A 70,542-nucleotide genomic window follows, 5' to 3' on the forward strand; every position below is an offset into this window, starting at 1 on the left:
GACTGCGTACGTAGAGTGGGCCTGAAAAGTGACAGCGACTGAATGCAGCTGGAGGTACTGGCTTCTGTGATGCTGAAGGCAAAGAAGAGAGGAAGAGTTTTGTGTGGAAAGATGTTCCCTGAAAACATTGACCTACGGCCATACCAGGGCCCTACCATATAGTACTGTCATATTACACCTACATGTACACCTGGCTGCATGTTTCTGATGGGTCTTGGTTTCCTTCAAACCCAGTGCCACAGTGTTTTCTTCCACTTTATGAGTAGGTATCTTGTTAGAAGTTGAAGTGAACTGAAAGGAAGGCCAGAGTTTTCTACTGTTCGTCTCCAAGCATGTCGACATTTTAGAGGGAACTGACGGGTGCAGACTGCCCACACAAGGAATGACAGAAATTATTTCTCTATCACTCTGGTGTAGATGCTGACTTGTACATGTTTTAGTTTACCAAAGGCTAGAGATTATTCTTGCAACACAGACATAGAGATCACAGGCAATCCTTGAAATAGGATGGCTGATGGGTCAGCAGTGCATTTGCCTGTACCAAGTTTTACTTGCTAATACTGTGCCCAGGTTAGTGCCTATATCACTAGATCCCTTTCTTTCGATGTCATGGCATTGAAGAAGGACAGCCCTGTTTTTACAAGCCTTCAACCAGTACCACTGAATGTAATATCATGATGTACAAAGATGCAACTAGAGTTTTCATTGACTTCAGGTGCTCACTTTAAGGCAAAGATGTGTCAGTGAAACTGCACCCTGCAGCAGTGTCCCTTACAAGGTGTTTCTTGATAATTAGAATTGAAAACACTTGAAATGGCACAGTCTGCCTTCTCAGTGGGCTCAGGGGAACCCCTGGCTCCTTGTCTAACCCAACAATGGGAAAGTACATGGATTGGGAACTCATCTGCATGATGCACTGGAAAGTAAGCATGGCACATAGCCTTTATGATGTGTCATGGATACAGGAGAACAGTTTATTGTAGGGAGTGGACACTGGAAGAACAAGAGAAGTCACCAGTGAATGTAGCAACGAGTTGATATTGCAGTGCTGGAGAACCCAAAAAATAATTGGAGAACGATTGTAAGGATAATCTATGGACTACGTGATGTAGAGGGTGCTTCTGCAAAAACTAGATAATGCTCAGAAGTATTTAGAACTGGAAGTAAAAATAAAGATCCTGCTTTCTATGTGTTAGAAATAACAGATCCATGATGATCACCTTTCCATCTCCATTATCACGATGGCCTTGAAAGAAATAATTGTTTTGTCCCCGCAACCAAGGACCAATGAAGATGCAGCTTGAACTGCCAGTGACTTCCAAGTGCTTTGGAAAGGGCTTCTTAAAGCAGAATGGTGTCAAGTCAGTTTTACCCTACAGCAGTGTCCCCAGTTTGTTTCACTACATGTAGAAGAAGAAATACCACGTAGAGCCAAGCTATCGGCTTGCAGGAAAAGGTTACTGGAGAACACAGCAATACTCTACCCATTGTTCAATCAAGTGGTAGCAAAAAATCACCAAGCGTTGAATATGCCCATCCCCTCTGATCTACCTGTGGCACGCTGGCTACTCGAGAACATGTTACAAACTGATGTGGAGAACTTGTGGCCAATCGCAGAATTGATGGGGTGGGCAGAGGAGAGCTGCTGGCTCCTTCACTGTGACAGGGAGGAATGGTATGGTTTGGGAACTCCACTTTCAGTAGAACTTTTCTATAAGCACAACACATGAAATCCCATTCCTGTGTAAGATGGAGAAAGTGTGACGGTTTCGTAAAGCCAGTTGAAATGGAAACAAAAGACATGAGGAATGTGTGCAGTACTGAGATTATAAAAGACACAAGGAAAACTTAGGAATATTACGTTCGCGAGTGACTGCAAGAAGAATCTCTGGACATCTGGAGGGAGAGATGGATTACGATACGGAAGAAACCACAGAGATTCACCCTAGTCTAAAAAATAACGGTTTGAAGAGGAAATCTCTGCTGGTGTAGGCAGCGAGCAGTATGAACAAGACCTATATCGTCTCAATCGACTCGAGAAGGACCGGGTGAAAAGGAAAGTAAAAGACTATTACGAAATTGCTGAGGGAGTGCAGCGTGCGGCTGTTGTACGGTGGCGATGGTTCCCGCGGCAGAGGCAGCGGCGGAGCTCGGTGGAGCCGTGCGTGCAGTGCCGGGCGTTGGCTGCGGGCGCCGCTGTTCACCGTGGAGGAGAGGAAGGAGCGGAGCGCTGCAGGCAGCCCCGCCCGCTGCGGCCCGGCTCGCTCGCTCGCTCGCTCTGTCTCTGTGTCGGCGTCCGGGCGGACTGCGAGCGGCCCCGCGGTGCGGAGCGGTGCTGCAGCGAGTCGGAGGGGCGGCGGGAGCGGTCGGCAGCGGACGCCGAGACGGAGCCGGAGAAGAAGGCGAGAGAGAAGTGTCAGAAGAAAAATCGGAAGTCGGAGCGGCGCGGCAGCGGCGATCGTGAAGTGTCGGCGGTGGTGCGGTATCGGCGGGGCCGTGCGGGAGATGTGCTTGGCGAGAGAAGGGCGCTGGGGCCGGAGGCAGCGGGCGCTGCTGTGCTGCGTGTTGGTGGCGGCGTGGGAGGCGGCGTGGGGGCAGCTGCGCTACTCGGTGCCCGAGGAGCTGCCCAAGGGCTCGTTCGTGGGCGACGTGGCCAAGGACCTGGCGCTGGAGCTGTCGGCGCTGGGCGCCCGCGGCGCCCGAGTGGTGTCCCAAGGCAGGGCGCAGTATTTCGCTCTGCATGCGAGCAGCGGCCACTTGGTGACGGCCGAGAGGATCGACAGGGAGCAGCTGTGCGAGAGCGAATCCGAATGCGTGCTGCGCTGTGAGCTGATCGTGGAGGGCGAGATGAAGGTTTATGCAATCGAAGTGGAAATCACTGACATTAACGACAATACGCCGAGCTTCGAAGAATCAGAAAAAGAACTGAGAATTATTGAAATTACAGCTATAGGGTCGCGTTTTCTACTAGCTGAGGCTCACGACCCGGACGTGGGTTTGAATTCCCTGCAGAGCTACGCGCTGAGCGGCGACGAGCACTTCTCGCTGTCGGTGCAGGCGGGAGCCGACGGCGAGAAGCGTCCCGAGCTGGTGCTGGCCAAGGCGCTGGACCGGGAGGAGGCGGCGTTTCACGAGCTGCTGCTGAGGGCGAGCGACGGCGGCGAGCCGGCGCGGACGGGCACGGCGCGCATCCGCGTGGCTGTGCTGGACGCCAACGACAACGCGCCCGCGTTCAGCCAGGCGGTGTACACGGTGCGAGTGCCCGAGGACGTGCCCGTGGGCTCCACGCTGCTCAGCGTCACCGCCACCGATCCCGACGACGGAGCCAACGGCGAAGTGAAGTATTCGCTGAGAAAACTAACAAAAGTAGCAACGAAATTCTTCCACCTGGAACCTGATACCGGAGCGATCAGGCTGGTGAAGAATCTGGATTACGAGGAAGGAGATTCATACGAACTCGAAGTACAGGCACGAGACGGAGGGGAACTATTCGATACGGCGAAGGTGTCGATCTCGGTGATGGACGTGAACGACAACGCGCCCGAGATTTCGGTGCGGTCGGCGCTGAGCGAGATCTCGGAGGACGCGGCGCCGGGGACGGTGGTGGCCCTGCTGCACGTGCAGGACCGCGACTCGGGCGCGAACGGGGAGGTGCGGTGCAGCCTGGGCGAGAGCGTCCCGTTCCGCCTGGAGCGGGCGCTGGACGACTACTACAGCGTGGTGACGGCGCGGGAGCTGGACCGCGAGCGGGCGTCGGAGTACAACGTGACGGTGCGGGCGGCGGACGGCGGGTCGCCGGCGCTGCGGAGCGGCGCGGTGCTGGCGCTGCGGGTGCTGGACGTGAACGACAACGCGCCGGTGTTCGCGGAGGCGCGCTACAGCGCCCGGCTGGCGGAGAACAACGCCGAGGGCGCGCTGGTGCTGACGGTGCGCGCGTGGGACGCGGACTGGGGGCAGAACGCGCGCGTGCGCTACCGGCTGCGGGAGGGGCGGCTGCGGGGCGCGCCGCTGTCGTCCTACGTGTCGGTGCAGGCGGAGACGGGCGCGCTGTACGCGCTGCGCTCGTTCGACTACGAGGAGGTGCGCGAGGTGGAGCTGTGGGTGCGGGCGGAGGACGGCGGCGCGCCGCCGCTCAGCAGCAACGTGTCGGTGCGGCTGCTGATCGCGGACGAGAACGACAACGCGCCGCAGGTGCTGTACCCGCCGGCGGCGGCGCCGGGTCCGGGTCCGGGTCCGGGTCCGGGTTTGGGTTTGGGTCCGGGCTCGGGGTCCGTCGCGGGCGCGTGGAGCTGGGCGGGCGTGGAGCTGGCGCCGCGCTCGGCGGAGCCCGGCGCGCTGGTGGCCAAGGTGGTGGCGGTGGACGCGGACGCGGGGCAGAACGCGTGGCTGTCGTACGAGCTGGCCAAGGCGACGGAGCCGGGGCTGTTCCGCGTGGGGCTGCACAGCGGCGAGGTGCGCACGGCGCGCTCGCCGCTGGCCCGCGACGCGGCGCGGCACAGCCTGGTGGTGGTGGTGAAGGACCGGGGCCGGCCGGCGCTGTCGGCCACGGCCACGCTGACGGTGGTGCTGGCCGAGAGCGTGGCCGAGCTGCTGTCGGAGCTGGGCAGCGCGGCGGCGCCGGCCGAGCCCGCCGGCAGCCTGACGCGCTGGCTGGTGCTGGCCGTGGCGGCCGTGTCGTGCCTCTTCGTCGCCTTGCTGCTGCTGCTGCTGGCGCTGCGCCTGCGCCGCTGGCGCCTCTCACGGCCGCCTCCGGCGCCTTCGGCCGTGGGCGCCTGGCGCGGCGTGCCGGCCTCGCACTTCGTGGGCATCGACGGCGTCCGCGCCTTCCTGCGCTCCTACTCGCACGACGTGTCGCTCACCGCCGACTCGCGCAAGAGCCAGGCGCGCTGCGCGGGCGGCAGCTGCTGCGACACGCTCCCCGCCCGGCCGCCGCTCGACGAGCCCTCGCCGCTGCGCGGGGAAGACGCTGCCGCGCACCGCGCCGCCGAGCCCGACGCCCTCACGGTGAGTGCTGCGACCGCGGCGGCTCCCCGGTCTCTCCCTCCCCGTTCGCTTGTCCCTTGGGATTTGACATTCCCTGATATCACGTTTCCCCTCCCCGCTCCAGGCTTCCTTTGGTTGCTGGGCTGTTGGCTGCACAAAGTCTTCTCTTTCTATTACTAAATTGAACACATCTTTACTTCTGATGTCCCTAGATTGCACTGACCTTTGATCCTGACCTCCCGAATATGGCAGTGCCTTGTTCACTGTCTGTTGACTACCATTTTATTATTTCTAATTCTCTATCTACATGCGCTTCCTATTGGTAGCAGTGTGTTTGATCAACGTGCTTGATCCATTGTATGGCCAAATCATCATTTGCCATTGGCTATTTGCCTGTAATCACAATCAATCACAATCTCTGCAGCCTGTAGTGTTTAACTACTGCTTTTGTGGGCGCCTTGTGTGAATGGCTTATGATGAAAGCAGGGCATGTGTTTTGCTGTTTCTTAGCCTTTTGTCAATGTCCTGATGACCTCCTATGAATAGATCTGGGCGTATCTTTGCTTATGGCATCTGCCACGTTGGGATTTTATCACTTTGATGTTTAATTTCATAATGTTTGGGCAGATGCAAGAGTGATGTGTCTACAGCGTCAATGCTGTTTATCACTTTGGTAGATGCAACATTATTGCATTGTTTCTTTTCGAAAGCTAAAGACGGATCACAGTGTAATTGATAGCCCTTTCAAGACTTGAATATCAGTTATAAATACCCAGTGTTGGAGATCTTTCCGTACATGTCTTGAATGATTAAAGCTGTCAATAGGAATAATTTCATATTCTTAGGTTTCTGTAAAACACTGCTGAATGAAGTGCTGTTCATGGTCAACTTAGTGCTGAATGCTGTTACAGTTGATGATGCAAGTGAAGTCTGAATATTGAGAGAAGAAGGTGAGAGGCTGGTGTTGAGTCTAAGTAGTAGTTAGTTAGTGTGCTTTTGAGAAGTGTATGGTTTGACTTCATAGCTGGTTCAATGCTCTGTGGTGGTAACAGCTTAATCCTCATTTCCCAGTCTTTAGAGGCATCGATATTTCCCTGGAAATGTTCACCAAAGTTGTTTATGGAGCATCTCTTTAGAGCTAGAATGCCATATAATCCCAGTGTGAATTCTTGTTTATTCATCTCTATTATCCTCTATCCCTGTGATTTCCTTCACTGTGATTTTCATGTCTTCCGGCCTATACTACCTGGATGGATGTGGTTCAGTTTTCCATTTCTGGCTAATGTTGTTATGCTGCAACTTGAGAGTGTTGTAGTACAGGAAAATCTTCCATTGACAAGGTCTCAAGCTGTAGATAAGATTATATGAGGTAAAAGGAAGAAAGGGGGTAAAGATGATGTCTTATAGTTTCTCGGTTGTCTTAACTTCTAAAATAGTCCCACCGGAAGAGACTTCAACTTCTGTTTTCTTTCTTTCTGTGTGCTTCCAACCATGAGTTTGCTTTGACTGCCACCTTACACGTTGCATTGTTGGCAGGGTTGTTTGACTTCCCAGTCGCACATGTGCTGGGTGTCTCTGGTGCGTTGGTCTTGAAACAAAAGGTTAATGACCTTATATATGATTTCTGCTTTATGTTTAAACTCTTTCCAACTTTTCTGCATGATGATACATTGATGGAATAGATGTTCTTGTGTCAACCCCTGTCATGGTCTTTTTGCGTATTGTAGGGAAATGGGCTGGGCTACTGGTCTTTGAAGGTGTTTGTTATCAACAAATATTGAAGAGAATCATAGGCATATTATTTGGGAATTGCTTGGGGATGCCAAGTATGAAGAAAATGTATAGGAAAGAGGGTTGTTTGAATGCTGCCCTTAAAGGAATGGAGCAGACATTGCTAGAAGGCAATTGGAAGGTAAGAGCCATTTTGTGGGTTCATCACTTCAGCTTCATGTTGAATGACATTTGCCGTGACTGCATAGCAAGATCTGAAGATTGGTAAGTAATTGCTTCACTTCTCAGTTTTGCCTTGTTTGTTGTCAAAGCTTAAACTAGTGGACAGTGTGGGAGGGAGCTCTCATTACCCTGGACGACCTGACCTGATTGTTTACAGCCATCAGGAAAAGGACTTGGATATGCTAAAGTTTTCTTCAACTGTAACTAAATGACATGCTCTTGCTAGCAGCTGACCGGCTGCTTCATGTTGAATGTCTGCATGGTGCTAGAAAAGGCAGTGAATGCAGAACAAGGATGCTGAGTGGCTGTATTTGAATATGGCTGGATTTGAATGTAGTCCGCAGGGCGGTTGGCAGTGATATTGTGTGGCCAGCGGTTTGATTTCATAGTTGGTGCGAATAGCTGTAGTATGTATGAACCATTTTTTCCCAGTTTCAATGTCTTGCAGGGTAATGGTAATCGTCTGATGATAAAATTTGTCTCTGTGTATGGAATGGTGATGCATATCTGCCAATGGCTTATTAATCTTGTTTGAAACGCCTTGTGTGTCCAGATGTCACATCATGATGCAGCATTTCTTCATGAAATTTTCATTGAAATTTTGTTTATAGGTCTTCTTCCCAGGGTGGCTGTGTTCCCCATTTCTAATTTTCTGGACAGACCATTGTGCATTTGGAAATCATATGGCTGTACTGTCAAGCCTCCTGGCCTTCCTTGAGCAAGTGTCAACAAATACATACAGACAGAATGTTATGTGTGATGCTGGGTCTGAATCCCTCATGGTTTGGGTTGTATGAGGTAGGGTAGTCTGATTAAGTTGAGGCTAGACTTGATGATTTTGGAGGTCTTTTCCAACCTGAGCAATTCTGATTCTGTTTTCCTGAAACAATTTGAAGTAGTTCTCCTATTAACTCTTCTTCATAGTCGTGAGAAATGAGCAGAAGAGTTGGAAGCATTCTGAGAAGTGGTGAGTTTTTCCTAAATTGAAATCCTCCATCTTGTAGTTTACGGGAAGAGTTTAGGGCCCTATTTGCAGCTTCGAAACTGATTGGATTCCAGATGTTGTGGGGTTGAATTTTAGTGTCCACAGGGATGACCATTATATCTTCTTCAGGAGTTCCTCAGCCGTATTTCTCTTTGAATGCTTCTATGTGCTGCTTGACTGTTGATAGCATTTCTTGAACTTATGTCCGTGTACATATGTTGAATTAAAAAAGGCAGTAAAAAATAGTATTGTATTTATTTTCTTTTCAGTAATGTGTTATCTGTTCACATTGGGCCACTAGCTGGGTATTTGGGGAGTCAGAGGTAGTGTAGAATGCCAGAGATGTGCAGGTAGCTCTTTGTTCTGTTCCTTTTTTATGTCTCTGCTGCCAATGTAAACCTTAGAAGATTGGAGTGTCCGTTACAATTATGGAAATGAGGGATTCGTTTCCATACGTTGAATATGTAGAGCTGTCATCGATAAAACTAGTGTATATTTCTCTTCCAAAACAATGTCAGTGAATGAAATGCTCCTGGTGCTGTCTGACATAACAGTAGGAGTGTGGATACTGTCCATGGTGCTGACAGAGCCGGAGACTTCAGAGTGCTGTGTGCAGCAGGTTGGCTTAGAGTTTGGAAAATTGTTAAGAAGGCTCCGTCTGGCCTCTTGAAAGCAGACTTTCTTGTCTGGATTTCCTTTCACATCTGGTATCAATGCCTGCAACTATTTCTGCTACGATCATGGTTTCTTTAACCCTAGAGACAGCATTGGTTCCCCCAGATTCATGTACTTGACAAAGGCTGCGTACGTAGAGTGGGCCTGAAAAGTGACAGCGACTGAATGCAGCTGGAGGTACTGGCTTCTGTGATGCTGAAGGCAAAGAAGAGAGGAAGAGTGTTGTGTGGAAAGATTCCCTGAAAACATTGTGGAAAGGTTCCCTGAAAACATTGACCTACGGCCATACCAGGGCCCTACCATATAGTACTGTCATATTACACCTACATGTACACCTGGCTGTGTGTTTCTGATGGGTCTTGGTTTCCTTCAAACCCAGTGCCACAGTGTTTTCTTCCACTTTATGAGTAGGTATCTTGTTAGAAGTTGAAGTGAACTGAAAGGAAGGCCAGAGTTTTCTAGTGTTCCAGTCTCCAAGCATGTAGACATTCCAGAGGGAACTGACGGGTGCAGACTGCCCACACAAAGAATGACAGAAATTATTTCTCTATCACTCTGGTGTAGATGCTGACTTGTACATGTTTTAGTTTACCAAAGGCTAGAGATTATTCTTGCAACACAGACATAGAGATCACAGGCAATCCTTGAAATAGGATGGCTGATGGGTCAGCAGTGCATTTGCCTGTACCAAGTTTTACTTGCTAATACTGTGCCCAGGTTAGTGCCTATATCACTAGATCCCTTTCTTTCGATGTCATGGCATTGAAGAAGGACAGCCCTGTTTTTACAAGCCTTCAACCAGTACCACTGAATGTAATATCATGATGTACAAAGATGCAACTAGAGTTTTCATTGACTTCAGGTGCTCACTTTAAGGCAAAGATGTGTCAGTGAAACTGCACCCTGCAGCAGTGTCCCTTACAAGGTGTTTCTTGATAATTAGAATTGAAAACACTTGAAATGGCACAGTCTGCCTTCTCAGTGGGCTCAGGGGAACCCCTGGCTCCTTGTCTAACCCAACAATGGGAAAGTACATGGATTGGGAAATCATCTGCGTGATGCACTGGAAAGTAAGCATGGCACATAGCCTTTATGATGTGTCATGGATACAGGAAAACAGTTTATTATAGGCAGTGGACACTGGAAGAACAAGAGAAGTCACCAGTGAATGTAGCAACGAGTTGATATTGCAGTGCTGGAGAACCCAAAAAATAATTGGAGAACGATTGTAAGGATAATCTATGGACTACGTGGTGCAGAGGCTGCTTCTGCAAAAACTAGATAATGCTCAGAAGTATTTAGAACTGGAAGTAAAAATAAAGATCCTGCTTTCTATGTGTTAGAAATAACAGATCCATGATGATCACCTTTCCATCTCCATTATCACGATGGCCTTGAAGAAAGAAGTAATTGTTTTGTCCCTGCAACCGAGGACCAATGAAGATGCAGCTTGAACTGCCAGTGACTTCCAAGTGCTTTGGAAAGGGCTTCTTAAAGCAGAATGGTGTCAAGTCAGTTTTACCCTGCAGCAGTGTCCCCCAGTTTGTTTCACTACATGTAGATGAAGAAATACCACGTAGAGCCAAGCTATTGGCTTGCAGGAAAAGGTTACTGGAGAACACAGCAATACTCTACCCATTGTTCAATCAAGTGGTAGCAAAAAATCACCAAGCGTTGAATATGCCCATCCCCTCTGATCTACCTGTGGCACGCTGGCTACTCGAGAACATGTTACAAACTGATGTGGAGAACTTGTGGCCAATCGCAGAATTGATGGGGTGGGCAGAGGAGAGCTGCTGGCTCCTTCACTGTGACAGGGAGGAATGGTATGGTTTGGGAACTCCACTTTCAGTTGAACTCTTCTATAAGCACAACACATGAAATCCCTTTCCTGTGTAAGATGGAGAAAGTGTGATGGTTTCGTAAAGCCAGTTGAAATGGAAACAAAAGACATGAGGAATTTATGCAGTACTGAGATTATAAAAGACACAAGAAAAACTTAGGAATATTACGTTCGCGAGTGACTGCAAGAAGAATCTCTGGACATCTGGAGGGAGAGATGGATTACGATACGGAAGAAACCACAGAGATTCACCCTAGTCTAAAAAATAACGGTTTGAAGAGGAAATCTCTGCTGGTGTAGGCAGCCAGCAGTATGAACAAGACCTATATCGTCTCAATCGACTCGAGAAGGACCGGGTGAAAAGGAAAGTAAAAGACTATTACGAAATTGCTGAGGGAGTGCAGCGTGCGGCTGTTGTACGGTGGCGATGGTTCCCGCGGCAGAGGCAGCGGCGGCGGTCGGTGGAGCCGTGCGTGCAGTGCCGGGCGTTGGCTGCGGGCGCCGCTGTTCACCGCGGAGGAGAGGAAGGAGCGGAGCGCTGCAGGCAGCCCCGCCCGCTGCGGCCCGGCTCGCTCGCTCGCTCGCTCTGTCTCTGTGTCGGCGTCCGGGCGGGCTGCGAGCGGCCCCGCGGAGCGGAGCGGTGCTGCAGCGAGGCGGAGGGACGGCGAGAGAGGTCGGCAGCGGACGCCGAACCGGAGCCGGAGAAGAAGGCGAGAGAGAAGTGTCAGAAGAAAAATCGGAAGTCGGAGCGGCGCGGCAGCGGCGATCGTGAGGTGTCGGCGGTGGTCCGGTATCGGCGGGGCCGTGGAGGAGATGTGCTTGGCAAGAGAAGGGCGCTGGGGCCGGAGGCAGCGGGCGCTGCTGTGCTGCGTGTTGGTGGCGGCGTGGGAGGCGGTGTGGGGGCAGCTGCGCTACTCGGTGCCCGAGGAGCTGCCCAAGGGCTCGTTCGTGGGCGACGTGGCCAAGGACCTGGCGCTGGAGCTGGCGGCGCTGGGCGCCCGCGGCGCCCGAGTGGTGTCCCAAGGCAGGGCGCAGTATTTCGCTCTGCATGCGAGCAGCGGCCACTTGGTGACGGCCGAGAGGATCGACAGGGAGCAGCTGTGCCGGCTGCAGGAGAAATGCGTGCTGCGCTGTGAGCTGATCGTGGAGGGCGAGATGAAGGTTTATGCAATCGAAGTGGAAATCACGGACATTAACGACAATGCGCCCAACTTCGAAGAAGTCCAAGTGCAGGAAGAAATGAGCGAGACGACAGTTACAGGGTCCCGATTTCCCCTACCTGTGGCTCACGATCCGGACGTGGGTGTGAATTCCCTGCAGAGCTACGCGCTGAGCGGCGACGAGCACTTCTCGCTGTCGGTGCAGGCGGGAGCCGACGGCGAGAAGCGTCCCGAGCTGGTGCTGGCCAAGGCGCTGGACCGGGAGGAGGCGGCGTTTCACGAGCTGCTGCTGAGGGCGAGCGACGGCGGCGAGCCGGCGCGGACGGGCACGGCGCGCATCCGCGTGGCTGTGCTGGACGCCAACGACAACGCGCCCGCGTTCAGCCAGGCGGTGTACACGGTGCGAGTGCCCGAGGACGTGCCCGTGGGCTCCACGCTGCTCAGCGTCACCGCCACCGACCCCGACGACGGAACCAACGGCGACGTGAAGTATACTTTAAAGATAGCTACAGAAACAGCGTCGAAGACCTTCCACCTCGAGCCAGAGACGGGAGCGATCAGGCTAGTACGGAACCTGGACTTCGAGGAATGGAACTCGTATGATTTGGAGATACAGGCACGAGACGGCGGAAGTCGTTTCGACACGGCGAAGGTGTCGATCTCAGTGACGGACGTGAACGACAACGCGCCCGAGATTTCGGTGCGGTCGGCGCTGAGCGAGATCTCGGAGGACGCGGCGCCGGGGACGGTGGTGGCCCTGCTGCACGTGCAGGACCGCGACTCGGGCGCGAACGGGGAGGTGCGGTGCAGCCTGGGCGAGAGCGTCCCGTTCCGCCTGGAGCGGGCGCTGGACGACTACTACAGCGTGGTGACGGCGCGGGAGCTGGACCGCGAGCGGGCGTCGGAGTACAACGTGACGGTGCGGGCGGCGGACGGCGGGTCGCCGGCACTGCGGAGCGGCGCGGTGCTGGCGCTGCGGGTGCTGGACGTGAACGACAACGCGCCGGTGTTCGCGGAGGCGCGCTACAGCGCCCGGCTGGCGGAGAACAACGCCGAGGGCGCGCTGGTGCTGACGGTGCGCGCGTGGGACGCGGACTGGGGGCAGAACGCGCGCGTGCGCTACCGGCTGCGGGAGGGGCGGCTGCGGGGCGCGCCGCTGTCGTCCTACGTGTCGGTGCAGGCGGAGACGGGCGCGCTGTACGCGCTGCGCTCGTTCGACTACGAGGAGGTGCGCGAGGTGGAGCTGTGGGTGCGGGCGGAGGACGGCGGCGCGCCGCCGCTCAGCAGCAACGTGTCGGTGCGGCTGCTGATCGCGGACGAGAACGACAACGCGCCGCAGGTGCTGTACCCGCCGGCGGCGGCGCCGGGTTCGGGTTTGGGTCCGGGCTCGGGGTCCGTCGCGGGCGCGTGGAGCTGGGCGGGCGTGGAGCTGGCGCCGCGCTCGGCGGAGCCCGGCGCGCTGGTGGCCAAGGTGGTGGCGGTGGACGCGGACGCGGGGCAGAACGCGTGGCTGTCGTACGAGCTGGCCAAGGCGACGGAGCCGGGGCTGTTCCGCGTGGGGCTGCACAGCGGCGAGGTGCGCACGGCGCGCTCGCCGCTGGCCCGCGACGCGGCGCGGCACAGCCTGGTGGTGGTGGTGAAGGACCGGGGCCGGCCGGCGCTGTCGGCCACGGCCACGCTGACGGTGGTGCTGGCCGAGAGCGTGGCCGAGCTGCTGTCGGAGCTGGGCAGCGCGGCGGCGCCGGCCGAGCCCGCCGGCAGCCTGACGCGCTGGCTGGTGCTGGCCGTGGCGGCCGTGTCGTGCCTCTTCGTCGCCTTGCTGCTGCTGCTGCTGGCGCTGCGCCTGCGCCGCTGGCGCCTCTCACGGCCGCCTCCGGCGCCTTCGGCCGTGGGCGCCTGGCGCGGCGTGCCGGCCTCGCACTTCGTGGGCATCGACGGCGTCCGCGCCTTCCTGCGCTCCTACTCGCACGACGTGTCGCTCACCGCCGACTCGCGCAAGAGCCAGCCGCGCTGCGCGGGCGGCAGCTGCTGCGACACGCTCCCGGCCCGGCCGCCGCCCGACGAGGCCGCGCCGCTGCGCGGGGAAGACGCTGCCGCGCACCGCGCCGCCGAGCCCGACGCCCTCACGGTGAGTGCTGCGACCGCGGCGGCTCCCCGGTCCCTCGCTCGCCGTTCGCCTGTCCCTTGAGATTTGACATTCCCTGATACCACGTTTCCCCTCCCCGCTCCAGTCGCCCGTTGGTTGTGTGGCTGTTGGCAGAACGAAGTCTTCTCTTTCTGCTTCTAAATTGAACACATCTTTACTTCTGACCTCCCCAGATTGCACTGACCTTTGATCCTGACCTCCCGAATATGCGTAGCTAGTGTTTTGTTCACTGTCTGCCGAGTACCTTTTCATCATTATTTCGAATTCTGTATCTACATTCACTTCCCGTTGGTAGCAGTGTGTTTGATCAATGTGCTTGATGAATCGTAGGGCCAAATCATCATTTGCCATTAGCTATTTGCCTGTAATCAGAATCAGTCACAATCTGCAGCCTGTAGTGTTTAACTACTGCTTTTGTGGGCGCCTTGTGTGAATGGCTTTTGATGAAAGCAGGGCATGTGTTTTGCTGTTTCTCAGCCTTTTGTCAATGTCGTGATGACCTCCTATGAATAGATCTGGGCGTATCTTTGCTAACACTTCTTATGGCATCTGCCACGTTGGGATTTTATCACTTTAATGTTTAGTTACATGATGTTTGGGCAGATGCAAGAGTGATGTGTCTACAGCATCAATGCTGTTTATCACTTTGGTAGATGCAACATTATTGCTTTGTTTCTTTTTGAAAGCTAAAAATGGATCACAGTGTAATTGATAGCCCTTTCAAGACTGGAATATCAGTTATAATACCCAGTGTTGGAGATCTTTCCGTACATGTCTTGAATGATTAAAGCTGTCAGTAGGAATAATTTCATATTCTTAGGTTTCTGTAAAAGACTGCTGAATGAAGTTGATGTTGTGCACATCAACTGAGTTCACAGTGTTGTTATAGGTGATGTTGCAATTGATGTCTGTGAATGTTGAGAGAAGAAGGTGAGAGGTTAGTGTTGAACCTAAGTAGTAGTTTGTTATTGTGGTTTTGAGAAGGGTAAGGGTTTGATTTCCTATCTGGTTCAAAGATCTGTGCTAAGAAAAGTATAATCCTGATTTCCTGAGCATTAGAAGCAACGATAGTTGCCTGGAAATGAATTGTTCACCAAAGTTGTTTGTGGAGCATCTCTTTAGAGCTAGAATGGCGTATAATCCCAGTGTGAATCCTCAGTTATCCATCTCTAGTGTTCTGTATCCCTGTAATGTACATTTCTTTCACTGTGATTTTCATGTCTTCCGGCCTGTACTACCTGGTTGGATGTGGTTCGTGTTTTCCATTTCTGGCCAATGTTGTTACACTGCAAAATGAGAGTGTTGTATTACAGGAAATTCTTCCTTCCTTTAATATGGTCCCAATCAGCTGTTGACATGATCTTCTGTATGTAGTAAGAGGAAGCAAAAGATTTAAGAGGATGTGGTATAGTTTCTCAGAAGCCTTAACTTCTAAAATAGGCCCACAAGAGGAGGCTTCAGCTTATGGTTTTCTTATTTCTGTGTGCTTCCAACCATGAGTTTGTTTTGACTGCCACATTATACTTTGCATTGCTGGCAGGGCTGGATAGCTTCCTAATAGCTCATGCTTTGAGTGTTTCAGGTGAGATGGTCTTGAAACAGGAGGTGGATGACCCTATATCTAATTTCTGCTTTCCATTTAAACTCTCTACAGCTTCTTTACATGATGATATGTTGAGGGAAGGAATGTCCCTATATCCACTCCTGTCATGGTCTTTGTATATGGAGTAGAAAAACAGGCTGAACTACTGATTTTTTGAAATTGTTTGTTATGAACAGATATTATAGACAATCCTAGGGGTATTATTTGGGAATGGCTTGTGGATGTTGCATTTGAACAACTTGTGGAGGAAAGCAGATTGTTGGTATTTTGGCCACAAGGGAATGGAACAGACTATGCTAGAAGGTAATTGGTATGGTAAGAGCCACATTATGGGTTCATCACTTGTCAGGTTTGCCTTGCTTCTGGTCAAAGTTTAAACTAGTCCACAGAGTGGAAGAGAGCCCTCAATGAACTGGATGACCTGCCTTGAATGTTCACAACTGTGTATACGTACTTGGATATGCTTATGTTTCCTTCAACTGTCACTGAATGAAATACTCTTGCTATGAACTGACAGACTGCTTCGTGTTGGATGTATGCCTGGTGCAAGAAAAGGTAGTGAATGCAGAGCAAGGATGGTGAGTGGATGCATCTGTATGTGAACAGCAGGTGGGTCAGCAGAGATATTGTGTGTACCATCATTTGATTTCATGGTCGGTGCCAACACCTGTAGTATGTACAAACTGTCTTTTGCCTAGTTCCAACATCTGACATGATAATGATAATCCTCTGATGATAAAATGTCTCTCTGTAAACTGAAAGATACTACATATCTCTTACAGCTTATAAATATTGTGTATTTAGATGTAAAGTTGTGATGTAGTTTTTTCCTAGTAGAAATTCTGTTTGTAGGCCTTCTTCCCAGGGTGGCTGTGTTCCCTGTTTCCCATTTTCTGGACAGAGCATATGTATTTGAAAATGATAAGGCTATGTGGTGAAATCTCCTGGCCTTCTTTGAGTAAGTGTCAACAAACACATACAGTCAGAATGTTATGTGGGACACTGAGACTGAAACCCTGTTTAGGTCGAGGCTGGACTTGATGATTTTGTAGGTCTTTTCCAACCTGAGCAGTTCTGATTCTATGTTTTCCTGAAATAATTCGAAATAGACCTCATATTGACTCTTTTTCATAGTCATGAGAAATGAGCAGGAGTGTTGGAATCTTTCTGAGAAGTGGTGAATTTTTGCTAAATTAAAATCTTCCAGCTTGTAGTTTAGGGGAAGAGCCCTCCTTTCATCTTAAAAACTGATTGGATTCCAGATGTTGTGCGATTGAATTTTAGTGTCCACAAGGATGGCCATTACTCCTTCTTGAGAAATTTCTCAACCACATTTCTCTTTGAATGCTTCCATGTGCTGCTTGACTGATGACAGCATTTCCTGGCTTTATATCTATGTGCATATTCTGAATTCAAAAAAGCTGCACGAATGGTGTGTGCTGTTTCTGTTTGTTTGTTGTTGATTATTAATGTTTTATATGTTCATGTTCATATGTCAGCCACTAGGAGGGTAGTTCGGGAGAATGAGAGCTTGTGTACAATTCCAGAGATGTGCAGGTAGCTCTTTGCTCTGTTCCTTTTTTATGTCTCTGCTGCCGATGTAACCTTAAAAGATGGAATGTCCATCAGAATTATGGAAATGAGTGAGTCGTTTCCATACTTCGAATGTGTAGAGCTGTCAACGATGAAACTTGTGTATATTTCTCTTTCAAAACAGTGTCAGTGAATGAAATGCTTCTGGTGCTGTCTGACTTAGCAGTAGGATGTGGATACTGTCCATGGTGCTGACAGAGCCGGAGACTTCAGAGTGCTTCAGAGTGTTTGAGAGACTGGCTTTGGAGTTTGAAAAGATGTTGTATTAGGGAGGTTTTTTCTGGCCTCTTGAAAGCAAACCTTCTTGTCTGGATTTCCTTTCACATCTGGCGGTGATGCCTGCAACTCTTTCTGCTATGATCCTGGTTTCTTTGTCCTCAGAGGCAGCGTTAGTTCCCCCAGAATCTTGGTTTTGGCAAAAGTTGCATGTGTGGAACAGGCCTGAGAAGTGAACGAGAAAGAATGCAGCTGGAGGCACTGTGATGCTGAAGTCAAAGTAGTGGAAGAGTGGCGTGGGAACAGATGTTCCCTGAAAACACTGATCTAGGGCTATTGCAGATCCCATAGAGTGCTGTCAAATTTCACCTGCATGTACAGCTGGATGCATGTCTCTGATGGGACAAGATTTTCTTCACACCAAGTGCGATGGTGTTTTTTTCTCATGTATGGTGTGCAAACATACTAGAAGGATCTGATGACTGCAGACAGCCAAGACAAAGAATGGCTGAAATTATTTCTCTCTCACTTTTGTGTCGATGCTCCCTTGTACGTCTCAGTTTTCCAGGGACTAGAGATCTTATGATCTAGAGATCACAGGCAGTACAAGAGCAACAAGTCTTCTCTTGAATCAGGAGGATTGATGGGTCAGCATTTTATTTGTCTGTACCATGTTTTGATTACTCATATTGTGTCAAAGTTAGTGCCTATTTCACTGAGCCCCTTTCTTTCAGTGTTGTGGCGATCATAAATGACAATCTTTTTTGTACAGGCCTTCAACCAGTGCCAGTGGATGTCAAATCGTGATGCACACGAAAATGCAGCTTGAATTTTCATTGACTTCTGAGTGCTCATTTTAAGGCAAAGTTCTGTCAATGAAACTACACCCTGCAGTAGTGCCTTCCAATGGACCTACTGTTCCTTTATAATCAGAATCAGAAGTATTTGAAATGACTGAGGTACTGGTTTGTGGGAAGGGCTTCTGGAGAACACAGCCATGCTCTTCTACCCATTGTTGTAATCAAGTGGTAGCAGAAAATCACCAAGCATTGAATATGCCCATCACCTCTGAGCTTCCTGTGGCTCGCTGGCTACTCGAGAACATGTTACAAACTGATGTGGAGAGCTTGTGGCCAATCGCAGGATTTATGAGGAGGTCTGAGGGAAGCTGCTGGCTCCTGCACAATGACAGGGAGGAATCGTTTGGTTTGGGAACTCCACTTTTTGTTGACCTCTGCTATGACAACGGCTTATGAAATTGCTTTCCTGTGTGAGATGGAGAAGATGTGGTGGTTTTCTAAAGGCAGTTGAGATGCAAACAACTGAAAAGATGAATGTATGTAACGCTCAGATTATAAAGGACATGTGGAAAAATTTGGAACATTACCTTTGATTGCGACTGCAAGAACAATCTACGGATGTCCCCACTGAGACAGTCCTTGTGCAAAAACGAGTTAAGACTCAGAAGTGTAAAGAGATGGAATAAACAACGGGGGTTCTCTTTGCTCTGACTAAGAAATAACGGACTGAAGAGGAACTCTCTGCCACCCCTACGCAAGGACAAAATAGTGTGTCCTCTCAATCGAGACGAGAATGAGTGGAAGAAAAGAAATGTGGAGAATATTACGAACGTATCCCTAAGCAATAATGAGATATGACTCATGAAAACGACATGGAGATGCAATGCAAGAGGACAACACATCCAAAACACCGGAAAAAAGCGATGCCTCCTATCTCTCAGACCATGTCCGTGAACACCTGAAAACACCATGAAGAATAGAAAGGAATACATAGTCACCTGCAAGAAGAGACAGACTGCGGGAATCGAAACGCTGGAAATACTAACGAATTGCTGAGAGTGCGGCAGTTGTGCTGTGGCGGCGGTTCCCGCGGCAGAGGCAGCGGCGGCGCTCGGTGGAGCCGTGCATGCAGTGCCGGGCGTTGGCTGCGGGCGCCGCTGTTCACCGCGGAGGAGAGGAAGGAGCGGAGCGCTGCAGGCAGCCCCGCCCGCTGCGGCCCGGCTCGCTCGCTCGCTCTGTCTCTGTGTCGGCGTCCGGGCGGGCTGCGAGCGGCCCCGCGGTGCGGAGCGGTGCTGCAGCGAGACGGAGGGGCGGCGGGAGCGGTGGGCAGCGGACGTCGAGACGGAGCCGGAGAAGAAGGCAGGAGAGAAGAGGAAGCAGAGCTCGGAGTGGGAACGGCGAGGAAGCGGCGATCGTGAGGTGTCGGCGGGGCCGTGCGGGAGATGTGCTTGGCAAGAGAAGGGCGCTGGGGCCGGAGGCAGTGGGCGCTGCTGTGCTGCGTGTTGATGGCGGCGTGGGAGGCGGCGTGGGGGCAGCTGCGCTACTCGGTGCCCGAGGAGCTGCCCAAGGGCTCGTTCGTGGGCGACGTGGCCAAGGACCTGGCGCTGGAGCTGTCGGCGCTGGGCGCCAGCGGCGCCCGAGTGGTGTCCCAAGGCAGAGCGCAGTATTTCGCTCTGCATGCGAGCAGCGGCCACTTGGTGACGGCCGAGAAGATCGACAGGGAGCAGCTGTGCCGGCTGCAGGAGAAATGCGTGCTGCGCTGTGAGCTGATCGTGGAGGGCGAGATGAAGGTTTATGCAATCGAAGTGGAAATCACGGACATTAATGACAACACGCCCAGCTTTGGAGAGGGAGAAATAGATCTGAGAATGAATGAGATGGCAGCTACAGGTATGCGGTATCCCCTGAAGAGTGCGCACGACCCGGACGTGGGTGTGAATTCCCTGCAGAGCTACGCGCTGAGCGGCGACGAGCACTTCTCGCTGTCGGTGCAGGCGGGAGCCGACGGCGAGAAGCGTCCCGAGCTGGTGCTGGCCAAGGCGCTGGACCGGGAGGAGGCGGCGTTTCACGAGCTGCTGCTGACGGCGAGCGACGGCGGCGAGCCGGCGCGGACGGGCACGGCGCGCATCCGCGTGGCTGTGCTGGACGCCAACGACAACGCGCCCGCGTTCAGCCAGGCGGTGTACACGGTGCGAGTGCCCGAGGACGTGCCCGTGGGCTCCACGCTGCTCAGCGTCACCGCCACCGACCCCGACGACGGGGTCTATGGGGACGTGAAGTATGTCTTTCAAGAAACTTCACGGAAGGATTCCAAAACTTTCCACATAGAATCGAATACTGGAGCGATCAAGCTACTCAGAAACCTGGATTTTGAGGAAGGAGATTTCTACGAACTTCTTGTACTGGCACATGATGGTGGAGGCCTTTCTAACACGGCGAAGGTGTCGATCTCGGTGACGGACGTGAACGACAACGCGCCCGAAATTTCGGTGCGGTCGGCGCTGAGCGAGATCTCGGAGGACGCGGCGCCGGGGACGGTGGTGGCCCTGCTGCACGTGCAGGACCGCGACTCGGGCGCGAACGGGGAGGTGCGGTGCAGCCTGGGCGAGAGCGTCCCGTTCCGCCTGGAGCGGGCGCTGGACGACTACTACAGCGTGGTGACGGCGCGGGAGCTGGACCGCGAGCGGGCGTCGGAGTACAACGTGACGGTGCGGGCGGCGGACGGCGGGTCGCCGGCGCTGCGGAGCGGCGCGGTGCTGGCGCTGCGGGTGCTGGACGTGAACGACAACGCGCCGGTGTTCGCGGAGGCGCGCTACAGCGCCCGGCTGGCGGAGAACAACGCCGAGGGCGCGCTGGTGCTGACGGTGCGCGCGTGGGACGCGGACTGGGGGCAGAACGCGCGCGTGCGCTACCGGCTGCGGGAGGGGCGGCTGCGGGGCGCGCCGCTGTCGTCCTACGTGTCGGTGCAGGCGGAGACGGGCGCGCTGTACGCGCTGCGCTCGTTCGACTACGAGGAGGTGCGCGAGGTGGAGCTGTGGGTGCGGGCGGAGGACGGCGGCGCGCCGCCGCTCAGCAGCAACGTGTCGGTGCGGCTGCTGATCGCGGACGAGAACGACAACGCGCCGCAGGTGCTGTACCCGCCGGCGGCGGCGCCGGGTCCGGGTTCGGGTCCGGGCTCGGGGTCCGTCGCGGGCGCGTGGAGCTGGGCGGGCGTGGAGCTGGCGCCGCGCTCGGCGGAGCCCGGCGCGCTGGTGGCCAAGGTGGTGGCGGTGGACGCGGACGCGGGGCAGAACGCGTGGCTGTCGTACGAGCTGGCCAAGGCGACGGAGCCGGGGCTGTTCCGCGTGGGGCTGCACAGCGGCGAGGTGCGCACGGCGCGCTCGCCGCTGGCCCGCGACGCGGCGCGGCACAGCCTGGTGGTGGTGGTGAAGGACGGGGCCGGCCGGCGCTGTCGGCCACGGCCACGCTGACGGTAGTGCTGGCCGAGAGCGTGGCCGAGCTGCTGTCGGAGCTGGGCAGCGCGGCGGCGCCGGCCGAGCCCGCCGGCAGCCTGACGCGCTGGCTGGTGCTGGCCGTGGCGGCCGTGTCGTGCCTCTTCGTCGCCTTGCTGCTGCTGCTGCTGGCGCTGCGCCTGCGCCGCTGGCGCCTCTCACGGCCGCCTCCGGCGCCTTCGGCCGTGGGCGCCTGGCGCGGCGTGCCGGCCTCGCACTTCGTGGGCATCGACGGCGTCCGCGCCTTCCTGCGCTCCTACTCGCACGACGTGTCGCTCACCGCCGACTCGCGCAAGAGCCAGCCGCGCTGCGCGGGCGGCAGCTGCTGCGACACGCTCCCGGCCCGGCCGCCGCCCGACGAGGCCGCGCCGCTGCGCGGGGAAGACGCTGCCGCTCACCGCGCCGCCGAGCCCGACGCCCTCACGGTGAGTGCTGCGACCGCGGCGCCTCCCGACTGCCTTCCTTTCTCCCCCTTTCCCTGTCCCTTGGAATTTGATATTCTCCGATATCACGTCTCGCTTCTCAGCTGCAGTCTTCTTTTAGTGTTGAGGCTTATGGCAGTAAGTCTCTTTTTTGTCTTCTATCATCAGTAGCTCAGGTGTTTGTAGTTAACGCCCGTAATTGACAGAGTGTTGTCACTCTCCCTCTTAGACAGCGTTACCGACAGTGCCGTGGCCAGAGTTACTCTTTCCGTAACGAGTGAATTGTTTTATGCCTGCTTTCAATTCGTGCCATTTCCCTTTCTCTCTGCTACACCCGAAGTGTAACGACTCCCTCCTCAGATGAAACTGTATGCATAATTGATTCCTTATCTTAAGTACCTCGTTAGTTGAAGGCGTTTTCCCGGTTGTTTCCTTTGTCTATTTCACTGTCAGTTTATCAAAACGTAAATATTGACAAGTCAAACGGTGTAGCTTTGACGTCGTTCCTTTCTTTTTTGAGCTAGCAATTACTTTTCATCACCTGCACTGGTAATTAGAAACATTCCGTATCTGCAGAGACCAAATAGATGAGTGATTAGTTTTTTTTTTTTTTTTTTTTTAATTTTCGTGGACTAATGCTGTGGCTCCCATATCAGTGATATCGTATAACATCTGGAATATCTCTTAGAATTGCACGACTTGGTCTTAATGACCTCCCTTGTAATGAAGCTGCTTTCCCTTCTTTCTGTTTTCCGTTATTTCTGTTGATTCATCATGATGTGTTGAGCGCATAATTGCTCTCCGTCTATGCTGTCGTTTTCATGCACCTGCTGGAGAAACCGGCTGGGCAATTGGTTGTTCAGTGTTGTTTGGTTGCTGATAATACACAATCAGAACAGTTATGAGTGCTTGTGAATGGCTTCAGGGTGCTGAGTGAAAGGCTCACAGGCAACATCTAGGATGTAGTTTGCTGATTCCCAGTCTTAGACATATCTAAGTCTGATCTGACAGATGCAATTGCAGCTGCAACTGTTTCTTCCTTGTTTGGGATTTTTAATTAGTGAATGTATTTGTTTGCCGCTTTTCTATTTTTCCTTAATCTTGCCTAGAAGTGCCTATTTGTGTGACTTGAAACTGACTGTAGAATGGTAGTATTATGGAATGGTTTGTGTTGGAAGGGACGTTTACGATCATCTAGTTCCAATCCCCTTGCTACAGGTAGGGATGCCTTCCTCTTGACCAGGCTCACAGCCCCATCTAGCCTGGCCTTGAATGTCTCCAGGGAGGTAACATCCACAACCTTTCAGGGCTACCTGTTCTGGTGTCTTACTGCCCTCCCAGTAAATAATTTCTTCCTCATATCTGTCTAGTCTCAACATACTGACTTGAGTTTAAAGCCATTTCCCCTTGTCCTTTCTCTACACGTCCTTTTATAAGTCCCACCCCAGCTTCACCTGCAGGTATAGGAAGGCCACTATGGAGTCCCCCCAGGGCCTTCTGTTATCCAGGCCAAAGAGCCCCGGCTCTCTCAGCCTGTCCTCACAGGGAAGATGTTCTAGCTCTCTCTGGCCCTCTTCTGGACCTGCTCCAATACCTCTGTGTCCTTCTTGCATTGGGGAATGCAGAACTGGATGCAGTACTCCAGGTGGGGTCTCAGTAGGGCAGAGTAGGGGGGCAGAATCACCTCCCTCAACCTACTGGTCACTCTTCTCTTGATACAACCCAGGATGTTGTTGACCTTCTGGGCTGCAAGGTTCATGTTGCATCTTTCATTAACTGACACTCGCAAATCCTTCTCTTCTGGGCTGCCCTCAGGCCTTTCTCCACCCAACATTCATCTGCGCTTGGGTTTGCCCCAACCCAGACAAAGCACCTCACACTTAACCTTGTTGAACTTCATGAGGTTGGCATGGGCTCACTCTCAAGCTTTTCCGGATCCCTCTGGATGGCATCCCTTCCCTCTAGCACATCAGCTGCACCACTCAGCTTGGTGTCATCTGTAAACCAGCTGAGGTTTCACTCAATCTCTCTGTCCATGTCATCTGCAAAGATGTGAAATAACAGCAGTCCCAGCCTCAGTCCCCGAGGAATGCTGCTCAACAACGGTCTCCACATGGGCCAATGTGACCACCCAGCCAATTCCTTATCCAGTGAGTGAGTGATTTCACTCATTTCACTTCATTATGTTTCATGTTGTTGATATTTGTTTACAAGAACTAATGCTGGGAGTTTCATATGGCTGATAGCCCTCAAAGCGGAGAAGAATTTTACAGTTGTAGGACTTGGAGGTGTACTGTCCGTACATAGCTTGAATTTTTTTAGATGTCAATATGTTTATATACCTATCAGTGTAGTTTTGGCAGGGCAGTGGCACAGTTTCTTATGGGGTGCCAAGGTCAGTGCCATTTACGTTATCACCGTGGTATCCCTGTCCTTGTAAGCAGAGAGAATAAAGTTGTAGGCAGAGTTCCTTTGCATAGAATAATTCCTCATTATTAGAATTTTTTATCGTTCTTGTGGGTAACCTCATTTATCCTTTCCTATCTCCTTGTGGTGTTATGGTGTTTCTTCATAGGCATCTTTAGATAGTCATGACTTTATTTTCTTGACCGATGTTTTTCCCATTTCTGGACAGTGCTTTTGTATTTGGGAAATGCGGGATCCAGACTTCAAGTTTTTGTTAATTCTTCCTACAGGAAGAAGATTGACATCTGGTTGTTGACATGCTGGAGAGTGGTTTTGGATATTGTACTGGAGGGCATCCTTCCTTCCTTCCTTCCTTTGACAACATCTCAATCACCCAAAGGTAGAAAATTGTGTTTGAGGAGAAAGGAAGCAGAAGGTGAAAGTGTGTGACGTACCATTTCTCAGAAGCTTTAACATGCCAACAAAAGCCCATGAGAAGGAGCTTAAACCTTTGGTTCTGTTATTTCTGCACGCTTCCAATAATGAGCCTGCTTTGACAGACACCTGAAACTTTCTGCTCTTTCATGTTCAGACATCTTCCTGTCTGGGCTCATGCTTGATGTCTAGAGTGAGACTGTCTTAAAATGGAACATGAATTATTCCATGTATAAATCCTGCTTCCCATTTAAACTTTTCTCAACCCTTCTGCTCAATGATCTGTTGAAGGATGACCATGCTGCGGACGGGACATTGTAGAAAATGTGTTTGTAACTGATGCTTTGATGCTGTTTGTTATCAACAAATATTAAAGGCAGTGGTAGAAAGTGTATTTGACAATGATTGGGGGATGGTGTAGATGAAGAGCTCGTGCAGGAAGGAGAAATGTTTGAATGCCAAACTTTCAAGTGTGGAGAAGTCTTTTCTAGCAGACAAATGTAGTGACAGCATCCCTCTTGTGGGTTTATCACATGGATTTCCTTTTGAATAGTACTTGATGCAATGGAAGAGTGATGTCTGCTGAGGGATAGTGATGTTCTTCCCTTCTGTACTTTTCACTACTTGGCCTTGTTTGTTATCAAGATTGAACCGGGCCTCAGGGGAGGAGTACTTGCATATACTTAAGTTTCCTTGAAGTGTCACTGAGTGAAACGCTCTCACCAGTGGCTGACATATGGGTAAAATTTGGATGGTATTGTTGGAGTCCCTAAACAATGATGAGTGTCTTGGATTTGAATGTGGAAAGCGAGTTGCTTCAGCAGTGACATTGTTTGGACAGTGGATTGATTTCATAGTTGGTGCCAAGGCCTTCAGCATCTCTGCACATTTTTACCTCATTTACACTGTTTTGAATGGTAGTCTTCTAATGATCAAATATTTTCAAATAACTGTGCGTGTAGAGTGATGATGAATAGCTGTAACGTACTATATTTCTTGTGTGAAACTCTGTTAATCCATCCATATTGAGCTATAACGTAACATAGAGTGTCTTCTTAGCTTTAAAATCCCCCTTTTCAAGGGATTTGTTCCCAGTGTTTTTGTGGTTTGTGTTTCCCATTTCTGGATAGGGATTTTGCACTTGGAAATGACATGATTGTATCGCAAGATCCCCTTCCTCCTTTGTCAAGGTCTCAGCCATCAGAGTTCAGAAGTTCCCATCTAAGGAAACTGAAACGGAATCCCTCAAAATTCCCTGAAATAATTGGGAAAGATTCTTATGTTGGCACTTCTACATTTAAAGTTTTGTATTCATTCAAGGTGAGGTGGATGCATAGCAAGATACTTTGTGAAACTGATGACTTTTTCTAAAGATGTCATCCACAGGTAGAACAGAGGATGCCATTGAGGCACTCCTTGCAGGTTAGGTCCTCAGCAAATTCGCCATGCTCTGTGGACAAACGCTGTGGACTGTGATACCTTCCTGGTGTGTTCCTCTAGACTGCTTTCTTTCCTACTTGAGGGACTGTATCTACACCTAGAAGACTTTTGTCTATGTAGAAAGGGTTTGTTGTTGGTGGTGGTTGTTTATATATAATAAATATTTGATTTATTTTATTTTGTATCTGTTGTTCACATAAGCCACTATCTGGGTATTTGAAGAGAGTTACAGATGGTGTGGGAGACTGTGGGTGTGTTGGCACTTCTATGTTCTGTCCCGTTTTTATGTCTGCTGTAAATGTAAACGTTAAAAGAGTGAAAGATTTTAGATTTGTGGGAATGAGGGAGTGGTTTCAATACAGACCTTGAACGTTCACAGCTGTCAATGCTAAGGCTTTGATGTATTTCCCCATCAGTTAAATGTCAGTGAATGGAATGTGCTTGCCACTGCGAGAGGGAACCGTAGGAATGCGAACACTGTCCACGGTGCTGATACTGTGCGTGATTGTGGAGTGCGGAGAAGAAAACGCAGTTTATAGCAAAGGAAGTTGGTATGTTAACGTGCCCTTGGTTGGACAGCGGTATGTTTTATTGCTGGTGCCAAGAGTGCTCTATTTCTGCTATGTTCTTGATTATCCTATCCTTAGAAGCAATGATGCTTTCCTGAGAATCAAAAGTATATATGGCAAAAGCTGGAGACACAGATGAGGTCTGGGAAGTGAAAGGGTGCATCGAGCAGGAATGACATTTATGAAGACAAAAAGGAAGAGGAGCAGAAGAGTGGTGCGGTGGGAGATGTCCCCTGCAAATGCAAAGCTAGAGCTGTAATAGACCCAAGAGAGTGACCTTATCGTACAACTGCATGCATGGCTACCATCGGTCTCTTTTGCCTTCCTACCAAATTCCATGGTGGTTTCTGCTGGTGTGTAAGTCGGTATCTTGTTTGAAATGTAGGTGAACAGAGAGCAATATCGGGATCTTCAATCGTTCTGTGCACCAGGTCTGCAACTACAGTGAGGGAAAAACAATCAGTTAAGACTGTCCAGAGGAATGGCAGAACTGATTTCTGCTTCACTTTGGCCTAGATGCTTATTTCCTTGCTTGGTTCAGTTATCCATTGGGCACATTGTGGACATGCCATGCAACCTGAGTTTCTTCTTCAGAAATAAGTTTTACCTATGACATATTTTCCAGTGATACTGGAGAAGTCTCCAGTGTATTTGTTACCTATGAAAAACCTTAACCACCTAATGCTTGTATGGTAGGAACTGCTCGGTGGAGACAGTCTAGAATGGTGTTCTCCACGGCAGGAGTTTGAGGAGGATGTGGGCAGCTACTGGCTGATCAAGGCTCCCTGAGAAGGGGAAATATGATATTGGAACTTGGATCCCTGCAGTGTGTGAGTGGAAAATTCCATTTGCCAAGTGAGATATCATAACAACATTGTGAATTTACAACGAGATGAAGCATTTCATCAGAAGTGCTCATTTGAAAGATAGGGAAATGCTCAAGAAAAACTGTGATAAACGTGGTACAGATTGTGCTTCTGCAATACGTAGTTACAGGTGAAACTAAAATGGATTATACTTCACGAAGGATACAGTTAGTTTCCAGTTTATTTTCTCATGAGTTGGAAATAACGAATACACAACAGTATTGTCTGCGGTAATGCTCTGAAGAAGAGGAAGCATTAACTTTCATTTTCCAAGAAGAGCAGCATACAACGGAACGAAATGCAGGCAAATACCATCGGCTTCCATAATCTGTGGAAAGAATGTGGTTTCGGTGCACAGACAGTTCAGAGTGCTGAGGAAAGCTGCTGATTAATTGGAGACCCTTGGTAGAGAGAAATGTTCGGTTTGGATCTTCTCTTACTGTGGAAATTGGACATATGAACGAGGATCTGTATCCTGAGTAGCGTGGACCTCGGGAAACAGCATCATGTAGAAAACCAATATGGAAATGAAAAGACCAAGTTCTAAGCACATGCAGAATACTAACTACTGTACGGAGAATACAAAGGAAAATGTAATTCAGAAAGGACAGAAAGACCAATCACTGCAATGGTAATGCAGAAGGTACGTATGCAAAAATGCGATATGAGTAATGAGAATGACATAGAAATGCGATGCAAGAGGACAACACATCCAAAACACAAGAAAAAAGAGATACCCAGAAGAGACCTATGCTATCTTTCAGATCACGAACACCATGGAGAACAGAAGGGAATACATGGTGACCTGCAAGAGAATGACTGCAAAAAAACTAAATGCTCACCATATTAACGAATTTGCAGAGAAAGTGCGGCGTGCGGCGGTGGTGCGGTGGCGACGGTTCCTGCGGCAGAGGCAGCGGCGGCGGTCGGTGGAGCCGTGCGTGCAGTGCCGGGCGTTGGCTGCGGGCGCCGCTGTTCACCGCGGAGGAGAGGAAGGAGCCGAGCGCTGCAGGCAGCCCCGCCCGCTGCGGCCCGGCTCGCTCGCTCGCTCGCTCTGTCTCTGTGTCGGCGTCCGGGCGGGCTGCGAGCGGCCCCGCGGAGCGGAGCGGTGCTGCAGCGAGGCGGAGGGGCGGCGGGAGAGGTCGGCAGCGGACGCCGATACGGAGCCGGAGAAGAAGCGGAAAGAGAGAAGAGGCAGCAGAGCTCGGAGTGGGAGCGGCGCGGAAGCGGCGATCGTGAGGTGGCGGCGGTGGTGCGGTGACGGCGGGGCCGTGCGGGAGATGTGCTTGGCTAGAGAAGGGCGCTGGGGCCGGAGGCAGCGGGCGCTGCTGTGCTGCGTGTTGGTGGCGGCGTGGAAGGCGGCGTGGGGGCATCTGCGCTACTCGGTGCCCGAGGAGCTGCCCAAGGGCTCGTTCGTGGGCGACGTGGCCAAGGACCTGGCGCTGGAGCTGGCGGCGCTGGGCGCCAGCGGCGCCCGAGTGGTGTCCCAAGGCAGGGCGCAGTATTTCGCTCTGCATGCGAGCAGCGGCCACTTGGTGACGGCCGAGAGGATCGACAGGGAGCAGCTGTGTGAGAGCAAACAACAATGCGTGCTGCGCTGTGAGCTGATCGTGGAGGGCGAGATGAAGGTTTATGCAATCGAAGTGGAAATCACGGACATTAATGACAACGCACCCAGATTTCGTGATGAACAAGTGGAGTTGAGAATAGGCGAGACGATAACCCTTGGGTCCCGGTTTCCATTACGCGTCGCTCACGACCCGGACGTGGGTGTGAATTCCCTGCAGAGCTACACGCTGAGCGGCGACGAGCACTTCTCGCTGTCGGTGCAGGCGGGAGCCGACGGCGAGAAGCGTCCCGAGCTGGTGCTGGCCAAGGCGCTGGACCGGGAGGAGGCGGCGTTTCACGAGCTGCTGCTGAGGGCGAGCGACGGCGGCGAGCCGGCGCGGACGGGCACGGCGCGCATCCGCGTGGCTGTGCTGGACGCCAACGACAACGCGCCCGCGTTCAGCCAGGCGGTGTACACGGTGCGAGTGCCCGAGGACGTGCCCGTGGGCTCCACGCTGCTCAGCGTCACCGCCACCGATCCCGACGACGGAACCAACGGCGACGTGAAGTATTCACTAAATAAAGTTACTGAAAAAGCTTTGAAGATTTTCTATCTTGACAGTAACACGGGGGCGATTAAGTTGGTGAAGAACGTGGACTTCGAGGAAGACCAGTCTTATGAACTCGAAGTACAGGCTCGGGACGGAGGGGAACTTTTCGACACGGCGAAGGTGTCGATCTCGGTGACGGACGTGAACGACAACGCGCCCGAGATTTCGGTGCGGTCGGCGCTGAGCGAGATCTCGGAGGACGCGGCGCCGGGGACGGTGGTGGCCCTGCTGCACGTGCAGGACCGCGACTCGGGCGCGAACGGGGAGGTGCGGTGCAGCCTGGGCGAGAGCGTCCCGTTCCGCCTGGAGCGGGCGCTGGACGACTACTACAGCGTGGTGACGGCGCGGGAGCTGGACCGCGAGCGGGCGTCGGAGTACAACGTGACGGTGCGGGCGGCGGACGGCGGGTCGCCGGCGCTGCGGAGCGGCGCGGTGCTGGCGCTGCGGGTGCTGGACGTGAACGACAACGCGCCGGTGTTCGCGGAGGCGCGCTACAGCGCCCGGCTGGCGGAGAACAACGCCGAGGGCGCGCTGGTGCTGACGGTGCGCGCGTGGGACGCGGACTGGGGGCAGAACGCGCGCGTGCGCTACCGGCTGCGGGAGGGGCGGCTGCGGGGCGCGCCGCTGTCGTCCTACGTGTCGGTGCAGGCGGAGACGGGCGCGCTGTACGCGCTGCGCTCGTTCGACTACGAGGAGGTGCGCGAGGTGGAGCTGTGGGTGCGGGCGGAGGACGGCGGCGCGCCGCCGCTCAGCAGCAACGTGTCGGTGCGGCTGCTGATCGCGGACGAGAACGACAACGCGCCGCAGGTGCTGTACCCTCCGGCGACGGCGCCGGGTTCGGGTTCGGGTCCGGGCTCGGGGTCCGTCGCGGGCGCGTGGAGCTGGGCGGGCGTGGAGCTGGCGCCGCGCTCGGCGGAGCCCGGCGCGCTGGTGGCCAAGGTGGTGGCGGTGGACGCGGACGCGGGGCAGAACGCGTGGCTGTCGTACGAGCTGGCCAAGGCGACGGAGCCGGGGCTGTTCCGCGTGGGGCTGCACAGCGGCGAGGTGCGCACGGCGCGCTCGCCGCTGGCCCGCGACGCGGCGCGGCACAGCCTGGTGGTGGTGGTGAAGGACCGGGGCCGGCCGGCGCTGTCGGCCACGGCCACGCTGACGGTGGTGCTGGCCGAGAGCGTGGCCGAGCTGCTGTCGGAGCTGGGCAGCGCGGCGGCGCCGGCCGAGCCCGCCGGCAGCCTGACGCGCTGGCTGGTGCTGGCCGTGGCGGCCGTGTCGTGCCTCTTCGTCGCCTTGCTGCTGCTGCTGCTGGCGCTGCGCCTGCGCCGCTGGCGCCTCTCACGGCCGCCTCCGGCGCCTTCGGCCGTGGGCGCCTGGCGCGGCGTGCCGGCCTCGCACTTCGTGGGCATCGACGGCGTCCGCGCCTTCCTGCGCTCCTACTCGCACGACGTGTCGCTCACCGCCGACTCGCGCAAGAGCCAGCCGCGCTGCGCGGGCGGCAGCTGCTGCGACACGCTCCCGGCCCGGCCGCCGCCCGACGAGGCCGCGCCGCTGCGCGGGGAAGACGCTGCCGCGCCCCGCGCCGCCGAACCCGACGCCCTCACGGTGAGTGCTGCGACCGCGGCGCCTCCCCGGTCCCTCGCTCGCCTGTCCCTTGGGATTTGACATTGCCTGATATCACTTTTCCCTTCCCCGCTCCAGTCAGTCGTTGGTTGTGTGGCTGCTGGCAGTTCAAAGTCTTCTCTTTCTATATTTAAATTGAACACATCTTTACTTCTGATGTCCCCAGATTGCACTGACCTTTGATCCTGACCTCCCGAATATGCATAGCCAGCGTTTTCTTCACTGTCTGTCCAGTACCTTGTTATTATTTCGAATTATCTATCTATATGGGCTTCCCATTGGTAGCAGTGTGTTTGATCAATGTGCTTGATGAATCGTATGGCCAAATCATCATTTGCCATTGGCTATTTGCCTGTAATCACAATTAATTGCTATCTCTGCAGCCTGTAGTGTTTAACTGCTCCATTTGTGTTGCCTTGCGTGAATGGCTTATGATGAAAGCAAGGCATGTGTTTTGCTGTTTCTCAGCCTTTTGTCAATGTCCTGATGACCTCCTATGAATAGATCTGGGCGTATCTTTGCCAATACTTCTTATGGCATCTGCCATGTTGGGATTTTATCACTTTAATGTTTAGTTACATGATGTTTGGGCAGATGCAAGAGTGATGTGTCTACAGCGTCAATGCTGTTTATCACTTTGGTAGATGCAACATTAATGCTTTGTTTCTTTTTGAATGCTAAAGACGGATCACAGTGTAATTGATAGCCCTTTCAAGACTGGAATATCAGTTATAAATACCCAGTGTTGGAGATGTCTTGAATGATTGAAGCTGTCAATAGGAATAATTTCATAGTCTTAGGTTTCTGTAAAACACTGCTGAATGAAGTGCTGTTCATGATCAACTTAGTGCTCAATGCTGTTACAGTTGATGATGCAAGTGAAGTCTGAATATTGAGAGAAGAAGGTGAGAGGCTGGTGTTGAATCTAAGTAGTAGTTAGTTAGTGTGGTTTAGACAAGTGTATGGTTTGAATTCATAGCTGGTTCAATGGTCTGTGGTGGTAACAGTATAATTCTCATTTCCCGGTCTTTAGAGGCATCGATATTTCCCTGGAAATGTTCACCGAAGTTGTTTATGGAGCATCTCTATAGAGCTAGAATGCCATATAATCCCAGTGTGAATTCTTGTTTATTCATCTCTATTATTGTCTATCCCTGTGATTTCCTTCACTGTGATTTTCATGTCTTCCGGCCTATACTACCTGGATGGATGTGGTTCATGTTTTACATTTCTGGCCAATGTTGTTATGTTGCAATATGAGAGTGTTGTAGTACAGGAAATTCTTCCATTGACAAGGTCTCAAGCTGTAGACAAGATTATATGAGGTAAAAGGAAGCAGGAGGTTAAAGATGATGTCTTATAGTTTCTCGGTAGTCTTAACTTCTAAAATAGTCCCACCGGAAGAGACTTCAACTTCTGTTTTCTTTCTTTCTGTGTGCTTCCAACCATGAGTTTGCTTTGACTGCCACCTTACACTTTGCTTTGTTGGCAGGGTTGTTTGACTTCCCAGTCGCACATGTGCTGGGTGTCTCAGGTGCGTTGGTCTTGAAACAAAAGGTTAATGACCTTATATATGATTTCTGCTTTATGTTTAAACTCTTTCCAACTTCTGTGCATGATGATACGTTGATGGAATAGATGTTCTTGTGCCAACCCCTGTCATGGTCTTTTTGCTTATTGTAGGGAAATGGGCTGGGCTACTGGTCTTTGAAGGTGTTTGTTATCAACAAATATTGAAGAGAATCATAGGCATATTATTTGGGAATTGCTTGGGGATGCCAAGTATGAAGAAAATGTGGAGGAAAGAGGGTTGTTTGAATTCTGACTGCATAGGAATGGAGCAGACATTGCTAGAAGGCAATTGGAAGGTAAGTGCCATTTTGTGGGTCCATCACTTTAGCTTCATGTTGAATGACATTTGCCGTGACTGCACAGCACGATCTGAAGATTGGTAAGTAATTGCTTCACTTCTCAGTTTTGCCTTGTTTACTGTCAAAGCTTAAAGTAGTGGACAGTGTGGGAGGGAGCTCTCATTGCCCTGGATGGCCTTACTTGTTTCCACCAGTCAGGAAAAGGACTTGGACATGCTAATGTTTTCTTCAACTGTAACTGAATGACATGCTCTTGCTAGCAGCTGACCGACTGCTTCATGTTGAATGTCTGCGTGGTGCAAGAAAAGGCAGTGAATGCAGAACAAGGATGCTGAGTGGCTGCATTTGAATGTGGCTGGATTTGAATGTAGACCACAGGGGAGCTGGCTGTGATACTGTGTGGCCAGCGGTTTGATATCATAGTTGGTGCGAATAGCTGTAGTATGTATGAACCATTTTTTCCCAGTTTCAATGTCTTGCAGGGTAATGGTAATCGTCTGATGATAAAATTTGTCTCTGTGTATGGAATGGTGATGCATATCTGGCAATGGCTTATTAATCTTGTTTGAAACATCTTGTGTGTCCAGATGTCACATCATGATGCAGCGTTTCTTCATAGTTGAAATTTTGTTTATAGGTCTTCTTCCCAGGGTGGCTGTGTTCCCCATTTCTAATTTTCTGGACAGACCATTGTGCATTTGGAAATCATATGGCTGTACTGTCAAGCCTCCTGGCCTTCCTTGAGCAAGTGTCAACAAATACATACAAACAGAATGTTATGTGTGATGCTGGGTCTGAATCCCTCATGGTTTGGGTTGTATGAGGTAGGGTAGTCTGATTAAGTTGAGGCTGGACTTGATGATTTTGGAGGTCTTTTCCAACCTGAGCAATTCTGATTCTATGTTTTCCTGAAACAATTTGAAGTAGTTCTCCTATTAACTCTTCTTCATAGACGTGAGAAATGAGCAGAAGAGTTGGAAGCATTCTGAGAAGTGGTGAGTTTTTCCTAAAGTGAAATCCTCCATCTTGTAGTTTACGGGAAGAGTTTAGGGCCCTATTTGCAGCTTCGAAACTGATTGGATTCCAGATGTTGTGGGGTTGAATTTTAGTGTCCACAGGGATGACCATTGTATCTTCTTCAGGAATTCCTCAGCCGTATTTCTCTTTGAATGCTTCTATGTGCTGCTTGACTGTTGAAAGCATTTCTTGGACTTATGTCCGTGTAGATACGTTGAATTGGAAAAGGCAGCAAAAAATAGTATTGTATTTATTTTCTTTTCAGTAATGTGTTATCTGTTCACATTGTGTCACTAGCTGGGTATTTTGGGGGAGTCAGAGGTAGTGTAGAATGCCAGAGATGTGCGGGTAGCTCTTTGTTCTGTTCCTTTTTTATGTCTCTGCTGCCAAAGTATACCTTAGAAGATTGGAATGTCCGTTACAATTATGGAAATGAGGGAGTCGTTTCCATACGTTGACTATGTACAGCTGTCATCGATAAAACTAGTGTATATTTCTCTTCCAAAACAATGTCAGTGAATGAAATGCTCCTGGTGTTGTGTGACATAACAGTAGGAATCTGGATACTGTCCTTGGTGCTGACAGAGCCGGAGACTTCAGAGTGCTGTGTGTAGCAAGTTGGCTTAGAGTTTGGAAAATTGTTAAGAAGGCTCCGTCTGGCCTCTTGAAAGCAGACTTTCTTGTCTGGATTTCCTTTCACATCTGGTATCAATGCCTGCAACTATTTCTGCTACGATCATGGTTTCTTTAGCCCTAGAGACAGCATTGGTTCCCCCAGATTCATGTACTTGTCAAAGGCTGCGTACGTAGAGTGGGCCTGAAAAGTGACAGCGACTGAATGCAGCTGGAGGTACTGGCTTCTGTGATGCTGAAGGCAAAGAAGAGAGGAAGAGTTTTGTGGGGAAAGATGTTCCCTGAAAACATTGACCTAGGGCCATACCAGACACCATATAGTACTGTCATATTACACCTACATGTACACCTGGCTGCATGTCTCTGATGGGTCTTGGTTTCCTTCAAACCCAGTGCCACGTTTTTTTCTTCCAGTTTATGAGTAGGTATCTTGTTAGAAATTGAAGTGAACTGAAAGGAAGGCCAGAGTTTTCTACTGTTCCAATCTCCAAGCATGTAGACATTCCAGAGGGAACTGACAGGTGCAGACTGCCCACACAAGGAATGACAGAAATTATTTCTCTATCACTTTGGTGTAGATGCTGACTTGTACATGTTTTAGTTTACCAAAGGCTAGAGATTATTCTTGCAACACAGACATAGAGATCACAGGCAATCCTTGAAATAGAATGGCTGATGGGTCAGCAGTGCATTTGCCTGTACCAAGTTTTACTTGCTAATACTGTGCCCAGGTTAGTGCCTATATCACTAGATCCCTTTCATTCGATGTCATGGCATTGAAGACGGACAGTCCTGTTTGTACGAGCCTTCAACCAGTACCACTGAATGTAAAATCATGATGTACAAAGATGCAACTAGAGTTTTCATTGACTTCAGGTGCTCACTTTAAGGCAAAGATGTGTCAGTGAAACTGCACACTGCAGCAGTGTCCCTTACAAGGTGTTTCTTGATAATTAGAATTGAAAACACTTGAAATGGCACAGTCTGCCTTCTCAGTGGGCTCAGGGGAACCCCTGGCTCCTTGTCTAACCCAACAATGGGAAAGTACATGGATTGGGAACTCATCTGCATGATGCACTGGAAAGTAAGCATGGCACATACCCTTTATGATGTATCATGGATACAGTTTATTGTAACAGTTTATTGTAGACCGTTGACACTGGAAGAACAAGAGAAATCACCAGTGAATGTAGCAACAAGTTGATATTGCAGTGCTGGAGAACCCAAAAAATAATTGGAGAACGATTGTAAGAATAATCTATGGAGTACATGATGTACAGGGTGCTTCTGCAAAAATTAGATAATGCTCAGAAGTATTTAGAACTGGAATTAAAAATAACGATCCTGCTTTCTGTGTGTTAGAAATAACGGATCAAGTTGATCACCTTTCCATGTCCTTTATCAGGATGGCCTTGAAGAAAGAAATAATTGTTTTGTCCCCTCAACCGAGGACCAATGAAGATGCAGCTTGAACTGCCAGTGACTTCCAAGTGCTTTGGAAAAGGGCTTCTTAAAACAGAGTTGTGTCAAGTCAGTTTTACCCTGCAGCAGTGCCCCCAGTTTGTTTCACTTCATGTAGAAGAAGAAATACCATGTAGAGCCAAGCTATCGGCTTGCAGGGAAAGGTTACTGGAGAACACAGCAATACTCTACGCATTGTTCAATCAAGCGGTAGCAGAAAATCAGCAAGCGTTGAATATGCCCATCACCTCTGATCTACCTGTGGCACGCTGGCTAGTCGAGAAGAAGTTACAAACTGATGTGGAGAACTTGTGGCCAATCGCAGAATTGATGGGGTGGGCAGAGGAGAGCTGCTGGCTCCTGCACCGTGACAGGGAGGAATGGTATGGTTTGGGAGCTCCACTTTCTGTTGAACTCTGCTATAAGCACAACACATGAAATCCCTTCCCTGTGTAAGATGGAGAAAGTGTGACGGTTTCGTAAAGCTAGTTGAAATGGAAACAAAAGACATCAGGAATGTATGCAGTACTGAGATAATAAAAGACACAAGGAAAACTTAGGAATATTACATTCGTGAGTGACTGAAGAAGAATCTCTGGACATCGGAAGGAGGAGTGCCCTTGTGCAAAAAGGGGATAAGACTGAGATGTGTAAAGAGATGGAATATACCACAAAGATTCACCATAGCCTAAAAAATAGCTGGATGAAGAGGAAATCTCTGCTGCTGTAGGCAGCGAGCAGTGTGAACAAGACCTATGTCGTCTCAACCCAGTCGAGAAGGACCGGGTGAAAAGGAAAGCACAAGACTGTTAGCGAAGTGCTGAGGTGGCAGTTCCCGCGGCAGAGGCAGCGGCGGCGGTCGGTGGAGCCGTGCGTGCAGTGCCGGGCGTTGGCTGCGGGCGCCGCTGTTCACCGCGGAGGAGAGGAAGGAGCCGAGCGCTGCAGGCAGCCCCGCCCGCTGCGGCCCGGCTCGCTCGCTCGCTCTGTCTCTGTGTCGGCGTCCGGGCGGGCTGCGAGTGTCCCCGCGGAGCGGAGCGGTGCTGCAGCGAGGCGGAGGGGCGGCGGGAGAGGTCGGCAGCGGACGCCGAGACGGATCCGGAGAAGAAGCGGAAAGAGAGAAGAGGCAGCAGAGCTCGGAGTGGGAGCGGCGCGGAAGCGGCGACCGTAAGGTGGCGGCGGGGCCGTGCGGGAGATGCGCTTGGCGAGAGAAGGGCGCTGGGGCCGGAGGCAGCGGGCGCTGCTGTGCTGCGTGTTGGTGGCGGCGTGGGAGGCGGCGTGGGGGCAGCTGCGCTACTCGGTGCCCGAGGAGCTGCCCAAGGGCTCGTTCGTGGGCGACGTGGCCAAGGACCTGGCGTTGGAGTTGGCGGCGCTGGGCGCCCGCGGCGCTCGAGTGGTGTCCCAAGGCAGGGCGCAGTATTTCGCTCTGCATGCGAGCAGCGGCCACTTGGTGACGGCCGAGAGGATCGACAGGGAGCAGCTGTGCGAGAGCGAATCCGAATGCGTGCTGCGCTGTGAGCTGATCGTGGAGGGCGAGATGAAGGTTTATGCAATCGAAGTGGAAATCACGGATATTAACGACAATGCGCCCAGCTTCCGAGAGGGAGAAATTGAACTGAAAATGAATGAGGTGACAGCACCGGGGTCACGATTACTTGTGCCCGAGGCTCACGACCCGGACGTGGGTGTGAATTCCCTGCAGAGGTACGCGCTGAGCGGCGACGAGCACTTCTCGCTGTCGGTGCAGGCGGGAGCCAACGGCGAGAAGCGTCCCGAGCTGGTGCTGGCCAAGGCGCTGGACCGGGAGGAGGCGGCGTTTCACGAGCTGCTGCTGAGGGCGAGCGACGGCGGCGAGCCGGCGCGGACGGGCACGGCGCGCATCCGCGTGGCTGTGCTGGACGCCAACGACAATGCGCCCGCGTTCAGCCAGGCGGTGTACACGGTGCGAGTGCCCGAGGACGTGCCCGTGGGCTCCACGCTGCTCAGCGTCACCGCCACCGACCCTGACGACGGAACCAACGGAGACGTGAAGTATTCGCTGAATAAAATTACTCAGAAAGCCTCGAAGATATTCCATCTGGAGCAAGATACTGGAGCGATCAAGCTGGTGAGGAATCTTGATTTCGAGGAATGGAACTCGTATGAATTGGAGTTACAGGCACGTGACGGCGGTGGCCTTTTCGACACGGCGAAGGTGTCGATCTCGGTGACGGACGTGAACGACAACGCGCCCGAGATTTCGGTGCGGTCGGCGCTGAGCGAGATCTCGGAGGACGCGGCGCCGGGGACGGTGGTGGCCCTGCTGCACGTGCAGGACCGCGACTCGGGCGCGAACGGGGAGGTGCGGTGCAGCCTGGGCGAGAGCGTCCCGTTCCGCCTGGAGCGGGCGCTGGACGACTACTACAGCGTGGTGACGGCGCGGGAGCTGGACCGCGAGCGGGCGTCGGAGTACAACGTGACGGTGCGGGCGGCGGACGGCGGGTCGCCGGCGCTGCGGAGCGGCGCGGTGCTGGCGCTGCGGGTGCTGGACGTGAACGACAACGCGCCGGTGTTCGCGGAGGCGCGCTACAGCGCCCGGCTGGCGGAGAACAACGCCGAGGGCGCGCTGGTGCTGACGGTGCGCGCGTGGGACGCGGACTGGGGGCAGAACGCGCGCGTGCGCTACCGGCTGCGGGAGGGGCGGCTGCGGGGCGCGCCGCTGTCGTCCTACGTGTCGGTGCAGGCGGAGACGGGCGCGCTGTACGCGCTGCGCTCGTTCGACTACGAGGAGGTGCGCGAGGTGGAGCTGTGGGTGCGGGCGGAGGACGGCGGCGCGCCGCCGCTCAGCAGCAACGTGTCGGTGCGGCTGCTGATCGCGGACGAGAACGACAACGCGCCGCAGGTGCTGTACCCGCCGGCGGCGGCGCCGGGTCCGGGTTCGGGTTTGGGTCCGGGCTCGGGGTCCGTCGCGGGCGCGTGGAGCTGGGCGGGCGTGGAGCTGGCGCCGCGCTCGGCGGAGCCCGGCGCGCTGGTGGCCAAGGTGGTGGCGGTGGACGCGGACGCGGGGCAGAACGCGTGGCTGTCGTACGAGCTGGCCAAGGCGACGGAGCCGGGGCTGTTCCGCGTGGGGCTGCACAGCGGCGAGGTGCGCACGGCGCGCTCGCCGCTGGCCCGCGACGCGGCGCGGCACAGCCTGGTGGTGGTGGTGAAGGACCGGGGCCGGCCGGCGCTGTCGGCCACGGCCACGCTGACGGTGGTGCTGGCCGAGAGCGTGGCCGAGCTGCTGTCGGAGCTGGGCAGCGCGGCGGCGCCGGCCGAGCCCGCCGGCAGCCTGACGCGCTGGCTGGTGCTGGCCGTGGCGGCCGTGTCGTGCCTCTTCGTCGCCTTGCTGCTGCTGCTGCTGGCGCTGCGCCTGCGCCGCTGGCGCCTCTCACGGCCGCCTCCGGCGCCTTCGGCCGTGGGCGCCTGGCGCGGCGTGCCGGCCTCGCACTTCGTGGGCATCGACGGCGTCCGCGCCTTCCTGCGCTCCTACTCGCACGACGTGTCGCTCACCGCCGACTCGCGCAAGAGCCAGGCGCGCTGCGCGGGCGGCAGCTGCTGCGACACGCTCCCGGCCCGGCCGCCGCCCGACGAGGCCGCGCCGCTGCGCGGGGAAGACGCTACCGCGCACCGCGCTGATGAGCCCGACACCCTCACGGTGAGTGCTGCGACCGCGGCGCCTCCTGACTCCCTCCCTCGCTCGCCGTTCGCCTGTCCCTTGAGATTTGAAATTGCCTGATATCACGTTTCCCCTCCCCGCTCCAGGCTTTCGTTGGCTGTTTGGCTATTGGCACTACGAATCTTCTCCTCCTATTCATAAATTCAAGAGTATTATACTACTGACGTCCCCAATATGCACAGGCTTTTGGTCCTGCCATCAGTAATACATCCAGAGATTTTTTCTTTCTCTGCTTGAAAGAAAGACTTCATTTTTATTTGGAATTCAGTATTAGTATACACTTCTCACTTCTAGCAATGTGTTTGATCATCAGTGTATACTGAATTGAATGTGCAAATCCTCCTTTGGCATTCAATTTGCCTTTTTTCACAGTCAATCAGAATTTCTACAGCTGTTTGTGTTTACCTAATGCTTTAGATATTGTGTGTAATTGGCTTGTACGGAAATCTTGGGTTGTGTTTTGCTGTTTCTCAGCTTTATCAATTCTGATATGACTTCATATCAATAGATCTCGGTGTATCTTTGCTAACACTTTCTTTGGCATCAGCCACGTTAGGGTTTTATCACTTTAATATCTAGTTGCATCATTTTTGGGCAGATCCAAGAGCAATGTCTCTACAGTGACAATGCTGTTCATCACTTTAGTACATTCAGTGTTTTTCCCTTGTTTCTTTTCAGTTCATAAAGACTGATCTCAGTGTAGTTGGTAATCTATTGAGGACTGGAATGTCATTGTTGAATGTCCAGTGGGGGATCAGTTTCCATACCTGTCTTGAATTTTTAAAGCTGTCAGACTGGAAATAGAATTTAATATACTTAGGTTTCTGTAAATTGTCACCGAGTCAAATGTTACTGTTCATTATCAAGTTAGTGCCAAATGCTATTATGATTTATCATGACAGCAAAGTCTGTTGAATGTTGAGAACCGAGAGTGAGAGTCTGGTGTTGAACCTAGAAAAAAAGGCCTTGTATCCTTCCCTGACATGGTCTTTGTACACATAGTAGAGAAATGGGCTGGGATTTGTACACATGGTAGAGAAATGGGCAGTTCCTTTGAAGCTGTTTGTTATGAAAACATACTGAAGACAATCCTATGAGTATTATTTGGGAATGGTGTGAAGATGCTCTTTCTGAAGAGGTGCTGGAGGAGAGAGAGTTGTTTCACCTGTGACCATATAGGAATGCAGCAGAGTTTGCTGGAGTCTAATTAGTATGGTAAGAGTCATTTTGTGGGTCCACCGTTTTACCTTCATGTTGAATAGCATTTGCCAAAATTGTAGAACAAGATCTGAAGAATGGTAGGTAATTTTTTCAGTTGCCAATTTTACTTTTTTTTTTTTTTTTTTTTTTTTCCATTGTATGCGTAGAGCAGTCAGGAAAAGGACTTGGATATGCTTAAGTTTCCTTGAACTGTCACCGAATTACATGCTCTTGCTAGGAGCCAAAATGTTGCTTAAAGTTGGATAAATCCATGGTGCAAGAAAAGGTTGTGAATGCAACAAGGATGGTGAGTGGCTGGATTTGAATGTGAGCAGCAGTTGGGTCAGCTGTGTTGTTGTGTGTTGTGTTTGACTTCATTGTTGCTGTCAAGACCTGTATTATATATGCACTATTTTATCCCGGTTTCAACATATTGCATGGTAATGGTAAGCATCTGATGACAAAATTTGTCTCTGTATATTGAATGATAATGCCTATCTCTAATGGCTTATGAATGTTGTGTGAACCCTTTCATGTATCTAGATGTGATGTTGTGATGGAGAGTTTCTTAATAGCTGTAATTCTGTTTATAGGGCTTTGTTCCCAGGGAGGCTATGATCCACGTTTCCTGTTTTCTGGGCAGAGCATATGCATTTGGAAATGATAGAGCTGTTTTGCAGAAAATCCTGACGTTCCTTGAGCAAGTCACAACAAACACATGAGGACAGATTGTTTAGTGTGACAAAACTGAGACTGAATCCCTCATGGTTTGCGTTGTTAGAGTTAGGGTAGTCCGGTTACTTTGAGGTTGGGTTTGATGATTTTGAAGGTCTCTTCTGCCCTGAGCAATTGCATGTTTCTATGGCTTCTTAAAATAATTTGTATAAGTTCTTGTATTAACTCTTTTTCATTTAAAGCTTCGTATTCAGAGGAGATGAGCAGGAGAGTTGGAAACTTTCTGAGAAGTGGTGAATTTTTCCTAAAATAAAATCCTCTACTGTGTAATTTAGTGGAAGAGTTTAGGGCCTTACCTGCACCTTAAAAACGATTCCAGATGTTGTGAGATTTAATTTTAGTGTCCATGGAGAAGACCATTATTCCTTCTGGAGTTTCTCAGCCACATTTCTCTTTGAATGCTTCCATGCGGTGCTAGCATTTCTGGGTCTTATGTCCATGTACATATGTTGATTTGGAAAAAGTAGCAAAAATACTGTTGCATTTATTTTCTTTTCAGTACTGTTATATGTTCTTGTGCCATCAACTGGGTATTTCAGAAGAGCCAGAGGTGGTGTGGAATGGCAGAGATGTGCAGGTAGCTCTTTGCTCTGTTCCTTTTTTATGTCTCTGCTGCCAATGTAAACCTTAGAGGATTGGAATGTCCATTAGAATTGTGGAAATGAGGGAGTCGTTTCCATACTTCGAATGTGTAGAGCTGTCAACGATAAAACTTGTGTATATTTCTCTTTCAAAACAGTGTCAGTGAATGAAATGCTCCTGGCACTGCCTGCCTCAATAGTAGGAAAGTGGATGCTGTCCATGGTGCTGACAGAGCCGGAGACTTCAGAGTGCAGTGTGTGAGAGCTTGGCTTAGAGTTTGAAAAATTGTTGTGTTAAGGAGGCTCTGTCTGGCCTCTTGAAAGCAAATTTTCTTGTCTGGATTTCCTTTCACATCTGGTGGCGATGCCTGCAACTCTTTCTGCTACAGTCCTGGTGTCTTTGTCCTTAGAGTCAGCGTTGGTTCCCGTAGTATCAGGTGATAGGTTAAAACTGCATATGTAGAACAGGCCTGAGAAGTGAAAGAGATAGAATGCAGATGGATGCACTGATTTCTGTGATGCTGAAGGCAAAGAAGAGCATAAGAGTATCGTGGGGGAAGATGATCCCTGCAAACACTGATGTAGGGACTTACCAGGTTCTGTATATTGCTGTCAAATTTCACCTGCATGTATATCTGGATACATGTCTTTGATGGGACAAGGCTTTCTTCACACCAAGTGCCATAGCGTTTTCTTCCAATCTATGGGTAGATATCTTGATAGAAATTGAGGTGAAAGAAAGCAAGGCCAGAGTTTTCAAGTGCAAACATACAAGAGAGATCTGGTGACTGCAGATGGCCCAGACAAATAATGGCAGAAATTATTTCTCTGTCACTCTTGTGTAGATGCTCACTTGTACGTATCTTATGTTTTCAAAGGCTAGAGATTATTGTTCTTGCAACACAGACATAGGGATCACAGGCAGTACAAGAGCATGAAGTTTTTCCTTGAATCAGGAGGATTGATGGGTCAGCAGTGTATCTGGCTTTACCGAGATTTGATTGCTAGTATTGGGTCAAGGTTAGTGTCTATGTCACCAGGTCCCTTTCTTTCAACATTATGGTGATCATGAATGTCTATTTTCTTTGTGTGAGCCACCAACCAGTACATCTGGATGTAAAATCATGACATGAAGATTCAACTCCAGTTTTCATTGACTTCAAAATGCTCATTTTAAGGCAAAAATTGTGTCAGTGAAACTATACACTACAGCAGCGCAGCAGGACCAGCTGTTGCTTTATAATTAGAATTGGAAACATTTGAAATGACTGAGCTACTGGTTTGGAGGAAGGAGTTTTGGAGAACACAGCCATGCTCCTCTACCCACTGTTGCAATCAGGAGGTAGTAAAAGGTTTTAAGCATTGCATACATCCTTGAACTCTCAATGCCCTGTGGCATGCCAGTTGCATGGGGAGGTGGAGCAGACTTGTGTGCAATGTCCGTGTCCGCCTCTTGTGGGTTGTTCTCATTTCTTGGAGAACTGGAGGCACAGGGCCTGCCATCTCAGAGGGCTCAGGAGAACTGCTGGCTCCATGTCTAAGCCTAAGAAGGAGGAACTACACGGATTGGGAACTCATATTCATGATGCACTGGTTAATGTGCATGAGAGGTTCCCATTGCAGCATGTTATGGATACAGGGGAACAGCTTTTTGTATGCTGTTGACAATGAAACAACGACAGAAACCATAAGTGAATGGAGTTCGTGGTGCAGAAGCTGATTCTGCAAAAATTAGATAATACTCAGAAGTATTTAGAGTTGGAATTAAAAGTATAGATTCTCCTTGTTACGTGTTAGAAATAAGACGCCCAAGATTACCACATTTCCAAATCCACGATCATGATGGCTTTGAAAAAAGAAGTAGTTGTTCTGTCCCCTCCAATGAGAGATTTGCTAACAAAAAGCAAATGAAGATGCAGCTTGAACAGTCAGCTGGATGTTTGTTTCTATACATATAGATGCAGAAATACCATGTAGAGCCAAGCTACTGCCTTGCAGGAAAAGTGTTTTTGGAGAACACAACCGTGCTCTCCTACCCATTGTTCAATCAAGTGGTAGCAGAAATTCATCAAGCATCGAATATGCCCATCACCTCTGGTTTACCTGTGGCGTGCTGGCTACTCGGGAACATATTACAAACTGATGTGGAGAGCTTATGGCCAATTGCAGCATTTATGGGGAGAGCTGAGGAGAGCTGCTGGCTCCTGCACCAAGACACGGAGGAATCAATTGGTTTGGGAACACCACTTTCTGGTATGAGCCCGGTACATGAAATCCCTTTCCTGTGTGAGATGGGAAAGGTGTGGTGGGTTTCTGAAGGCAATTGTCCTGGAAATAACAGAGATCACGAATGTATGCAGTACTCATGTTATTAAAGATATGTGGAGAACATCGGAACATTAGCTATAGCAAGAAGAATCTGTGGACGCCTGAAGGGAGACACTCCTCGTGCAAAAACGGGTATAGATTCAGAACTGTGAAGAGATGGAATAAATCAAAAAGACACACCTTGGCCTAAGTAAGAAATAATGGACTGAAACGAAAACTGCCGCTGTATGCAGTGACGACCATGAACAAGACCAATGGCGTCTCAATCGCGTTTAGAACGATCGGACAAAAAGGAATGCAAGAGAATATTACGAAATTGCAGCGTGCGGTGGATGTGCGGTGGCGACGGTTCCCGCGGCTGAGGCAGCGGCGGCAGTCGGTGGAGTCGTGCGTGCAGTGCCGGGCGTTGGCTGCGGGCGCCGCTGTTCACCGCGGAGGAGAGGAAGGAGCCGAGCGCTGCAGGCAGCCCCGCCCGCTGCGGCCCGGCTCGCTCGCTCTCTCTGTGTCGGCGTCCGGGCGGACTGCGAGAGGCCCCGCGGAGAGGAGCGGTGCTGCAGCGAGGCGGAGGGGCGGCGGGAGCAGTCGGACGCCGAGGAGCCAGGGCCGGAAAAGAAGCGGAAAGTGAAGTGTCAGAAGAAGTGGGAGTGGGAGTGGGAGCGGCGCGGCAGCGGCGATCGTGAGGTGTCGGCGGTGGTGCGGTGTCGGCGGGGCCGTGCGGGAGATGTGCTTGGCGAGAGAAGGGCGCTGGGGCCGGAGGCAGCGGGCGCTGCTGTGCTGCGTGTTGGTGGCGGCGTGGGAGGCGGCGTGGGGGCAGCTGCGCTACTCGGTGCCCGAGGAGCTGCCCAAGGGCTCGTTCGTGGGCGACGTGGCCAAGGACCTGACGCTGGAGCTGGCGGCGCTGGGCGCCCGCGGCGCCCGAGTGGTGTCCCAAGGCAGGGCGCAGTATTTCGCTCTGCATGCGAGCAGCGGCCACTTGGTGACGGCCGAGAGGATCGACAGGGAGCAGCTGTGCCGGCTGCAGGAGAAATGCGTGCTGCGCTGTGAGCTGATCGTGGAGGGCGAGATGAAGGTTTATGCAATCGAAGTAGAAATCACGGACATTAACGACAATGCGCCCAGCTTTCGAGAGGCAGAAATGGATCTGAGAATGAGCGAGACGACAGTACGGGGATCGAGGTTTCTTCTGTTTACAGCTCACGACCCGGACGTGGGTGTGAATTCCCTGCAGAGCTACGCGCTGAGCGGCGACGAGCACTTCTCGCTGTCGGTGCAGGCGGGAGCCGACGGCGAGAAGCGTCCCGAGCTGGTGCTGGCCAAGGCGCTGGACCGGGAGGAGGCGGCGTTTCACGAGCTGCTGCTGAGGGCGAGCGACGGCGGCGAGCCGGCGCGGACGGGCACGGCGCGCATCCGCGTGGCTGTGCTGGACGCCAACGACAACGCGCCCGCGTTCAGCCAGGCGGTGTACACGGTGCGAGTGCCCGAGGACGTGCCCGTGGGCTCCACGCTGCTCAGCGTCACCGCCACCGATCCCGACGACGGAACCAATGGAGACGTGAAATATTCGATAAAGATTGCTACAGAAATGGCACTGGAAATCTTCCACCTGGAACCTGACACAGGAGCGATCAGGCTGGTGACGAACCTGGATTACGAGGAAGGAGACACTTACGAGATTTTCATTCAGGCTCACGACGGCGGTGGCCTATCGGACACAGCGAAGGTGTCGATCTCGGTGACGGACGTGAACGACAACGCGCCCGAGATTTCGGTGCGGTCGGCGCTGAGCGAGATCTCGGAGGACGCGGCGCCGGGGACGGTGGTGGCCCTGCTGCACGTGCAGGACCGCGACTCGGGCGCGAACGGGGAGGTGCGGTGCAGCCTGGGCGAGAGCGTCCCGTTCCGCCTGGAGCGGGCGCTGGACGACTACTACAGCGTGGTGACGGCGCGGGAGCTGGACCGCGAGCGGGCGTCGGAGTACAACGTGACGGTGCGGGCGGCGGACGGCGGGTCGCCGGCGCTGCGGAGCGGCGCGGTGCTGGCGCTGCGGGTGCTGGACGTGAACGACAACGCGCCGGTGTTCGCGGAGGCGCGCTACAGCGCCCGGCTGGCGGAGAACAACGCCGAGGGCGCGCTGGTGCTGACGGTGCGCGCGTGGGACGCGGACTGGGGGCAGAACGCGCGCGTGCGCTACCGGCTGCGGGAGGGGCGGCTGCGGGGCGCGCCGCTGTCGTCCTACGTGTCGGTGCAGGCGGAGACGGGCGCGCTGTACGCGCTGCGCTCGTTCGACTACGAGGAGGTGCGCGAGGTGGAGCTGTGGGTGCGGGCGGAGGACGGCGGCGCGCCGCCGCTCAGCAGCAACGTGTCGGTGCGGCTGCTGATCGCGGACGAGAACGACAACGCGCCGCAGGTGCTGTACCCGCCGGCGGCGGCACCGGGTTTGGGTCCGGGTTCGGGTTTGGGTCCGGGTCCAGGCTCGGGGTCCGTCGCGGGCGCGTGGAGCTGGGCGGGCGTGGAGCTGGCGCCGCGCTCGGCGGAGCCCGGCGCGCTGGTGGCCAAGGTGGTGGCGGTGGACGCGGACGCGGGGCAGAACGCGTGGCTGTCGTACGAGCTGGCCAAGGCGACGGAGCCGGGGCTGTTCCGCGTGGGGCTGCACAGCGGCGAGGTGCGCACGGCGCGCTCGCCGCTGGCCCGCGACGCGGCGCGGCACAGCCTGGTGGTGGTGGTGAAGGACCGGGGCCGGCCGGCGCTGTCGGCCACGGCCACGCTGACGGTGGTGCTGGCCGAGAGCGTGGCCGAGCTGCTGTCGGAGCTGGGCAGCGCGGCGGCGCCGGCCGAGCCCGCCGGCAGCCTGACGCGCTGGCTGGTGCTGGCCGTGGCGGCCGTGTCGTGCCTCTTCGTCGCCTTGCTGCTGCTGCTGCTGGCGCTGCGCCTGCGCCGCTGGCGCCTCTCACGGCCACCTCCGGCGCCTTCGGCCGTGGGCGCCTGGCGCGGCGTGCCGGCCTCGCACTTCGTGGGCATCGACGGCGTCCGCGCCTTCCTGCGCTCCTACTCGCACGACGTGTCGCTCACCGCCGACTCGCGCAAGAGCCAGCCGCGCTGCGCGGGCGGCAGCTGCTGCGACACGCTCCCCGCCCGGCCGCCGCCCGACGAGGCCGCGCCGCTGCGCGGGGAAGACGCTGCCGCGCACCGCGCCGCCGAGCCCGACGCCCTCACGGTGAGTGCTGCGACCGCGGCGGCTCCCCGGTCCCTCGCTCGCCGTTCGCCTGTCCCTTGGGATTTGACATTCCCTGATATCACGTTTCCCCTCCCCGCTCCAGTCACCCGTTGGTTGTGTGGCTGTTGGCAGAACGAAGTCTTCTCTTTCTATTACTAAATTGAACACATCTTTACTTCTGACCTCCCCAGATTGCACTGACCTTTGATCCTGACCTCCCGAATATGCGTAGCTAGTGTTTTGTTCACTGTCTGCCGAGTACCTTTTCATCATTATTTCGAATTCTGTATCTACATTCACTTCCCGTTGGTAGCAGTGTGTTTGATCAATGTGCTTGATGAATCGTAGGGCCAAATCATCATTTGCCATTAGCTATTTGCCTGTAATCAGAATCAGTCACAATCTGCAGCCTGTAGTGTTTAACTACTGCTTTTGTGGGCGCCTTGTGTGAATGGCTTTTGATGAAAGTAGGGCATGTGTTTTGCTGTTTCTCAGCCTTTTGTCAATGTCGTGATGACCTCCTATGAATAGATCTGGGCGTATCTTTGCTAACACTTCTTATGGCATCTGCCACGTTGGGATTTTATCACTTTAATGTTTAGTTACATGATGTTTGGGCAGATGCAAGAGTGATGTGTCTACAGCATCAATGCTGTTTATCACTTTGTTAGATGCAACATTATTGCTTTGTTTCTTTTTGAAAGCTAAAAATGGATCACAGTGTAATTGATAGCCCTTTCAAGACTGGAATATCAGTTATAAATACCCAGTGTTGGAGATCTTTCCGTACATGTCTTGAATGATTAAAGCTGTCAATGGGAATAATTTCATATTCTTAGGTTTCTGTAAAACACTGCTGAATGAAGTGTTGTTCATGATCAGCTTAGTGCTCAATGCGGTTCCAGTTGATGATGCAAGTGAAGTCTGAATATTGAGAGAAGAAGGTGAGAGGCTGGTGTTGAGTCTACGTAGTAGTTAGTTAGTGTGGTTTAGACAAGTGTATGGTTTGACTTCATAGCTGGTTCAATGCTCTGTGGTGGTAACAGCATAATCCTTATTTCCCGGTCTTAAGAGGCAACGTTATTTGCCTGGAAATGAATTGTTCACCAAAGTTGTTTGTGGAACAGCTCTTTAGAGCTAGAATGCCATATAATCCCAGTGTGAATTCTTGTTTATTCATCTCTATTATCCTCTATCCCTGTGATTTCCTTCACTGTGATTTTCATGTCTTCCAGCCTATACTGCCTGGATGGATGTGGTTCAGTTTTCCATTTCTGGCCAGTGTTATTATGCTTCAAAATGAGAGTGTTGTACTACAGGAAATTCTTCCATTGACAAGGTCTCAAGCTGTAGACAAGATTATATGAGGTAAAAGGAAGCAGGAGGTTAAAGATGATGTCTTATATTTTTTCGGTAGTCTTAACTTCTAAAATAGTCCCACAGGTAGAGACTTCAACTTCTGTTTTCTTTCTTTCTGTGTGCTTCCAACCATGAGTTTGCTTTGACTGCCACCTTACACGTTGCATTGTTGGCAGGGCTCATTGACTTCCCAGTAGCACATGTGCTGGGTGTCTCAGGTGCATTGGTCTTGAAACAAAAGGTTAATGACCTTATATATGATTTCTGCTTTATGTTTAAACTCTTTCCAACTTCTGTGCATGATGATACGTTGATGGAAAAGATGTTCTTGTGCCAACCCCTGTCATGGTCTTTTTGCATATTGTAGGGAAATGGGCTGGGCTACTGGTCTTTGAAGGTGTTTGTTATCAACAAATATTGAAGAGAATCATAGGCATATTATTTGGGAATTGCTTGGGGATGCCAAGTATGAAGAAAATGTATAGGAAAGAGGGTTGTTTGAATTCTGACTGCATAGGAATGGAGCAGACATTGCTAGAAGGCAATTGGAAGGTAAGTGCCATTTTGTGGGTCCATCACTTTAGCTTCATGTTGAATGACATTTGTCGTGACTGCACAGCACGATCTGAAGATTGGTAAGTAATTGCTTCACTTCTCAGTTTTGCCTTGTTTACTGTCAAAGCTTAAACTAGTGGACAGTGTGGGAGGGAGCTCTCATTGCCCTGGACGACCTTACTTGTTTCCAGCAGTCAGGAAAAGGACTTGGACATGCTAATGTTTTCTTCAACTGTAACTGAATGACATGCTCTTGCTAGCAGCTGACCGACTGCTTCATGTTGAATGTCTGCGTGGTGCAAGAAAAGGCAGTGAATGCAGAACAAGGATGGTGAGTGGCTGCATTTGAATGTGGCTGGATTTGAATGTAGACCACAGGGGGGTTGGCAGTGATATTGTGTGGCCAGCGGTTTGATTTCATAGTTGGTGCACATAGCTGTAGTATGTATGAACCATTTTTTCCCAGTTTCAATGTCTTGCAGGGTAATGGTAATCGTCTGATGATAAAATTTGTCTCTGTGTATGGAGTGGTGATGCATATCTGGCAATGGCTTATTAATCTTGTTTGAAACGTCTTGTGTGTCTAGATGTCACATCATGATGCAGCGTTTCTTCATATTTGAAATTTTGTTTATAGGTCTTCTTCCCAGGGTGGCTGTGTTCCCCATTTCTAATTTTCTGGACAGACCATTGTGCATTTGGAAATCATATGGCTGTACTGTCAAGCCTCCTGGCCTTCCATGAGCAAGTGTCAACAAATACATACAAACAGAATGTTATGTGTGATGCTGGGTCTGAATCCCTCATGGTTTGGGTTGTATGAGGTAGGGTAGTCTGATTAAGTTGAGGCTGGACTTGATGATTTTGGAGGTCTTTTCCAACCTGAGCAATTCTGATTCTGTTTTCCTGAAACAATTTGAAGTAGTTCTCCTATTAACTCTTTTTCATAGTCGTGAGAAATGAGCAGAAGAGTTGGAAGCTTTCTGAGAAGTGGTGAGTTTTTCCTAAATTGAAATCCTCCATCATGTAGTTTACGGGAAGAGTTTAGGGCCCTATTTGCAGCTTCGAAACTGATTGGATTCCAGATGTTGTGGGGTTGAATTTTAGTGTCCATAGGGATGACCATTATATCTTCTTCAGGAGTTTCTCAGCCATATTTCTCTTTGAATGCTTCTATGTGCTGCTTGACTGTTGAAAGCATTTCTTGGACTTATGTCCGTGTAGATACGTTGAATTGCAAAAGGCAGTAAAAAATAGTATTGTATTTATTTTCTTTTCAGTAATGTGTTATCTGTTCACATTGTGCCACTAGCTGGGTATTTTGGGGGAGTCAGAGGTAGTGTAGAATGCCAGAGATGTGCGGGTAGCTCTTTGTTCTGTTCCTTTTTTTTATGTCTCTGCTGCCAATGTAAACCTTAGAAGATTGGAGTGTCCGTTACATTTATGGAAATGAGGGAGTCGTTTCCATACATTGAATATGTAGAGCTGTCATCGATAAAACTAGTGTATATTTCTCTTCCAAAACAATGTCAATGAATGAAATGCTCCTGGTGCTGTCTGACATAACAGTAGGAGTGTGGATACTGTCCATGGTGCTGACAGAGGCAGAGACTTCAGAGTGCAGTGGGTGGCAGGTTGGCTTAGAGTTTAGAAAATTGTTAAGAAGGCTCCGTCTGGCCTCTTGAAAGCAAACTTTCTTGTCTGGATTTCCCTTCACATGTGGTACCAATGCCTGCAACTATTTCTGCTATGATCCTGGTTTCTTTATCCTTAGAGGCAGCATTGGTTCCCCCAGATTCAGGTACTTGACAAAGGCTGCGTACGTAGTGTAGGCCTGAAAAGTGACAGCGACTGAATGCAGCTGGAGGTACTGGCTTCTGTGATGCTGAAGGCAAAGAAGAGAGGAAGAGTTTTGTGGGGAAAGATGTTCCCTGAAAACATTGACCTACGGCCATACCAGGGCCCTACCATATAGTACTGTCATATTACACCTACATGTACACCTGGCTGCATGTCTCTGATGGGTCTTGGTTTCCTTCAAACCAAGTGCCACGGTGTTTTCTTCCAGTTTATGAGTAGGTATCTTATTAGAAATTGAAGTGAACTGAAAGGAAGGCCAGAGTTTTCTAGTGTTCCAGTCTCCAAGCATGTAGACATTTTAGAGGGAACTGACGGGTGCAGAATGCCCACACAAGGAATGACAGAAATTATTTCTCTATCACTTTGGTGTAGATGCTGACTTGTACATGTTTTAGTTTACCAAAGGCTAGAGATTATTCTTGCAACACAGACATAGAGATCACAGGCAATCCTTGAAATAGAATGGCTGATGGGTCAGCAGTGCATTTGCCTGTACCAAGTTTTACTTGCTAGTACTGTGCCCAGGTTAGTGCCTATATCACTAGATCCCTTTCATTCGATGTCATGGCATTGAAGACGGACAGTCCTGTTTGTACGAGCCTTCAACCAGTATCACTGAATGTAAAATCATGACGTACAAAGATGCAACTTGAATTTTCATTGACTTCAGGTGCTCACTTTAAGGCAAAGATGTGTCAGTGAAACTGCACCCTGCAGCAGTGTCCCTTACAAGGTGTTTCTTGATAATTAGAATTGAAAACACGAAATGGCACAGTCTGCCTTCTCAGTGGGCTCAGGGGAACCCCTGGCTCCTTGTCTAACCCAACAATGGGAAAGTACATGGATTGGGAACTCATCTGCATGATGCACTGGAAAATAAGCATGGCACATACCCTTTATGATGTATCATGGATACAGGAGAACAGTTTATTGTAGGCAGTGGACACTGGAAGAACAAGAGAAGTCACCAGTGAATGTAGCAACAAGTTGATATTGCAGTGCTGGAGAACCCAAAAAATAATTGGAGAACGATTGTAAGAATAATCTATGGAGTACATGATGTAGAGGGTGCTTCTGCAAAAACTAGATAATGCTCAGAAGTATTTAGAACTGGAAGTAAAAATAACGATCCTGCTTTCTATGTGTTAGAAATAACAGATCCATGATGATCACCTTTCCATGTCCATTATCACGATGGCCTTGAAGAAAGAAATAACAGTTTTGTCCCCTCAACCGAGGACCAATGAAGATGCAGCTGGAACTGCCAGTGACTTCCAAGTGCTTTGGAAAAGGGCTTCTTAAAGCAGAGTTGTGTCAAGTCACTTTTACCCTGCAGCAGTGTCCCCCAGTTTGTTTCACTACATGTAGAAGAAGAAATACCACGTAGAGCGAAGCTATTGGCTTGCAGGGAAAGGTTACTGGAGAACACAGCAATACTCTACGCATTGTTCAATCAAGTGGTAGCAGAAAATCAGCAAGCGTTGAATATGCCCACTCCACTTTCAGTTGAATTCTGCTATAAGCACAACACATGAAATCCCTTCCCTGTGTAAGATGGAGAAAGTGTGACAGTTTCGTAAAGCCAGTTGAAATGGAAACAAAAGACATCAGGAATGTATGCAGTACTGAGATTATAAAAGACACAAGGAAAACTTAGGAATATTACATTTGCGAGTGACTGAAGAAGAATCTCTGGACATCGGAAGGAGGAGTGCCCTTGTGCAAAAAGGGGATAAGACTGAGATGTGTAAAGAGATGGAAGAAACCAAAAAGATTCACCATAGCCTAAAAAATAACGGGATGAAGAGGAAATCTCTGCTGGTGTAGGCAGCGAGCAGTATGAACAAGACCTATGTCGTCTCAACCCAGTCGAGAAGGACCGGGTGAAAAGGAAAGCAAAAGGCTGTTACCGAAGTGCATGGATATACATGGATGACCTCTCAAAGCCCTGTGGCATGATTGTAATGTGGAAAAGTGGAACAGACTTGTCTGCAACACTTGTGGAAACCACAACAGAATGTAGCACTAAGTTGTGGAATGATTGCAAGAATAATCACCACTGATCCTGACGATGGAACCAACGGCAAAATAATGTACTCACTTAAGGCAGCCACGGAGGAGTTCATGGTGGAAATGCTGCTACTGAAAGCAAAACAAAACAAAACTCATAGTTCTCAGAACTATTAAGAGTTAGAAGTAAAAATGAAAAGTTTTTGGAGGACACAGCAGTGCTCTTCTACACTTGTTCAATCAAGTGGAAACATTATATAAGCAAGCACTGAATATGCCCATCACCACTGAACTACGTGTGGCACGATGGTTACTTGAGAACACGTTACAAACTGATGTGGAGAGCTTGTGGCTAAGTGCAGAATTTATGGGGAGGGCTGAGGGGAGCTGCTGGCTCCTGCACCATAACAGGGAGAAATCGTTTGGTTTGGGAACTCCACTTTTTGTTGAACTCCAATATGATCAAGGCACATGAAATCCCTTTCCTGTGTGTGATGGAGAAGGTGTGGTGGTTTTCTAAAGGCAGCTGACATGCAAACAACTGGAAAGATGAATGTATGCAACTCTTGGAGTATTGAAGACATGTGGAAAACATCGGAACGTCACATTAGAGTGCGACATCAATAACAACCTTTATTTGGTAGTGCTCCTGCAAAAACGGGTTAAGAATCAGAAGTGTTAAGAGATGAAATAAACCACAAAGATTGTACTTGGTCTGAATTAGAAATACCGGACTGAAGAGGTTCTCTTTGCTGCTCCTACAGAGTGAGCACGTTAAACAAAACAGGATGTCTTCTCATCGACACAAGAACGGAAAGATGAAAAGAAGTGCCAGGAAAATTACCGAAATGCTGAAGGAGTGCATCGTGCGGCAGTTGTGCTGTGGCGGCGGTTCCCGCGGCTGAGGCAGCGGCGGCGGTCGGTGGAGCCGTGCGTGCAGTGCCGGGCGTTGGCTGCGGGCGCCGCTGTTCACCGTGGAGGAGAGGAAGGAGCGGAGCGCTGCAGGCAGCCCCGCCCGCTGCGGCCCGGCTCGCTCGCTCGCTCGCTCTGTCTCTGTGTCGGCGTCCGGGCGGGCTGCGAGCGGCCCCGCGGAGCGGAGCGGTGCTGCAGCGAGGCGGAGGGGCGGCGGGAGAGGTCGGCAGCGGACGCCGAGACGGATCCGGAGAAGAAGCGGAAAGAGAGAAGAGGAAGCAGAGCTCGGAGTGGGAGCGGCGCGGAAGCGGCGACCGTGAGGTGGCGGCGGAGCAGTGCAGGAGATGCGCTTGGCGAGAGAAGGGCGCTGGGGCCGGAGGCAGCGGGCGCTGCTGTGCTGCGTGTTGTTGGCGGCGTGGGAGGCGGCGTGGGGGCAGCTGCGCTACTCGGTGCCCGAGGAGCTGCCCAAGGGCTCGTTCGTGGGCGACGTGGCCAAGGACCTGGCGCTGGAGCTGGCGGCGCTGGGCGCCCGCGGCGCCCGAGTGGTGTCCCAAGGCAGGGCGCAGTATTTCGCTCTGCATGCGAGCAGCGGCCACTTGGTGACGGCCGAGAGGATCGACAGGGAGCAGCTGTGCCGGCTGCAGGAGAAATGCGTGCTGCGCTGTGAGCTGATCGTGGAGGGCGAGATGAAGGTTTATGCAATCGAAGTAGAAATGACGGACATCAACGACAATGCGCCCGTTTTTAAGGAGTTCGAGATAGAGGAGAAAATAAGTGAAATGACAGCTCCGGGGGCACGATTTCCACTGCCCGAGGCTCACGACTCTGACGTGGGTGTGAATTCCCTGCGGAGCTACGCGCTGAGCGGCGACGAGCACTTCTCGCTGTCGGTGCAGGCGGGAGCCGACGGCGAGAAGCGTCCCGAGCTGGTGCTGGCCAAGGCGCTGGACCGGGAGGAGGCGGCGTTTCACGAGCTGCTGCTGAGGGCGAGCGACGGCGGCGAGCCGGCGCGGACGGGCACGGCGCGCATCCGCGTGGCTGTGCTGGACGCCAACGACAACGCGCCCGCGTTCAGCCAGGCGGTGTACACGGTGCGAGTGCCCGAGGACGTGCCCGTGGGCTCCACGCTGCTCAGCGTCACCGCCACCGATCCCGACGACGGAACCAACGGCGACGTGACATATTCGATAAAGAAAGGCACAGTCACTGCGTCTGAATTCTTCCACCTGGAACCTGACACAGGAGCGATCAGGCTAGTAAGGAACCTGGACTTCGAGGAAGACCATTCTTATGAATTCGAAGTACAGGCTCGGGACGGAGGGGAACTTTTCGACACGGCGAAGGTGTCGATCTCGGTGACGGACGTGAACGACAACGCGCCCGAGATTTCGGTGCGGTCGGCGCTGAGCGAGATCTCGGAGGACGCGGCGCCGGGGACGGTGGTGGCCCTGCTGCACGTGCAGGACCGCGACTCGGGCGCGAACGGGGAGGTGCGGTGCAGCCTGGGCGAGAGCGTCCCGTTCCGCCTGGAGCGGGCGCTGGACGACTACTACAGCGTGGTGACGGCGCGGGAGCTGGACCGCGAGCGGGCGTCGGAGTACAACGTGACGGTGCGGGCGGCGGACGGCGGGTCGCCGGCGCTGCGGAGCGGCGCGGTGCTGGCGCTGCGGGTGCTGGACGTGAACGACAACGCGCCGGTGTTCGCGGAGGCGCGCTACAGCGCCCGGCTGGCGGAGAACAACGCCGAGGGCGCGCTGGTGCTGACGGTGCGCGCGTGGGACGCGGACTGGGGGCAGAACGCGCGCGTGCGCTACCGGCTGCGGGAGGGGCGGCTGCGGGGCGCGCCGCTGTCGTCCTACGTGTCGGTGCAGGCGGAGACGGGCGCGCTGTACGCGCTGCGCTCGTTCGACTACGAGGAGGTGCGCGAGGTGGAGCTGTGGGTGCGGGCGGAGGACGGCGGCGCGCCGCCGCTCAGCAGCAACGTGTCGGTGCGGCTGCTGATCGCGGACGAGAACGACAACGCGCCGCAGGTGCTGTACCCGCCGGCGGCGGCGCCGGGTCCGGGTTCGGGTCCGGGCTCGGGGTCCGTCGCGGGCGCGTGGAGCTGGGCGGGCGTGGAGCTGGCGCCGCGCTCGGCGGAGCCCGGCGCGCTGGTGGCCAAGGTGGTGGCGGTGGACGCGGACGCGGGGCAGAACGCGTGGCTGTCGTACGAGCTGGCCAAGGCGACGGAGCCGGGGCTGTTCCGCGTGGGGCTGCACAGCGGCGAGGTGCGCACGGCGCGCTCGCCGCTGGCCCGCGACGCGGCGCGGCACAGCCTGGTGGTGGTGGTGAAGGACCGGGGCCGGCCGGCGCTGTCGGCCACGGCCACGCTGACGGTGGTGCTGGCCGAGAGCGTGGCCGAGCTGCTGTCGGAGCTGGGCAGCGCGGCGGCGCCGGCCGAGCCCGCCGGCAGCCTGACGCGCTGGCTGGTGCTGGCCGTGGCGGCCGTGTCGTGCCTCTTCGTCGCCTTGCTGCTGCTGCTGCTGGCGCTGCGCCTGCGCCGCTGGCGCCTCTCACGGCCGCCTCCGGCGCCTTCGGCCGTGGGCGCCTGGCGCGGCGTGCCGGCCTCGCACTTCGTGGGCATCGACGGCGTCCGCGCCTTCCTGCGCTCCTACTCGCACGACGTGTCGCTCACCGCCGACTCGCGCAAGAGCCAGCCGCGCTGCGCGGGCGGCAGCTGCTGCGACACGCTCCCGGCCCGGCCGCCGCCCGACGAGGCCGCGCCGCTGCGCGGGGAAGACGCTGCCGCGCACCGCGCTGATGAGCCCGACGCCCTCACGGTGAGTGCTGCGACCGCGGCGCCTCCCCGCTCCCTCCCTGCCTCCATCCGTCGTCTCTCGCTCGGGTCTATCACTCTCTGCCGTATCGCATTGATAGTACATTCAAGCCTGGAATATGTTTTACAAATGTCCAGTTGGGGGGCTGTTTGCATTCTTGCTTGAATTTTTAAAGCTGTCAGTAGGATGAATTTTATATTCTTAGGTTTCTGTTAACTACTGCTGAATGAAGTGTTGTTCAGGATCAACTTAGTGCCAAATGCTGTTAGAGTTGGTCATGCAATTGAATTCTGTGAGTGTTGAGAGTAGAAGGTGAAATGCTGGTGTTGAATTTAAGAAGTAGTTAGTTAGCTTTCCTTTCTGATGGGTACATTTTGATTTCAGAGGTGGTGCAAAGCTCTGTGCTGTTTACACTACAATCCTCATTTACCTGTCATTAGAGGCATCAATAGTTTTCTGGAAATGAATTTTTCACCAAAGTTGTGTGTGGAACAATTCTGTAGAGCTAGAATGGCATATAATGGCAGTGTGAAACCTCCGGTCCCTCGCTCGGCTGTCCCTTGGGATTTGACATTCCCTGATATCACGTTTCCCTTCCCCGCTCCAGTCTGTCGTTGGTTGTGTGGCTGCTGGCAGTACAAAGTCTTCTCTTTCTATTTCTAAATTGAACACATCTTTACTTCTGACCTCCCTAGATTGCACTGACCTTTGATCCTGACCTCCCGAATATGCATAGCCAGCGTTTTCTTCACGGTCTGTCCAGTACCTTGTTATTATTTCGAATTATCAATCTATATGGGCTTCCCATTGGTAGCAGTGTGTTTGATCAAAGTGCTTGATGAATCGTATGGCCAAATCATCATTTGCCATTGGCTATTTGCCTGTAATCACAATTAATCGCTATCTCTGCAGCCTGTAGTGTTTAACTACTCCTTTTGTGGGTGCCTTGTGTGAATGGCTTATGATGAAAGCAGGGCATGTGTTTTGCTGTTTCTCAGCCTTTTGTCAATGTCCTGATGACCTCCTATGAATAGATCTGGGCGTATCTTTGCTAACACTTCTTATGGCATCTGCCATGTTGGGATTTTATCACTTTAATGTTTAGTTTCATAATGTTTGGGCAGATGCAAGAGTGATGTGTCTACAGCGTCAATGCTGTTTATCACTTTGGTAGATGCAACATTATTGCTTTGTTTCTTTTTGAATGCTAAAGACGGATCACAGTGTAATTGATAGCCCTTTCAAGACTGGAATATCAGTTATAAATACCCAGTGTTGGAGATCTTTCCGTACATGTCTTGCATGATTAAAGCTGTCAATAGGAATAATTTCATATTCTTAGGTTTCTGTAAAACACTGCTGAATGAAGTGTTGTTCATGATCAACTTAGTGCTCAATGCGGTTCCAGTTGATGATGCAAGTGAAGTCTGAATATTGAGAGAAGAAGGTGAGAGGCTGGTGTTGATTCTAAGTAGTAGTTAGTTAGTGTGGTTTAGACAAGTGTATGGTTTGACTTCATAGCTGGTTCAATGCTCTGTGGTGGTAACAGCATAATCCTTATTTCCCGGTCTTAAGAGGCAACGATAGTTGCCTGGAAATGAATTGTTCACCAAAGTCGTTTGTGGAACAGCTCTTTAGAGCTAGAATGCCATATAATCCCAGTGTGAATTCTTGTTTATTCATCTCTATTATCGTCTATCCCTGTGATTTCCTTCACTGTGATTTTCATGTCTTCCGGTCTATACTACCTGGATGGATGTGGTTCATGTTTTCCATTTCTGGCCAGTGTTGTTATGCTTCAAAATGAGAGTGTTGTACTACAGGAAATTCTTCCATTGACAAGGTCTCAAGCTGTAGACAAGATTATATGAGGTAAAAAGAAGCAGGGGGTTAAAGATGATGTCTTATAATTTCTCGGTAGTCTTAACTTCTAAAATAGTCCCACAGGAAGAGACTTCAACTTCTGTTTTCTTTCTTTCTGTGTGATTCCAACCATGAGTTTGCTTTGACTGCCACCTTACACGTTGCATTGTTGGCAGGGTTGTTTGACTTCCCGGTCGCACATGTGCTGGGTGTCTCAGGTGTGTTGGTCTTGAAACAAAAGGTTAACGACCTTATATATGATTTCTGCTTTATGTTTAAACTCTTTCCAACTTCTGTGCATGATGATACGTTGATGGAGAAGATGTTCTTGTGTCAACCCCTGTCATGGTCTTTTTGCATATTGTAGGGAAATGGGCTGGGCTACTGGTCTTTGAAGCTGTTTGTTATCAACAAATATTGAAGAGAATCATAGGCATATTATTTGGGAATTGCTTGGGGATGCCAAGTATGAAGAAAATGTATAGGAAAGAGGGTTGTTTGAATTCTGACTGCATAGGAATGGAGCAGACATTGCTAGAAGGCAATTGGAAGGTAAGTGCCATTTTGTGGGTCCATCACTTTAGCTTCATGTTGAATGACATTTGCCGTGACTGCACAGCACGATCTGAAGATTGGTAAGTAATTGCTTCACTTCTCAGTTTTGCCTTGTTTACTGTCAAAGCTTAAACTAGTGGACAGTGTGGGAGGGAGCTCTCATTGCCCTGGATGACCTTACTTGTTTCCACCAGTCAGGAAAAGGACTTGGACATGCTAATGTTTTCTTCAACTGTAACTGAATGACATGCTCTTGCTAGCAGCTGACCGACTGCTTCATGTTGAATGTCTGCGTGGTGCAAGAAAAGGCAGTGAATGCAGAACAAGGATGGTGAGTGGCTGCATTTGAATGTGGCTGGATTTGAATGTAGACCACAGGGGGGTTGGCAGTGATATTGTGGGGCCAGCGGTTTGATTTCATAGTTGGTGCAAATAGCTGTAGTATGTATGAACCATTTTTTCCCAGTTTCAATGTCTTGCAGGGTAATGGTAATCGTCTGATGATAAAATTTGTCTCTGTGTATGGAATGGTGATGCATATCTGGCAATGGCTTATTAATCTTGTTTGAAACATCTTGTGTGTCCAGATGTCACATCATGATGCAGCGTTTCTTCATAGTTGAAATTTTGTTTATAGGTCTTCTTCCCAGGGTGGCTGTGTTCCCCATTTCTAATTTTCTGGACAGACCATTGTGCATTTGGAAATCATATGGCTGTACTGTCAAGCCTCCTGGCCTTCCTTGAGCAAGTGTCAACAAATACATACAGACAGAATGTTATGTGTGATGCTGGGTCTGAATCCCTCATGGTTTGGGTTGTATGAGGTAGGGTAGTCTGATTAAGTTGAGGCTGGACTTGATGATTTTGGAGGTCTTTTCCAACCTGAGCAATTCTGATTCTGTTTTCCTGAAACAATTTGAAGTAGTTCTCCTATTAACTCTTTTTCATAGTCGTGAGAAATGAGCAGAAGAGTTGGAAGCATTCTGAGAAGTGGTGAGTTTTTCCTAAATTGAAATCCTCCATCTTGTAGTTTATGGGAAGAGTTTAGGGCCCTATTTGCAGCTTCGAAACTGATTGGATTCCAGATGTTGTGGGGTTGAATTTTAGTGTCCACAGGGATGACCATTATATCTTCTTCAGGAGTTTCTCAGCCGTATTTCTCTTTGAATGCTTCTATGTGCTGCTTGACTGTTGATAGCATTTCTTGGACTTATGACCGTGTAGATGCGTTGAATTCCAAAAGGCAGTAAAAAATAATATTGTATTTATTTTCTTTTCAGTAATGTGTTATCTGTTCACATTGGGCCACTAGCTGGGTATTTGGGGGAGTCAGAGGTAGTGTAGAATGCCAGAGATGTGCGGGTAGCTCTTTGCTCTGTTCCTTTTTTATGTCTCTGCTGCCAATGTAAACCTTAGAAGATTGGAGTGTCCGTTACATTTATGGAAATGAGGGATTCGTTTCCATACGTTGAATATGTAGAGCTGTCATCGATAAAACTTGTGTATATTTCTCTTCCAAAACAATGTCAGTGAATGAAATGCTCCTGGTGCTGTCTGACATAACAGTAGGAGTGTGGATACTGTCCATGGTGCTGACAGAGGCAGAGACTTCAGAGTGCAGTGGGTGGCAGGTTGGCTTAGAGTTTAGAAAATTGTTAAGAAGGCTCCGTCTGGCCTCTTGAAAGCAAACTTTCTTGTCTGGATTTCCCTTCACATGTGGTACCAATGCCTGCAACTATTTCTGCTATGATCCTGGTTTCTTTATCCTTAGAGGCAGCATTGGTTCCCCCAGATTCAGGTACTTGACAAAGGCTGCGTACGTAGTGTAGGCCTGAAAAGTGACAGTGACTGAATGCAGCTGGAGGTACTGGCTTCTGTGATGCTGAAGGCAAAGAAGAGAGGAAGAGTTTTGTGGGGAAAGATGTTCCCTGAAAACATTGACCTAGGGCCATACCAGACACCATATAGTACTGTCATATTACACCTACATGTACACCTGGCTGCATGTCTCTGATGGGTCTTGGTTTCCTTCAAACCCAGTGCCACGGTGTTTTCTTCCAGTTTATGAGTAGGTTTCTTGTTAGAAATTGAAGTGAACTGAAAGGAAGGCCAGAGTTTTCTACTGTTCCAGTCTCCAAGCATGTAGACATTTTAGAGGGAACTGACGGGTGCAGACTGCCCACACAAGGAATGACAGAAATTATTTCTCTATCACTTTGGTGTAGATGCTGACTTGTACATGTTTTAGTTTACCAAAGGCTAGAGATTATTCTTGCATCACAGACATAGAGATCACAGGCAATCCTTGAAATAGGATGGCTGATGGGTCAGCAGTGCAGTTGCCTGTACCAAGTTTTACTTGCTAATACTGTGCCCAGGTTAGTGCCTATATCACTAGGTCCCTTTCATTCGATGTCATGGCATTGAAGACGGACAGCCCTGTTTGTACGAGCCTTCAACCAGTATCACTGAGTGTAAAATCATGACGTGCAAAGATGCAACTTGAATTTTCATTGACTTCAGGTGCTCACTTTAAGGCAAAGATGTGTCAGTGAAACTGCACCCTGCAGCAGTGTCCCTTACAAGGTGTTTCTTGATAATTAGAATTGAAAACACTTGAAATGGCACAGTCTGCCTTCTCAGTGGGCTCAGGGGTCCCCCTGGCTCCTTGTCTAACCCAACAATGGGAAAGTACATGGATTGGGAACTCATCTGCATGATGCACTGGAAAATAAGCATGGCGCATACCCTTTATGATGTATCATGGATACAGTTTATTGTAACAGATTATTGTAGACCGTTGACACTGGAAGAACAAGAGAAATCACCAGTGAATGTAGCAACAAGTTGATATTGCAGTGCTGGAGAACCCCCAAAATAATTGGAGAACGATTGTAAGAATAATCTATGGAGTACATGATGTACAGGTTGCTTCTGCAAAAACTAGATAATGCTCAGAAATATTTAGAACTGGAATTAAAAATAACGATCCTGCTTTCTATGTGTTAGAAATAACAGATCCATGATGATCACCTTTCCATCCCCATTATCACGATGGCCTTGAAGAAAGAAATAATTGTTTTGTCCCCTCAACCGAGGACCAATGAAGATGCAGCTGGAACTGCCAGTGACTTCCAAGTGCTTTGGAAAAGGGCTTCTTAAAGCAGAGTTGTGTCAAGTCAGTTTTACCCTGCAGCAGTGCCCCCAGTTTGTTTCACTGCATGTAGAAGAAGAAATACCATGTAGAGCCAAGCTATTGGCTTGCAGGGAAAGGTTACTGGAGAACACAGCAATACTCTACGCATTGTTCAATCAAGCGGTAGCAGAAAATCAGCAAGCGTTGAATATGCCCATCACCTCTGATCTACCTGTGGCACGCTGGCTACTCGAGAACATGTTACAAACTGATGTGGAGAACTTGTGGCCAATCGCAGAATTGATGGGGTGGGCAGACGAGAGCTGCTGGCTCCTGCACCGTGACAGGGAGGAATGGTATGGTTTGGGAACTCCACTTTCTGTTGAATTCTGCTATAAGCACAACACATGAAATCCCTTTCCTGTGTAAGATGGAGAAAGTGTGACAGTTTCGTAAAGCCAGTTGAAATGGAAACAAAAGACATCAGGAATGTATGCAGTACTGAGATTATAAAAGACACAAGGAAAACTTAGGAATATTACATTCGCGAGTGACTGAAGAAGAATCTCTGGACATCGGAAGGAGGAGTGCCCTTGTGCAAAAAGGGGATAAGACTGAGATGTGTAAAGAGATGGAAGAAACCAAAAAGATGCAACCTAGACTAAAAAATAACGGGATGAAGAGGAAATCTCTGCTGGTGTAGGCAGCGAGCAGTGTGAACAAGACCTATGTCGTCTCAACCCAGACGAGAAGGACCGGGTGAAAAGGAAAGCAAAAGGCTGTTACCGAAGTGCAGATGTAGTGCACGGTGCGGCGGTTGTGCTGTGGCGGCGGTTCCCGCGGCTGAGGCAGCGGCGGCGGTCGGTGGAACCGTGCGTGCAGTGCCGGGCGTTGGCTGCGGGCGCCGCTGTTCACCGTGGAGGAGAGGAAGGAGCGGAGCGCTGCAGGCAGCCCCGCCCGCTGCGGCCCGGCTCGCTCGCTCTGTCTCTGTGTCGGCGTCCGGGCGGACTGCGAGCGGCCCCGCGGTGCGGAGCGGTGCTGCAGCGAGGCGGAGGGGCAGCGGGAGCGGTCGGCAACGGACGCCGAGCCGGAGCCGGAGAAGAAGGCAGGAGAGAAGAGGAAGCAGAGCTCGGAGTGGGAACAGCGCGGAAGCGGCGACCGTGAGGTGGCGGCGGGGCCGTGCGGGAGATGTGCTTGGCGAGAGAAGGGCGCTGGGGCCGGAGGCAGCGGGCGCTGCTGTGCTGCGTGTTGGTGGCGGCGTGGGAGGCGGCGTGGGGGCAACTGCGCTACTCGGTGCCCGAGGAGCTGCCCAAGGGCTCGTTCGTGGGCGACGTGGCCAAGGACCTGGCGCTGGAGCTGGCGGCGCTGGGCGCCCGCGGCGCCCGAGTGGTGTCCCAAGGCAGGGCGCAGTATTTCGCTCTGCATGCGAGCAGCGGCCACTTGGTGACGGCCGAGAGGATCGACAGGGAGCAGCTGTGCGAGAGCGAATCCGAATGCGTGCTGCGCTGTGAGCTGATCGTGGAGGGCGAGATGAAGGTTTATGCAATCGAAGTAGAAATGATGGACATCAACGACAATGCGCCCGTTTTTAAGGAGTTCGAGATAGAGGAGAAAATAAGTGAAATGACAGCTCCGGGGGCACGATTTCCACTGCCCGAGGCTCACGACCCGGACGTGGGTGTGAATTCCCTGCAGAGCTACGCGCTGAGCGGCGACGAGCACTTCTCGCTGTCGGTGCAGGCGGGAGCCGACGGCGAGAAGCGTCCCGAGCTGGTGCTGGCCAAGGCGCTGGACCGGGAGGAGGCGGCGTTTCACGAGCTGCTGCTGAGGGCGAGCGACGGCGGCGAGCCGGCGCGGACGGGCACGGCGCGCATCCGCGTGGCTGTGCTGGACGCCAACGACAACGCGCCCGCGTTCAGCCAGGCGGTGTACACGGTGCGAGTGCCCGAGGACGTGCCCGTGGGCTCCACGCTGCTCAGCGTCACCGCCACCGATCCCGACGACGGAACCAACGGCGACGTGAGATATACTCTTAGGAAAATGACGAAGAAAGCTTCAAAGGTATTCCAGCTAGAAGCCGATACGGGAGCGATCAGACTATTGAGAAATCTTGACTTCGAGGAATGGAATTTTTATGAATTGGAGTTACAGGCACGAGACGGTGGGGAGCTGTTCGACACGGCGAAGGTGTCGATCTCGGTGACGGACGTGAACGACAACGCGCCCGAGATTTCGGTGCGGTCGGCGCTGAGCGAGATCTCGGAGGACGCGGCGCCGGGGACGGTGGTGGCCCTGCTGCACGTGCAGGACCGCGACTCGGGCGCGAACGGGGAGGTGCGGTGCAGCCTGGGCGAGAGCGTCCCGTTCCGCCTGGAGCGGGCGCTGGACGACTACTACAGCGTGGTGACGGCGCGGGAGCTGGACCGCGAGCGGGCGTCGGAGTACAACGTGACGGTGCGGGCGGCGGACGGCGGGTCGCCGGCGCTGCGGAGCGGCGCGGTGCTGGCGCTGCGGGTGCTGGACGTGAACGACAACGCGCCGGTGTTCGCGGAGGCGCGCTACAGCGCCCGGCTGGCGGAGAACAACGCCGAGGGCGCGCTGGTGCTGACGGTGCGCGCGTGGGACGCGGACTGGGGGCAGAACGCGCGCGTGCGCTACCGGCTGCGGGAGGGGCGGCTGCGGGGCGCGCCGCTGTCGTCCTACGTGTCGGTGCAGGCGGAGACGGGCGCGCTGTACGCGCTGCGCTCGTTCGACTACGAGGAGGTGCGCGAGGTGGAGCTGTGGGTGCGGGCGGAGGACGGCGGCGCGCCGCCGCTCAGCAGCAACGTGTCGGTGCGGCTGCTGATCGCGGACGAGAACGACAACGCGCCGCAGGTGCTGTACCCGCCGGCGGCGGCGCCGGGTCCGGGTTCGGGTCCGGGCTCGGGGTCCGTCGCGGGCGCGTGGAGCTGGGCGGGCGTGGAGCTGGCGCCGCGCTCGGCGGAGCCCGGCGCGCTGGTGGCCAAGGTGGTGGCGGTGGACGCGGACGCGGGGCAGAACGCGTGGCTGTCGTACGAGCTGGCCAAGGCGACGGAGCCGGGGCTGTTCCGCGTGGGGCTGCACAGCGGCGAGGTGCGCACGGCGCGCTCGCCGCTGGCCCGCGACGCGGCGCGGCACAGCCTGGTGGTGGTGGTGAAGGACCGGGGCCGGCCGGCGCTGTCGGCCACGGCCACGCTGACGGTGGTGCTGGCCGAGAGCGTGGCCGAGCTGCTGTCGGAGCTGGGCAGCGCGGCGGCGCCGGCCGAGCCCGCCGGCAGCCTGACGCGCTGGCTGGTGCTGGCCGTGGCGGCCGTGTCGTGCCTCTTCGTCGCCTTGCTGCTGCTGCTGCTGGCGCTGCGCCTGCGCCGCTGGCGCCTCTCGCGGCCGCCTCCGGCGCCTTCGGCCGTGGGCGCCTGGCGCGGCGTGCCGGCCTCGCACTTCGTGGGCATCGACGGCGTCCGCGCCTTCCTGCGCTCCTACTCGCACGACGTGTCGCTCACCGCCGACTCGCGCAAGAGCCAGCCGCGCTGCGCGGGCGGCAGCTGCTGCGACACGCTCCCGGCCCGGCCGCCGCCCGACGAGGCCGCGCCGCTGCGCGGGGAAGACGCTGCCGCGCACCGCGCTGATGAGCCCGACGCCCTCACGGTGAGTGCTGCGACCGCGGCGCCTCCCCGCTCCCTCCCTGCCTCCATCCGTCGTCTCTCGCTCGGGTCTATCACTCTCTGCCGTATCGCATTGATAGTACATTCAAGCCTGGAATATGTTTTACAAATGTCCAGTTGGGGGGCTGTTTGCTTTCTTGCTTGAATTTTTAAAGCTGTCAGTAGGATGAATTTTATATTCTTAGGTTTCTGTTAACTACTGCTGAATGAAGTGTTGTTCAGGATCAACTTAGTGCCAAATGCTGTTAGAGTTGGTCATGCAATTGAATTCTGTGAGTGTTGAGAGTAGAAGGTGAAATGCTGGTGTTGAATTTAAGAAGTAGTTAGTTAGCTTTCCTTTCTGATGGGTACATTTTGATTTCAGAGGTGGTGCAAAGCTCTGTGCTGTTTACACTACAATCCTCATTTACCTGTCATTAGAGGCATCAATAGTTTTCTGGAAATGAATTTTTCACCAAAGTTGTGTGTGGAACAATTCTGTAGAGCTAGAATGGCATATAATGGCAGTGTGAAACCTCCGGTCCCTCGCTCGGCTGTCCCTTGGGATTTGACATTCCCTGATATCACGTTTCCCTTCCCCGCTCCAGTCTGTCGTTGGTTGTGTGGCTGCTGGCAGTACAAAGTCTTCTCTTTCTATTTCTAAATTGAACACATCTTTACTTCTGACCTCCCTAGATTGCACTGACCTTTGATCCTGACCTCCCGAATATGCATAGCCAGCGTTTTCTTCACGGTCTGTCCAGTACCTTGTTATTATTTCGAATTATCAATCTATATGGGCTTCCCATTGGTAGCAGTGTGTTTGATCAAAGTGCTTGATGAATCGTATGGCCAAATCATCATTTGCCATTGGCTATTTGCCTGTAATCACAATTAATCGCTATCTCTGCAGCCTGTAGTGTTTAACTACTCCTTTTGTGGGTGCCTTGTGTGAATGGCTTATGATGAAAGCAGGGCATGTGTTTTGCTGTTTCTCAGCCTTTTGTCAATGTCCTGATGACCTCCTATGAATAGATCTGGGCGTATCTTTGCTAACACTTCTTATGGCATCTGCCATGTTGGGATTTTATCACTTTAATGTTTAGTTTCATAATGTTTGGGCAGATGCAAGAGTGATGTGTCTACAGCGTCAATGCTGTTTATCACTTTGGTAGATGCAACATTATTGCTTTGTTTCTTTTTGAATGCTAAAGACGGATCACAGTGTAATTGATAGCCCTTTCAAGACTGGAATATCAGTTATAAATACCCAGTGTTGGAGATCTTTCCGTACATGTCTTGCATGATTAAAGCTGTCAATAGGAATAATTTCATATTCTTAGGTTTCTGTAAAACACTGCTGAATGAAGTGTTGTTCATGATCAACTTAGTGCTCAATGCGGTTCCAGTTGATGATGCAAGTGAAGTCTGAATATTGAGAGAAGAAGGTGAGAGGCTGGTGTTGATTCTAAGTAGTAGTTAGTTAGTGTGGTTTAGACAAGTGTATGGTTTGACTTCATAGCTGGTTCAATGCTCTGTGGTGGTAACAGCATAATCCTTATTTCCCGGTCTTAAGAGGCAACGATAGTTGCCTGGAAATGAATTGTTCACCAAAGTCGTTTGTGGAACAGCTCTTTAGAGCTAGAATGCCATATAATCCCAGTGTGAATTCTTGTTTATTCATCTCTATTATCGTCTATCCCTGTGATTTCCTTCACTGTGATTTTCATGTCTTCCGGCCTATACTACCTGGATGGATGTGGTTCATGTTTTCCATTTCTGGCCAGTGTTGTTATGCTTCAAAATGAGAGTGTTGTACTACAGGAAATTCTTCCATTGACAAGGTCTCAAGCTGTAGACAAGATTATATGAGGTAAAAAGAAGCAGGGGGTTAAAGATGATGTCTTATAATTTCTCGGTAGTCTTAACTTCTAAAATAGTCCCACAGGAAGAGACTTCAACTTCTGTTTTCTTTCTTTCTGTGTGATTCCAACCATGAGTTTGCTTTGACTGCCACCTTACACGTTGCATTGTTGGCAGGGTTGTTTGACTTCCCGGTCGCACATGTGCTGGGTGTCTCAGGTGTGTTGGTCTTGAAACAAAAGGTTAACGACCTTATATATGATTTCTGCTTTATGTTTAAACTCTTTCCAACTTCTGTGCATGATGATACGTTGATGGAGAAGATGTTCTTGTGTCAACCCCTGTCATGGTCTTTTTGCATATTGTAGGGAAATGGGCTGGGCTACTGGTCTTTGAAGCTGTTTGTTATCAACAAATATTGAAGAGAATCATAGGCATATTATTTGGGAATTGCTTGGGGATGCCAAATATGAAGAAAATGTGGAGGAAAGAGGGTTGTTTGAATTCTGACTGCATAGGAATGGAGCAGACATTGCTAGAAGGCAATTGGAAGGTAAGTGCCATTTTGTGGGTCCATCACTTTAGCTTCATGTTGAATGACATTTGCCGTGACTGCACAGCACGATCTGAAGATTGGTAAGTAATTGCTTCACTTCTCAGTTTTGCCTTGTTTGTTGTCAAAGCTTAAACTAGTGGACAGTGTGGGAGGGAGCTCTCATTGCCCTGGATGACCTTACTTGTTTCCACCAGTCAGGAAAAGGACTTGGACATGCTAATGTTTTCTTCAACTATAACTGAATGACATGCTCTTGATAGCAGCTGACCGACTGCTTCATGTTGAATGTCTGCGTGGTGCAAGAAAAGGCAGTGAATGCAGAACAAGGATGGTGAGTGGCTGCATTTGAATGTGGCTGGATTTGAATGTAGACCACAGGGGGGTTGGCAGTGATATTGTGGGGCCAGCGGTTTGATTTCATAGTTGGTGCAAATAGCTGTAGTATGTATGAACCATTTTTTCCCAGTTTCAATGTCTTGCAGGGTAATGGTAATCGTCTGATGATAAAATTTGTCTCTGTGTATGGAATGGTGATGCATATCTGGCAATGGCTTATTAATCTTGTTTGAAACATCTTGTGTGTCCAGATGTCACATCATGATGCAGCGTTTCTTCATAGTTGAAATTTTGTTTATAGGTCTTCTTCCCAGGGTGGCTGTGTTCCCCATTTCTAATTTTCTGGACAGACCATTGTGCATTTGGAAATCATATGGCTGTACTGTCAAGCCTCCTGGCCTTCCTTGAGCAAGTGTCAACAAATACATACAGACAGAATGTTATGTGTGATGCTGGGTCTGAATCCCTCATGGTTTGGGTTGTATGAGGTAGGGTAGTCTGATTAAGTTGAGGCTGGACTTGATGATTTTGGAGGTCTTTTCCAACCTGAGCAATTCTGATTCTGTTTTCCTGAAACAATTTGAAGTAGTTCTCCTATTAACTCTTTTTCATAGTCGTGAGAAATGAGCAGAAGAGTTGGAAGCATTCTGAGAAGTGGTGAGTTTTTCCTAAATTGAAATCCTCCATCTTGTAGTTTATGGGAAGAGTTTAGGGCCCTATTTGCAGCTTCGAAACTGATTGGATTCCAGATGTTGTGGGGTTGAATTTTAGTGTCCACAGGGATGACCATTATATCTTCTTCAGGAGTTTCTCAGCCGTATTTCTCTTTGAATGCTTCTATGTGCTGCTTGACTGTTGATAGCATTTCTTGGACTTATGACCGTGTAGATGCGTTGAATTCCAAAAGGCAGTAAAAAATAGTATTGTATTTATTTTCTTTTCAGTAATGTGTTATCTGTTCACATTGGG

General features: G+C 51.7%; 1 protein-coding gene and 8 pseudogenes across 1 annotated transcript; all 9 read left to right on the top strand.

The window, feature by feature from the left end:
- Positions 1-2,352: 2,352 nt before the first annotated feature.
- On the top strand, positions 2,353-6,764 carry LOC149915863 (protocadherin gamma-A10 pseudogene; annotated as a pseudogene).
- Positions 6,765-10,794: 4,030 nt separating this feature from the next.
- On the top strand, positions 10,795-14,177 carry LOC116241125 (protocadherin gamma-A5 pseudogene; annotated as a pseudogene).
- Positions 14,178-16,435: 2,258 nt separating this feature from the next.
- On the top strand, positions 16,436-21,427 carry LOC149915864 (protocadherin gamma-A2 pseudogene; annotated as a pseudogene).
- On the top strand, positions 21,427-22,440 carry LOC149915865 (protocadherin gamma-A4-like; the record flags this gene model as incomplete). Its single annotated transcript, XM_090151073.1, has 1 exon — positions 21,427-22,440. A coding segment is annotated over one exon (615 nt), but the record flags the coding sequence as incomplete, so codon positions are not given.
- Positions 22,441-27,432: 4,992 nt separating this feature from the next.
- LOC149915866 (protocadherin gamma-A5 pseudogene) lies at positions 27,433-33,096 on the top strand (annotated as a pseudogene).
- Positions 33,097-35,376: 2,280 nt separating this feature from the next.
- Positions 35,377-43,812, top strand: LOC149915867 (protocadherin gamma-A2 pseudogene; annotated as a pseudogene).
- A 38-nt stretch (positions 43,813-43,850) lies between these two features.
- On the top strand, positions 43,851-49,873 carry LOC149915868 (protocadherin gamma-A2 pseudogene; annotated as a pseudogene).
- A 4,786-nt stretch (positions 49,874-54,659) lies between these two features.
- On the top strand, positions 54,660-57,907 carry LOC149915869 (protocadherin gamma-A5 pseudogene; annotated as a pseudogene).
- A 3,446-nt stretch (positions 57,908-61,353) lies between these two features.
- Positions 61,354-69,103, top strand: LOC149915870 (protocadherin gamma-A5 pseudogene; annotated as a pseudogene).
- Positions 69,104-70,542: the final 1,439 nt, after the last annotated feature.

The sequence above is a fragment of the Phasianus colchicus genome, chromosome 15 (genome assembly GCF_987193195.1).
Source record: "Phasianus colchicus chromosome 15, bPhaCol1.hap1.1, whole genome shotgun sequence".
Lineage (NCBI taxonomy): Eukaryota > Metazoa > Chordata > Aves > Galliformes > Phasianidae > Phasianus > Phasianus colchicus.